This window comes from Ranitomeya variabilis, chromosome 2 (genome assembly GCF_051348905.1).
Source record: "Ranitomeya variabilis isolate aRanVar5 chromosome 2, aRanVar5.hap1, whole genome shotgun sequence".
Classification (NCBI taxonomy): Eukaryota; Metazoa; Chordata; class Amphibia; order Anura; family Dendrobatidae; genus Ranitomeya; species Ranitomeya variabilis.
Genome location: NC_135233.1, coordinates 533099865 through 533171953, shown reverse-complemented (window position 1 = coordinate 533171953; position 72089 = coordinate 533099865).

Sequence of the window (72089 nt, the reverse complement as noted above, 5' to 3'; positions counted from 1 at the left end):
CGGCCCCGTGTGCAAAAGTAAGTGCGCCCCCGGCCCCGTGTGCAAAAGTAAGTGCGCCCCCGGCCCCGTGTGCAAAAGTAAGTGCGCCCCCGTGTGCAAAAGTAAGTGCGCCCCCGGCCCCGTGTGCAAAAGTAAGTGCGCCCCCGGCCCCGTGTGCAAAAGTAAGTGCGCCCCCGGCCCCGTGTGTAAAAGTAAGTGCGTCCCCGGCCCCGTGTGTAAAAGTAAGTGCGTCCCCGGCCCCGTGTGCAAAAGTAAGTGCGCCCCCGGCCCCGTGTGCAAAAGTAAGTGCGCCCCCGGCCCCGTGTGCAAAAGTAAGTGCGCCCCCGGCCCCGTGTGCAAAAGTAAGTGCGCCCCCGGCCCCGTGTGCAAAAGTAAGTGCGCCCCCGGCCCCGTGTGCAAAAGTAAGTGCGCCCCCGGCCCCGTGTGCAAAAGTAAGTGCGGCCCCGTGTGCAAAAGTAAGTGCGCCCCCGGCCCCGTGTGCAAAAGTAAGTGCGCCCCCGGCCCCGTGTGCAAAAGTAAGTGCGCCCCGGTCCCGGGTGTGCAAAATTAAGTGTGCCCCGGTCCCGGGTGTGGAAAAGTAAGTGCTCCCCTGGTCCCGGGTGTGGAAAAGTAAGTGGCCCCCCTGTCCCGTGTGTGAAAAGTGCTGTTGTAAAGCTGGCAGCGCTGTTCAAGCACCATGTATTTCCTTCAGGAAATGCCCATCTAGTTATAGTGCTTTGGAACAAAGCACTATACTGTTATTCCACCGTGGTAAACTTCTTCTTATTCTTATTATTCAGTCCGCACGTAATGCGGCCCGAACCGCTAAACTCACAGACTCCAGTGAGGTGTCATTTCGAAGCCAGCGTCCCCAAGAGGTGTGCTAAGTATTTTTCGTGCCGATCGGATTTGTAGTTTTTGCGCAATTTGTGTTTGAAAAAAGTCTTTCAATGCGTTTCAATGGAGAAATTTTCCTATACGTTTATAATGGGCCTGATTTCTGAGGCAATTTCTAAAAATAACTGCCACCTGGCTGATTAGCTCATTGATATGCGCAGTCAGACACAGTTACTATGCCAACGCCTATGAAATCTACATCAGCTCACCAGGTCACAAGTTTTGTCAGATAATATCAGCTCTTAAAGTGACAGTACAGCACAATTCCAAACCACTATCTGTAGTCTTATAATTATTAGATGGTGGCCCGATTCTAACTCATCGGGTATTCTAGAATATGCATGTCCACGTAGTATATTGCACAGCCACGCAGTACACAGCGCAGAGCCGCGCAGTACACAGCGCAGAGCCGCGCAGTACACAGCGCAGAGCCGCGCAGTACACAGCGCAGAGCCGCGCAGTACACAGCGCAGAGCCATGCAGTACACAGCGCAGAGCCGCACAGTATAAAGAGCAGAGCCCCGCAGTACACAGCGCAGAGCCGCGCAGTACACAGCGCAGAGCCGCGCAGTACACAGCGCAGAGCCATGCAGTACACAGCGCAAAGCCGCGCAGTATAAAGCGCAGAGCCGCGCAGTACACAGCGCAGAGCCGCGCAGTACACAGCGCAGAGCCGCGCAGTATAAAGCGGAGAGCCGCGCAGTACACAGCGCAGAGCCGAGCAGTACACAGCGCAGAGCCGCGCAGTAGACAGCGCAGAGCCGTGCAGTACAGAGCGCAGAGCCGCACAGTATAAAGCGCAGAGCCGCGCAGTATACCGCGCAGAGCCGCGCAGTACACAGCGCAGAGCCGTGCAGTACACAGCGCAGAGCCGCGCAGTATAAAGCGCAGAGCCGTGCAGTACACAGCGCAGAGCCGCGCAGTACACAGCGCAGAGCCGCGCAGTACACAGCGCAAAGCCGCGCAGTATAAAGCGCAGAGCCGCGCAGTACACAGCGCAGAGCCGCGCAGTACACAGCGCAGAGCCGCGCAGTACACAGCGCAGAGCCGCGCAGTACACAGCGGAGAGCCGCGCAGTACACAGCGCAGAGCCGAGCAGTACACAGCGCAGAGCCGCGCAGTACACAGCGCAGAGCCGCGCAGTACACAGCGCAGAGCCGCGCAGTACACAGCGCAGAGCCGCGCAGTATACAGCGCAGAGCCGCGCAGTACACAGCGCAGAGCCGCGCAGTACACAGCGCAGAGCCGCACAGTATAAAGCGCAGAGCCGCGCAGTACACAGCGCAGAGCCGCGCAGTACACAGCGCAGAGCCGCGCAGTACACAGTGCAGAGCCGCACAGTACACAGCACAGAGCCGCGCAGTACACAGCGCAGAGCCACCCAGTATATAGCGCAGAGCCGCGCAGTACGCAGCGTAGAGCCAAGCAGTATGCAGCGCAGAGCCGTGCAGTATACAGCGCTGAGCCGCGTAGTATACAGCGCAGAGCCCCGCAGTATACAGTGCAGAGCCCCGCAGTATACAGCGCAGAGCCGTGCAGTACACAGTGCAGAGCCGCGCAGTACACAGCGCAGAGCCGCGCAGTATACAGCGCAGACACGCGCAGTACACAGCACGGACACGCGCAGTACACAGCGCAGAGCCGCGCAGTACACAGCGCAGAGCCGCGTAGTATACAGCGAAGAGCCACGCAGTATATAGCGCAGAGCCGCGCAGTACAAAGCGCAGAGCTGCGCAGTATACAGCGCAGAGCCGCGCAGTATACAGCGCAGAGCCGCGCAGTATACAGCGCAGAACGCGCAGTACACAGTGCAGAGCCGCGCAGTACACAGCGCAGAGCCATGCAGTACACAGCGCAGAGCCGCGCAGTACACAGCGCAGAGCCGCGCAGTACACAGCGCAGAGCCACGCAGTATACAGCACAGAGCCACGCAGTATACAGCGCAGAGCCACGTAGTTATACTGCCCAGTCACGTAGTATATTGTCCAGTCACATAGTATACTGCATATCCCTGTTAAAAAAAAAAAAGAATTAAAATAAAAAAGTTACATACTCACCTCCTGGAGCGGCCGGTATCTGATGGTTGTTGCACCTCCTAGAGCGGCCGGTACACGATGCTTGTTGCACCTGGAGTGGCCGGTACCCGATGCTTGTTGCGCGCTCCGGTCCCAAGAGTGCATTGCGGTCTCACGAGATGATGACGTAGCGGTGTTGTGAGACAGAAAGACGGAAGTACCCTTAGACAATTAGATAGTAGATTACCCCGCTCACCAATTCGGAACCCGAGAGGCCCGGCCCACCAAATCGGACCCCGAGGGGCCCGGCCCACCAAATCGGACCCAGAGTGACCCCGCCCCCTAAATCAGACCCAGAGTGACCCCGCCCACCAAATCGGACCCAGAGTGGCTCCGCCCACCAAATCGGACCCAGAGTGACCCCTTCCACCAAATCAGACCCAGAGTGACCCCTTCCACCAAATCGGACCCAGAGTGACCCCTTCCACCAAATCGGGCCCAGAGTGACCCCGCCCACCAAATCGGACCCAGAGTGACCCCACCCACCAAATCGGACCCTGAGGTGCCCAGCTCACCAAATCAGACCCTGAGGTGCCCAGCCCACCAAATCGGACCGAGTGACCCCACCCACCAAATTGGTCCCTAAGGTGCCCCGCCCACCAAATCGGACCCAGAGTGGCTCCGCCCACCGAATCGGACCCAGAGTGGCCGCGCCCACAGAATCGGACCAAAAGTGACCCCGCCCACCGAATCGGACCTAGATTTACCCCGCCCACAAAATCAGACCCAGATTGACCCAACCCACCAAATCGGACCGCCTGAGGGGCACCCAAGTGTCAAAGTCTTGCAGGGGCAGCCCGGGCACCATTCCAAAGCACTATCTGTAGTTCCTTCAGGAAATACCCATCTAGTTATTATTGTAATCCGAACGTGGTAAACGTATTATTATTCAGTTTTTTTCCGCAATTAATACGGCCCGAACTGCTACACGCACAGACTCCAGTGAGGCGTTATTTCGAAGCCAGCATCCACTTGAGGTGTGCTAAGTATTTTTCGTGTCGATCCGATTTGTAGTTTTTTTAAAAATTGCATTTTGAAAAAAAAAAATCCCATAGGAAATAATGGCGAAATTTCAATTACCCCCAACTTGACCTTCCAAAGATGGCAGCTATGCAAATGTACGGTGTCCATTTTAGGACATGATCATTTATCAAAGTCAAACATCAGAATAAAGTGACTATGACACCCTCTCGTCCCGTGGGTGAAAAGTAAGTGCACCGAGTGGCCCCGCCCCCCAAATCTGACCCCGAGTGGCCCCGCCCCCAAATCGGACCCAGAGTGACCCCGCCCACCAATTCGGACCCCGAGGGGCCCCGCCCACCAAATCGGACCCAGAGTGGCTCCGCCCACCAAATCGGCACCTGAGGTGCCCCACCCACCAAATCGGTCCTGAGTGGCATGCAAGTGTAAAACTTTTGCATGGGCAGCCTGGGTACCATTCCAAAGCACTATCTGTAGTTCCTTCAGGAAATACCCATCTAGTTATTATTATAGTGCTTTGGAACAAAGCACTATACTGTTATTCCATCGTGGTAAACTTATTATAGTGCTTTGGAACAAAGCACTATACTGTTATTCCACCGTGGTAAACTTCTTATTATAGTGCTTTGGAACAAAGCACTATACTGTTATTCCACCGTGGTAAACTTCTTATTCTTATTATTATTATTCAGTCCGCACGTAATGCGGCCCGAACCGCTAAACTCACAGACTCCAGTGAGGTGTCATTTCGAAGCCAGCGTTCCTGAGAGGTGTGCTAAGTATTTTTCGTGTCGATCGGATTTGTAGTTTTGGCGCAATTTGCGTTTGAAAAAAGTGTCTCAATGCATTTCAATAGGGAAATTTTCCAATACGTTTATAATGGGCCTGATTTCTGAGGCAATTTCTAAAAATAACTGCCACATGGATGATTAGCTCATTGATATGCGCAGTGAGACCCAGTTACTATGCCAACGCCTATAAACTCTACCAGCCCACCAGGTCACAAGTTTTGTCAGATAATATCAGCTCTTAAAGTGACAGTACAGCACAATTACAAAGCACTATCTGTAGTCTTATCATTATTGCCCCGCTCACCAAATCGGACCCAGCCCACCAAATCGGACCAGAGTGCCCCCGCTTGCCAAATCGGACCCAGAGTGCCCCCGCCCGCCAAATCGGACCCAGAGTGGCGCCGCCCGCCAAATCGGACCCAGAGTGGCGCCGCCCGCCAAATCGGACCCAGAGTGGCGCCGCCCGCCAAATCGGACCCAGAGTGGCGCCGCCCGCCAAATCGGACCCAGAGTTGCGCCGCCCGCCAAATCGGACCCAGAGTGACCCGGCCCGCCAAATCGGACCCAGAGTGACCCGGCCCGCCAAATCGGACCCAGAGTGGCGCCGCCCGCCAAATCGGACCCAGAGTGGCGCCGCCCGCCAAATCGGACCCAGAGTGGCGCCGCCCGCCAAATCGGACCCAGAGTGACCCGGGCCGCCAAATCGGACCCAGAGTGGCGCCGCCCGCCAAATCGGACCCAGAGTGACCCGGCCCGCCAAATCGGACCCAGAGTGACCCGGCCCGCCAAGTCGGACCCAGAGTGGCGCCGCCCGCCAAGTCGGACCCAGAGTGGCGCCGCCCGCCAAGTCGGACCCAGAGTGGCGCCGCCCGCCAAGTCGGACCCAGAGTGGCGCCGCCCGCCAAGTCGGACCCAGAGTGGCGCCGCCCGCCAAGTCGGACCCAGAGTGGCGCCGCCCGCCAAGTCGGACCCAGAGTGGCGCCGCCCGCCAAGTCGGACCCAGAGTGGCGCCGCCCGCCAAGTCAGACCCAGAGTGACCCGGGCCACCAAATCGGACCCAGAGTGACCCGGGCCACCAAATCGGACCCAGAGTGACCCGGGCCACCAAATCGGACCCAGAGTGACCCGGGCCACCAAATCGGACCCAGAGTGACCCGGGCCACCAAATCGGACCCAGAGTGACCCGGGCCACCAAATCGGGCCCAGAGTGACCCGGGCCACCAAATCGGACCCAGAGTGACCCGGCCCACCAAATCGGACCCAGAGTGACCCGGGCCACCAAATCGGACCCAGAGTGCCCCCGCCCGCCAAATCGGACCCAGAGTGGCGCCGCCCGTCAAGTCGGACCCAGAGTGGCGCCGCCCGCCAAATCGGACCCAGAGTGGCGCCGCCCGCCAAATCGGACCCAGAGTGGCGCCGCCCGCCAAATCGGACCCAGAGTGGCGCCGCCCGCCAAATCGGACCCAGAGTGGCGCCGCCCGCCAAATCGGACCCAGAGTGGCGCCGCCCGCCAAATCGGACCCAGAGTGGCGCCGCCCGCCAAATCGGACCCAGAGTGGCGCCGCCTGCCAAATCGGACCCAGAGTGGCGCCGCCCGCCAAATCGGACCCAGAGTGGCGCCGCCCGCCAAATCGGACCCAGAGTGGCGCCGCCCGCCAAATCGGACCCAGAGTGGCGCCGCCCGCCAAATCGGACCCAGAGTTGCGCCGCCCGCCAAATCGGACCCAGAGAGGCGCCGCCCGCCAAATCGGACCCAGAGTGGCGCCGCCCGCAAAATCGGACCCAGAGTGGCGCCGCCCGCCAAATCGGACCCAGAGTGACCCGGGCCGCCAAATCGGACCCAGAGTGACCCGGGCCGCCAAATCGGACCCAGAGTGACCCGGGCCGCCAAATCGGACCCAGAGTGGCGCCGCCCGCCAAATCGGACCCACAGTGGCGCCGCCCGCCAAATCGGACCCAGAGTGGCGCCGCCCGCCAAATTGGACCCAGAGTGGCGCCGCCCGCCAAATCGGACCCAGAGTGGCGCCGCCCGCCAAATCGGACCCAGAGTGGCGCCGCCCGCCAAATCGGACCCAGAGTGGCGCCGCCCGCCAAATCGGACCCAGAGTGGCGCCGCCCGCCAAATCGGACCCAGAGTGACCCGGGCCGCCAAATCGGACCCAGAGTGGCGCCGCCCGCCAAATCGGACCCAGAGTGGCGCCGCCCGCCAAATCGGACCCAGAGTGGCGCCGCCCGCCAAATCGGACCCAGAGTGGCGCCGCCCGCCAAATCGGACCCAGAGTGACCCGGCCCGCCAAATCGGACCCAGAGTGACCCGGCCCGCCAAATCGGACCCAGAGTGACCCGGCCCGCCAAATCGGACCCAGAGTGACCCGGCCCGCCAAATCGGACCCAGAGTGACCCGGCCCGCCAAATCGGACCCAGAGTGACCCGGCCCGCCAAATCGGACCCAGAGTGACCCGGCCCGCCAAATCGGACCCAGAGTGGCGCCGCCCGCCAAGTCGGACCCAGAGTGGCGCCGCCCGCCAAGTCGGACCCAGAGTGGCGCCGCCCGCCAAGTTGGACCCAGAGTGGCGCCACCCGCCAAATCGGACCCAGAGTGGCGCCGCCCGTCAAATCGGACCCAGAGTGACCCGGGCCACCAAATCGGACCCAGAGTGACCCGGGCCACCAAATCGGACCCAGAGTGACCCGGGCCACCAAATCGGACCCAGAGTGACCCGGGCCACCAAATCGGACACAGAGTGACCCGGGCCACCAAATCGGACCCAGAGTGACCCGGGCCACCAAATCGGACCCAGAGTGACCCGGGCCACCAAATCGGACCCAGAGTGACCCGGGCCACCAAATCGGGCCCAGAGTGATCCGGGTTGACCAAATCGGGCCCAGAGTGACCCGGGCCACCAAATCGGGCCCAGAGTGACCCGGGCCACCAAATGGGACCCAGAGTGACCCGGGCCACCAAACGGGACCCAGAGTGACCCGGGCCACCAAATGGGACCCAGAGTGACCCGGCCCACCAAATGGGACCCAGAGTGACCCGGCCCACCAAATGGGACCCAGAGTGACCCGGCCCACCAAATGGGACCCAGAGTGACCCGGCCCACCAAATGGGACCCAGAGTGACCCGGCCCACCAAATGGGACCCAGAGTGACCCGGCCCACCAAATGGGACCCAGAGTGACCCGGCCCACCAAATCGGACCCAGAGTGACCCGGCCCACCAAATCGGACCCAGAGTGACCCCGCCCACCAAGCCTCAACCCTGAGGGGCTACAACTACCAAACCAGCACCTGAGGGGCACCCAAGTGTGAAAGTCTTGCAGGGGCAGCCCGGGCACCATTCCAAAGCATTATCTGTAGTTCCTTCAGGAAATACCCATCTAGTTCTTCTTATTATTATTCAGTCTGCACGTAATGCGGCCCGAACCGCTTCACTCACAGACTCCAGTGAGGTGTCATTTCGAAGCCAGCGTCCCCAAGAGGTGTGCTAAGTATTTTTCGTGTCGATCGGATTTGTAGTTTTGGCGCAATTTGCGTTTGAAAATGTTTTTTCCCCTCATTGTAATGCATTTCAATAGGGAAATTTTCCCATAGGTTATAATGGCTGGGTTTCTGAGGCAATTTGAAATGTACCTGCCACCTGCCACCTGGCTGATTAGCTCATTGATATGCGCAGTCAGGCCCAGTTACTATGCCAACGCCTGCGAACTGTACATGACCACACCAGCACAGTTTTGTCAGATAATATCAGCTCTTAAAGTGATAGCACAGCACAATTTCAAAGCACTATCTGTAGTCTTATTATAATTATTGCCCCGCTCACCAAATTGGACCCAGAGTGGCGCCGCCCGCCAAATTGGACCCGGAGTGGCTGATTAGCTCATTGATATGCGCAGTCAGACACAGTTACTATGCCAACGCCTATGAACTCTACCAGCCCACCAGGTCACAAGTTTTGTCAGATAATATCAGCTCTTAAAGTGACAGTACAGCACAATTCCAAAGCACTATCTGTAGTCTTATTATTATTATTACCAGATGGTGGCCCGATTCTAACGCATCGAGTATTCTATAATATGTATGTCCACGAAGTATAGTGCACAGCCGCGCAGTCTCCAGCGCAGAGCCGCGCAGTCTCCAGCGCAGAGCCGCGCGGTCTACAGCGCAGAGCCGCGCGGTCTACAGCGCAGAGCCGCGCGGTCTACAGCGCAGAGCCGCGCAGTATACAGCGCAGAGCCGCGCAGTCTCCAGCGCAGAGCCCCGCAGTATACAGTGCAGAGCCCCGCAGTATACAGCGCAGAGCCCCGCAGTATACAGCGCAGAGCCACGCAGTCTCCAGCGCAGAGCCGCGCAGTATACAGCGCAGAGCCGCGCAGTATACAGCGCAGAGCCCCGCAGTATACAGCGCAGAGCCGCGCAGTCTCCAGCGAAGAGCCGCGCAGTATACAGCGCAGAGCCGCGCAGTATACAGCGCAGAGCCGCGCAGTATACAGCGCAGAGCCGCGCAGTATACAGCGCAGAGTGACCCGGGCCACCAAATCGGACCCAGAGTGACCCGGGCCACCAAATCGGACCCAGAGTGACCCGGGCCACCAAATCGGACCCAGAGTGACCCGGGCCACCAAATCGGACCCAGAGTGACCCGGGCCACCAAATCGGACCCAGAGTGACCCGGGCCACCAAATCGGACCCAGAGTGACCCGGGCCACCAAATCGGACCCAGAGTGACCCGGGCCACCAAATCGGACCCAGAGTGACCCGGGCCACCAAATCGGACCCAGAGTGGCGCCGCCCGCCAAATCGGACCCAGAGTGGCGCCGCCCGCCAAATCGGACCCAGAGTGACCCCGCCCGCCAAATCGGACCCAGAGTGACCCCGCCCGCCAAATCGGACCCAGAGTGACCCCGCCCGCCAAATCGGACCCAGAGTGACCCCGCCCGCCAAATCGGACCCAGAGTGGCGCCGCCCGCCAAATCGGACCGAGAGTGACCCGGGCCACCAACTCGGACCCAGAGTGACCCGGGCCACCAAATCGGACCCACAGTGACCCGGCCCACCAAATCGGACCCAGAGTGAGCCGGCCCACCAAATCGGACCCAGAGTGAGCCGGCCCACCAAATCGGACCCAGAGTGACCCGGGCCACCAAATCGGACCCAGAGTGACCCGGGCCACCAAATCGGACCCAGAGTGACCCGGGCCACCAAATCGGACCCAGAGTGACCCGGCCCACCAAATCGGACCCAGAGTGACCCGGGCCACCAAATCGGACCCAGAGTGAGCCGGCCCACCAAATCGGACCCAGAGTGACCCGGCCCACCAAATCGGACCCAGAGTGACCCGGGCCACCAAATCGGACCCAGAGTGACCCGGGCCACCAAATCGGACCCAGAGTGACCCGGGCCACCAAATCGGACCCAGAGTGACCCGGGCCACCAAATCGGACCCAGAGTGACCCGGGCCACCAAATCGGACCCAGAGTGACCCGGGCCACCAAATCGGACCCAGAGTGACCCGGGCCACAGAATCGGACCCAGAGTGACCCGGGCCACCAAATCGGACCCAGAGTGACCCGGGCCACCAAATCGGACCCAGAGTGACCCGGGCCACCAAATCAGACCCAGAGTGACCCGGCCCACCAAATCGGACCCAGAGTGACCCGGCCCACCAAATCGGACCCAGAGTGACCCCGCCCACCAAATCGGACCCGGAGTGGCCTCAACCCTGAGGGGCTACAACTACCAAACCAGCGCCTGAGGGGCACCCAAGTGTGAAAGTCTTGCAGGGGCAGCCCGGGCACCATTCCAAAGCACTATCTGTAGTTCCTTCAGGAAATACCCATCTAGTTCTTATTATAGTGCTTTGGAACAAAGCACTATACTGTTATTCCATCGTGGATAACTTCTTCTTATTCTTCTTATTATTATTCAGTCCGCACGTAATGCGGCCCGAACCGCTTCACTCACAGACTCCAGTGAGGTGTCATTTCGAAGCCAGCGTCCCCAAGAGGTGTGCTAAGTATTTTTCGTGTCGATCGGATTTGTAGTTTTGGCGCAATTTGCGTTTGAAAATGTTTTTTCCCCTCATTGTAATGCATTTCAATAGGGAAATTTTCCCATAGGTTATAATGGCCGGGTTTCTGAGGCAATTTGAAATGTACCTGCCACCTGCCACCTGGCTGATTAGCTCATTGATATGCGCAGTCAGGCCCAGTTACTATGCCAACGCCTGCGAACTGTACATGACCACACCAGCACAGTTTTGTCAGATAATATCAGCTCTTAAAGTGATAGCACAGCACAATTTCAAAGCACTATCTGTAGTCTTATTATAATTATTGCCCCGCTCACCAAATTGGACCCACAGTGGCGCCGCCCACCAAATTGGACCCGGAGTGGCGCCGCCCGCCAAATTGGACCCGGAGTGGCGCCGCCCGCCAAATTGGACCCGGAGTGGCGCCGCCCGCCAAATTGGACCCGGAGTGGCGCCGCCCGCCAAATTGGACCCGGAGTGGCGCCGCCCGCCAAATTGGATCCGGAGTGGCGCCGCCCGCCAAATTGGACCCGGAGTGGCGCCGCACGCCAAATTGGACCCGGAGTGGCGCCGCCCGCCAAATTGGACCCGGAGTGGCGCCGCCCGCCAAATTGGACCCGGAGTGGCGCCGCCCGCCAAATTGGACCCGGAGTGGCGCCGCCCGCCAAATTGGACCCGGAGTGGCGCCGCCCGCCAAATCGGACCCGGAGTGACCTCAACCCTGAGGGGCTACAACTACCAAACCAGCGCCTGAGGGGCACCCAAGTGTGAAAGTCTTGCAGGGGCAGCCCGGGCACCATTCCAAAGCACTATCTGTAGTTCCTTCAGGAAATACCCATCTAGTTCTTATTATTATTCAGTCCGCACGTAATGCGGCCCGAACCGCTTCACTCACAGACTCCAGTGAGGTGTCATTTCGAAGCCAGCGTCCCCAAGAGGTGTGCTAAGTATTTTTCGTGTCGATCGGATTTGTAGTTTTGGCGCAATTTGCGTTTGAAAATGTTTTTTCCCCTCATTGTAATGCATTTCAATAGGGAAATATTCCCATAGGTTATAATGGCCGGGTTTCTGAGGCAATTTGAAATGTACCTGCCACCTGCCACCTGGCTGATTAGCTCATTGATATGCGCAGTCAGGCCCAGTTACTATGCCAACGCCTGCGAACTGTACATGACCACACCAGCACAGTTTTGTCAGATAATATCAGCTCTTAAAGTGATAGCACAGCACAATTTCAAAGCACTATCTGTAGTCTTATTATAATTATTGCCCCGCTCACCAAATTGGACCCAGAGTGGCGCCGCCCGCCAAATTGGACCCGGAGTGGCACCGCCCGCCAAATTGGACCCGGAGTGGCGCCGCCCGCCAAATTGGACCCGGAGTGGCGCCGCCCGCCAAATTGGACCCGGAGTGGCGCCGCCCGCCAAATTGGACCCGGAGTGGCGCCGCCCGCCAAATTGGATCCGGAGTGGCGCCGCCCGCCAAATTGGACCCGGAGTGGCGCCGCCCGCCAAATTGGACCCGGAGTGGCGCCGCCCGCCAAATTGGATCCGGAGTGGCGCCGCCCGCCAAATTGGACCCGGAGTGGCGCCGCCCGCCAAATTGGACCCGGAGTGGCGCCGCCCGCCAAATTGGACCCGGAGTGGCGCCGCCCGCCAAATTGGATCCGGAGTGGCGCCGCCCGCCAAATTGGACCCGGAGTGGCGCCGCCTGGCAAATTGGACCCGGAGTGGCGCCGCCCGCCAAATTGGACCCGGAGTGGCGCCGCCCGCCAAATTGGACCCGGAGTGGCGCCGCCCGCCAAATCGGACCCGGAGTGACCTCAACCCTGAGGGGCTACAACTACCAAACCAGCGCCTGAGGGGCACCCAAGTGTGAAAGTCTTGCAGGGGCAGCCCTGGCACCATTCCAAAGCACTATCTGTAGTTCCTTCAGGAAATACCCATCTAGTTCTCATTATTATTCAGTCCGCACGTAATGCGGCCCGAACCGCTTCACTCACAGACTCCAGTGAGGTGTCATTTCGAAGCCAGCGTCCCCAAGAGGTGTGCTAAGTATTTTTCGTGTCGATCGGATTTGTAGTTTTGGCGCAATTTGCGTTTGAAAATGTTTTTTCCCCTCATTGTAATGCATTTCAATAGGGAAATATTCCCATAGGTTATAATGGTCGGGTTTCTGAGGCAATTTGAAATGTACCTGCCACCTGCCACCTGGCTGATTAGCTCATTGATATGCGCAGTCAGGCCCAGTTACTATGCCAACGCCTGCGAACTGTACATGACCACACCAGCACAGTTTTGCCAGATAATATCAGCTCTTAAAGTGATAGCACAGCACAATTTCAAAGCACTATCTGTAGTGTTATTATAATTATTGCCCCGCTCACCAAATCGGACCCAGAGTGGCGCCGCCCGCCAAATCGGACCCAGAGTGGCGCCGTCGCCAAATCGGACCCAGAGTGGCGCCGCCCGCCAAATCGGACCCAGAGTGACCCGGCCCACCAAATGGGACCCAGAGTGACCCGGCCCACCAAATGGGACCCAGAGTGACCCGGCCCACCAAATGGGACCCAGAGTGACCCGGCCCACCAAATCGGACCCAGAGTGACCCGGCCCACCAAATCAGACCCAGAGTGACCCGGCCCACCAAATCGGACCCAGAGTGACCCGGCCCACCAAATCGGACCCAGAGTGACCCGGCCCACCAAGCCTCAACCCTGAGGGGCTACAACTACCAAACCAGCGCCTGAGGGGCACCCAAGTGTGAAAGTCTTGCAGGGGCAGCCCGGGCACCATTCCAAAGCACCATCTGTAGTTTCTTCAGGAAATACCCATCTAGTTATAGTGCTTTGGAACAAAGCACTATACTGTTATTCCACCGTGGTAAACTTCTTCTTATTCTTATTATTCAGTCCGCACGTAATGCGGCCCGAACCGCTTCACTCACAGACTCCAGTGAGGTGTCATTTCGAAGCCAGCGTCCCCAAGAGGTGTGCTAAGTATTTTTCGTGTCGATCGGATTTGTAGTTTTGGCGCAATTTGCGTTTGAAAAAAGTGTTTCAATGCATTTCAATACGGAAATTTTACCATACGTTTATAATGGGCCTGATTTCTGAGGCAATTTCTAAAAATAACTGCCAACTGCCACCTGGCTGATTGGCTCATTGATATGCGCAGTCAGACTCCGTTACTATGCCAACGCCTACGAACTCTACCATGACAGTTTTGCCAGATAATATCAACTCTTAAAGTGACCCACCCACCAATCGGATCCCGAGGTGCGCAGCCCACCAAATTGGACCCCGAGTAGCCTCGCCCAACAAATCGGACCCAGAGTGGCCTCGCCCACCAAATCGGACCCGGAGTGGCGCCGCCCGCCAAATCGGACCCGGAGTGACTCCGCCCGCCAAATCAGACCCGGTATGACTCCGCCCGCCAAATCGGACCCGGAGTGGCGCCGCCCGCCAAATCGGACCCGGAGTGGCGCCGCCCGCCAAATCGGACCCGGAGTGGCGCCGCCCGCCAAATCGGACCCGGAGTGGCGCCGCCCGCCAAATCGGACCTGGAGTGGCGCCGCCCGCCAAATCGGACCCGGAGTGGCGCCGCCCGCCAAATCGGACCCTGAGTGGCGCCGCCCGCCAAATCGGACCCGGAGTGGCCCGCCCACCAAATCGGACCCGGAGTGGCGCCGCCCGCCAAATCGGACCCGGAGTAACTCCGCCCGCCAAATCGGACCCGGAGTGGCGCCGCCCGCCAAATCGGACCCGGAGTGACGCCGCCCGCCAAATCGGACCCGGGGTGGCGCCGCCCGCCAAATCGGACCCGGGGTGGCGCCGCCCGCCAAATCGGACCCGGGGTGGCGCCGCCCGCCAAATCGGACCCGGGGTGGCGCCGCCCGCCAAATCGGACCCGGGGTGGCGCCGCCCGCCAAATCGGACCCGGAGTGGCGCCGCCCGCCAAACGGACCCGGAGTGGCGCCGCCCGCCAAGTCGGACCCGGAGTGGCGCCGCCCGCCAAATCGGACCCGGAGTGGCGCCGCCCGCCAAATCGGACCCGGAGTGGCGCCGCCCGCCAAATCGGACCCGGAGTGGCGCCACCCGCCAAATCGGACCCGGAGTGGCGCCGCCTGCCAAATCGGACCCGGAGTGGCGCCGCCCGCCAAATCGGACCCGGAGTGGCGCCGCCCGCCAAATCGGACCCAGAGTGGCCCGCCCACCAAATCGGACCCGGAGTGGCGCCGCCCGCCAAATCGGACCCAGAGTAACTCCGCCCGCCAAATCGGACCCGGAGTGGCGCCGCCCGCCAAATCGGACCCGGAATGACGCCGCCCACCAAATCGGACCCGGGGTGGCGCCGCCCGCCAAATCGGACCCGGGGTGGCGCCGCCCACCAAATTGGACCCGGGGTGGCGCCGCCCGCCAAATCGGACCCGGAGTGGCGCCGCCCACCAAATCGGACCCGGAGTGGCACCGCCCGCCAAATCGGACCCGGAGTGGTGCCGCCCGCCAAATCGGACCCGGAGTGGCGCCGCCCGCCAAATCGCACTTGGAGTGGCGCCGCCCGCCAAATCGGACCCTGAGTGGCGCCGCCCGCCAAATCGGACCCGGAGTGGCCCGCCCACCAAATCGGACCCGGAGTGGCGCCGCCCGCCAAATCGGACCCGGAGTAACTCCGCCCGCCAAATCGGACCCGGAGTGGCGCCGCCCGCCAAATCGGACCCGGAGTGACGCCGCCCGCCAAATCGGACCCGGGGTGGCGCCGCCCGCCAAATCGGACCCGGGGTGGCGCCGCCCGCCAAATCGGACCCGGGGTGGCGCCGCCCGCCAAATCGGACCCGGGGTGGCGCCGCCCGCCAAATCGGACCCGGGGTGGCACCGCCCGCCAAATCGGACCCGGAGTGGCGCCGCCCGCCAAACGGACCCGGAGTGGCGCCGCCCGCCAAATCGGACCCGGAGTGGCGCCGCCCGCCAAATCGGACCCGGAGTGGCGCCGCCCGCCAAATCGGACCCGGAGTGGCGCCGCCCGCCAAATCGGACCCGGAGTGGCGCCGCCCGCCAAATCGGACCCGGAGTGGCGCCGCCTGCCAAATCGGACCCGGAGTGGCGCCGCCCGCCAAATCGGACCCGGAGTGGCGCCGCCCGCCAAATCGGACCCGGAATGACGCCGCCCACCAAATCGGACCCGGGGTGGCGCCGCCCGCCAAATCGGACCCAGGGTGGCGCCGCCCGCCAAATCGGACCCGGAGTGGCGCCGCCCACCAAATCGGACCCGGAGTGGCACCGCCCGCCAAATCGGACCCGGAGTGGTGCCGCCCGCCAAATCGGACCCGGAGTGGCGCCGCCCGCCAAATCGCACTTGGAGTGGCGCCGCCCGCCAAATCGGACCCGGAGTGGCGCCGCCCGCTAAATCGGACCCGGAGTGGCGCCGCCCGCCAAATCGGACCCGGAGTGGCGCCGCCCGCCAAATCGGACCCGGAGTGGCGCCGCCCGCCAAATCGGACCCGGAGTGGAACCGCCCGCCAAATCGGACCCGGAGTGGCGCCGCCCGCCAAATCGGACCCGGAGTGGCGCCGCCCGCCAAATCGGACCCAGAGTGGCCCCACCCACCAAATCGGTTCCAGAGTGGCCCCACCCACCAAATCGGACCCAGAGTGGCCCCACCCACCAAATCGGTTCCAGAGTGGCCCCACCCACCAAATCGGTTCCAGAGTGGCCCCACCCACCAAATCAGCACCTGAGTAATGCAAACACCTCAGAATATCTCAAAACCTGAGGTAAAATACTGAGTGATGCGAACACTTCAGAATATCTCACGCCCTGAGTTGTCTACTTGTCCATAGGATTTTTGAGAATCGTGAAGTAAACCTCTGGGAGAGGTGAGCACCTCATAACTGGTTATGTTATGTTATGTACAGTAGATCTTTGGATGAGGCAAATGCCTCAGAGTGGGCCATATTGTGAGGTAACGCTCTGGGAGAGGAAAACGCCTCAGAGCTGCTAGTACCGTGAGGTAATTGTCTAGTTATTATAGTGCTTTGAAAAGCACTATCTTGTAATCTGAACGCTGCTAATTTATTATAGTGCTTTGAAAAAAACACTATTTTGATAATTCCTTGCTCTCAGTTCTACTGTATCTAATTGAGGGGGAAAAGCCTATTGTGTATGTTTTGGCTTTCTAATAGTTATGGATTCGAGCTGAAGGCACATCTTCAAACAGAAAACTTAAATTACACAAAAAATTGATAATATGCTTATTTTTTTGTCAATCAGCTGTGTGGTCAGCTGAAGTTGATTGCTGTGATGCAACCTAGGATTTTTACTTTCACTTTACCTCAGCCTGTGTGAGAGAGCACTTCAACATCTATTCAATTGTCATATTACACTGAACAGGTTAGAAAAATTATATGTAATTAATATATTAGGGATCATACATTTACTTATTGGCTCTTGTTATTGTCTGGTGCATTTTTTTTAACATTTGTTGGTAACTTATGGGACAGACACATTTTGGAGTCGCCAGTTGTTTTATGACAGGATTTTTCCATTACTCTGTTATTTGGTAGGATTGTTCTGAGAGGATTTTTCTATTTTGCTATATTCCCACTACTGTTATAGGTTTCCTATCACAGAAAAAGCTGAACGGGAGCATTTTTACCTTCAACTTTGCTACAGCCTGTGTAACCGAACACATCATCATCAATTCAATTAGCATATTACAGTGAACAGGTTAGAGACATTTTATGTAATTAATATATTGGAGATGATACATTTACTTATTGGCTTTTGTTATTGTCTGGTGCATTTTTTTGTTTTTTTTCTGTTAACCTATGGTGACAGACCCATTTCTGACCCACCATCTGTTTTATAGAATTTTTAGATTAGGTCTTATTCACACAGGAAATTAGTGCTAGCAAAATTGCTTTGAACAGAGGTGATTTTTTTTCTATGGGCTCCTATGGTAGAATAATTGCTAGCAATTTAAAATTTAAAAATTTAGGGCAGTGCTTTCCTGTCATAGGACACCATAGTAAAAATATAGTCTCTGTTCAAAGTGATTGTTCACTAGAAAAATCGCTAGCAATAATTGCTAGGGAAAATCGCCTGAGTGAATAAGGTCTTAGGCTTCATGCACATGGCCACTTTTGCCCAGTGCTGCTGGTAATTATCATTTTGATTTTCTCCACCATTACCATTATAGGTCAGTGACCTACTGTATAATCAGCAATTACCACTGGTCTTTTTGCTGGCCCCATTGAAATAATTAGGGCGCAGTCCTACTATGAATTTTCGGTGGTGATAATCGCAGCCAGAAAAAGCACTTGTGTGAATAGGCTCTTAAGGCCCCATCACACAGTACGAGATTTGTCATAACGATTTGACAATCTGTGATGTAGCAGGCTTGTAACTCTGACTTCATACTGTGTGAAATACTGTACATGGTTGGGCCCCTGCTCTTCTTTGTATAAGGTGAAAGTTCAGCCCTTTCTTTGCTCCTAGGAATCCTGCTGTGACCGCGCTATCGCTACATGTGACAGCGGGATATGACATTGTATACATATGTCGCAGAATCACAATTGCAGAGGTTATCTGCCAGTGTGACAGGGCCCTTACTCTGTTATTTTAGAGGATTTTTCTATTAAGCTACATTTTCAGTATTGTTACAGGTTTTTGGTCACCTGCTCTGTCATAGAAACAACTGAACGAAAGGCAAGAGGAGAAAAATGTATTAATTTTTGTTCTTTTTGATAGTGGGAATGGAATGGATTCATTTGGCCTCTGTGGTATGCTTTCCGTTTTTAAAAATACAAAAGCAAAGGTTGCAACCCTTTTGTTTCTGTTTAAAAAAACTGAAAAGAATACAAATGAATATAAAATGAATCATATAATTTCCCATTGCCTTCAATGAGAACAAAAACGAATCAATTTTTCTCCATTTTCTTCAATTCATGGATGGAGTAACTTGTAGAGAAAGGGAGTCAGAACAGTAGAAGTCAGCATTTAGGGCTAAAACACACGGCCAAAAAAAGCATCTGAATTCAGATGCTTTTTTTGGGCGTGTGTGAAGCTCTGGCCGCGAGTAAGCAGTGCAGAACTCTGAGGCTCAGGTGAGCCTCCGAGTACAGGCCAGACCGACCATGGCACTCAGAGACTGAACTCTGAGCACTGAGCAATTGTCGGGTGCTCAGAGTTCAGTCCCTGAGTGCCGTGTTCAGGCCGGGCTGTGCTCTGGGGCTCACCTGAGCTGCAGAGTTCAGTTCTGCAGACCAGGCATCCAGGGTGGATATCCCTGTCCAAATTTAGATGGGAATATTCACCCGTGTGTCTTTGCCCTTACTTTGACAGGATTTTTCAGACAGAATTTATCTATTAGGTTGTGTTCACACATTCATTTTTTTCAGTTATGCTGATCAGTTTTTTTTTCATTTGGCTGCACCAAAAAAAAAAAACATCTGTTTGCTTCAGATCCATTTTTATTTCAGTTTTTGAGTAACACAACAGCACAGGCTGCAGCAGAGATGTTTAAGTGTATAAAGCTAAAACAAAATGGATCTAAAGCAAACTGAAGCCATTCCGTTTTTTCAAGCTTCATTGAAATCAATAGCAGAAAAATGATTTTGTTACATGCTAAAACATATGTACGAGCACAATTATTGCGTGACTATATAGTGTGGCATCACACAACCCTGTTGCACAAAAATGCTATTTATATTTGCTATTCTGAGGTGATTCTTACTGTTGAAAACAATGCGTTCAGACTTTTGCCATGATTCTCTGGTGCAAGATTTCTGGCAAACACTTGCCCGTGTTTTTTAGCCGCTATACATCTGTCTTTTAGTTTAGTTGCTCCAAAAAACAGATCAGTATGAGAACCCCTTTACACTCTTCAATCATTGTTCATCAATTGTTCGGCAGATCTGTGGTTGCAGTGAAATTGTGGACAATCAAGGCCAGATTTGTGGCCATGTGCAAATGGAATATGTCCCCAATTTAACAGCAAGCACTGATGTGATGAACCATCAATAAACAATCATTGAAGTGTATAAATGGGTCCTCAGGGTTCATTGACATCTACATTTTGACAGATCCACCCTACTCTGCTTTTCAGCAGCAAGATGAATTGGTAACACACATAGAAACTATTACTAAAGGGGGTCTAATACTGTGATGTTGCTATAAGCGATTGTTGACAAGCATCGCTCATGGCTATATGCTGGTATGTTGGTCGCTTTGGTTAGACCCAGTGATACTCACTAGTAATCATAGCAACTTATTGAACAATTAGCCATGGTTGCAATTCTTCTAAAATATGGCAATATAAATACATTGCTGTGGTTTTAGCAGTATTGCTAGAATTGCATTTAAATGCAGTATTTGCCTGTCGCTAGTGACAGGTGAATGACTTGCCATCTCCCAGGCATAAGCAGTTAAGTATGATTTATTGCTCAGTACCCAGTTTGTGGCTGCATTCAAAGCTAGTAATATTGCTTGTTAGATGGCTGATGCCAGCCAATATCATTGATACTGATGTTCATTGTGTAAACCTCCCCTAACACTGACAAGAGGAGACCATGTACTAAAATTGCGTTAATTTGCTTGTGCTTTTTATAAGTGGAAAGACAACTCATGTATGCAGTATTTTTATCCTTGTTTATAAAAAGTGCTAGCAGATTAACATTATTTTAGTCTATGGTTCCTCTTTTTAGTGTTATGGGGGGTCACATGCACAGATATCTCTAGAAATATTGTTTGTTAGAGGCTGGCACCAGCGATCTAACGAACAATATCACTATATTAGAAGTGGGCTGCAATTCTGGCATCCAGTTATGAATTAATTGCTTGATGTGTAGCAGATTGTGGTCCATTCTGATGTTCACTATAGCTAATTGATAGTGCCATTTGAAAGCAGCTCTAGTAATATCACTAGACCTGAGCAATGTATTTTTATTGCCGTGGGTGTAGTGGAATCACAAACTATGATTTCTCTCTCTGATTAGCAGCCTTGACTGTTTGTGGCTGCCAGGGATCATTCACAGTGATATTCTCATGTGTAAACCTCCACTTAGTGCACGATGTTACAATGCGTTTTACTGAACTATGCAATAATGTAGATGTAAATGTAGCCATAGGACTAAAACACACGGGCAAGACTTTCGCATAACTGTTGTGTGATAAAATCTTCCTAGCAGTTGCAGCTCATAGTTTTTAATGGGCTTAAACAGATGGATGTTTTTCTTGCCACAATGGCGGCAAGTAAAAAAAGTGCTAATGTGTTATTCTGCTGTGGGTATCGCAGCACAGTAGAACAATGTAATATAATAGTCAAGCGACAAGGTCGTGTGATGTTACAACAGTGCCGCATGACTATCACACAAGCCCATGGGGGTTCACTCTTAGGGGAGCTTTACACACTATAATATATTTGGTAGTGATTGCTAGTAATTGTCGCTAGTGTGATTGCATGACCCAACGTTTGTTGCATTCAATCTTAGAGATGATCACTAGCGTTAAAAACAGCTTGTCTGGTTGGTCGTTTCAACTGCTGCAATGCAAAATCAATTCTATTACATTCCAATACAATTCACTCCATTTGAGATAATGAAAGTTACTGCGATCTAAAATCTGCTGAGCATCTGCAATCAATTAGTGATGGATTGCTGTGTCAGGTTTGTGGCTGCATTCAAATGGAAAAATATCGGCCACATACAGCTGGCACTAGCGATCACCTGCACAATATCATGAGCAATACATTGTGTAAAGCTCTCCTTTGGGTGTGTTTACACGATACAATCATTGTATGTCTGGTTGTTGACGGAAGCAAATTTGTGCAGATACAATATAATATCTTTCCTTTTGTACACAGCCACATATCTGGCAGTGCGCAATTAATTGCTCAAAAGTCATAGGTCATTTGCAGTCTGCTTTTCAGTGATATTTGCACAACTGTTGCAATGAATTTGTAGTGTAGCCAATGAGGCAAATTTTCACTGACGCAAATGTTTTAGTGAACGACTATTAGAAGTAGGATACACTGTCCTATTTGAGATTGGACATCCAATGTCAGATCCTATTGAGCTCTATGGGTCCATTGCTTACTAAGGCCAGTTTCACACGTCAGTGGCTCTGGTACGTGAGGTGACAGTTTCCTCACGTACCGGAGACACTGACACACGTAGACTCATAAAAATCAATTCATCTGTTCAGATGTCATTGATTTTTTGCGGACCGTGTCTCCGTGTGCCAAACACGGAGACATGTCAGTGTTCGTGGGAGCGCACGTATTACACGGACCCATTAAAGTCAATGGGTCCGTGTAAAACACGGACCTCATACGGACATTCTCCGTCTGGGGTCCGTGTGCGTGCAGGAGACAGTGCTACAGTAAGCGCTGTCCCCCCACATGGTGCTGAAGCCGCAATTCATATGTTCCCTGCAGCAGCGTTTGCTGCAGAGAAAATATGAATAATAGTGTTCAAAATAAAGATCTATGTGTCCGCCGCCCTCCCACCCCCTGTGCGCCCCCCCGCTGTTCAGAAAATACTCACCCGCTCCCACGTTGGCTGTCACTCCTTCCTCTCTGCCCCGCGCCTTCTACTGTATGCGGTCACGTGGGGCCACTCATTTACAATCATGAATAGTCGGCTCCGCCCCTATGGGAGGTGGAGCCACATATTCATGACTGTAAATGATCAGCCCCACGTGACCGCATACAGGAGAAGATGGGGCCAGACCAGGAAGGAGCGACAGCCAACGAGGGAGTGGGTGAGTATTTTCTGAACAGCGGGGGGGGGCGCACAGGGGGTGGGGGGGCGGCAGACACATAGATCTTTATTTTAAACACTATTATTCATATTTTCTCTGCAGCAAACGCTGCTGCAGGGAACATATGAATCGCGGCTTCAGCACGATGCAGGGTACCACACGCGTGGGTACCACACGTTCCGTGTGGTACCCACTCGCCATACGGGCAGCACACGTGTGCCGCACGTATGGCCTACGTGAGTTCCCAGGCACACGGACACGGATAACTCCGGTAACGATTTATTCCGGTACCGGAATTATCTGGACGTGTGGGACAGCCCTAAATTAGCATCCAATTCAACTATCTGACAGTCTGATCTGATTTTTAAAGATCAGACCTGTCGGACTTTAATGTGAGATTGAATGTTGATCCATAGGAATCAATGGCTCCAACATCAAAATTGGATAGGGTACAATTAGATGCCATCAGTAGCATCTGACATTGGATCTGACTTTGGATGTTGGATCTCATGTCAGACAGTGTGTGCTAGGTCTTATTTGGCTGCTAGTGATTGTCGCAGCGCTAAAACTGAACTATTGGTTGTGTAGTCACAACAGCCACTATAGCTAGTGATGGATTTGTCTAAGGTCATGTTCACACTTGTCGGATTACAGACTGATTCTTCTGTCAGAATTTTCAGTAGGATTTTTCAGTTCCGTAGGCTTAATCTGAATTAACCCATAGGCAGCAATGTAAAACAGTCAAATCCCTGTGCACACTTGCTAGGGGAATTTTCTGACCGGATTCGTCCGGATTTTTCACTCCGCTGCATGTTGTTGTTCTCGTCGGATCCATGTCGGAGCTCCGATGGGGGCAATGCATTGTAAAAAAACCCGCTCCTAAATTCCGCCGGTAAATCCGATGCCAAAAGCAGTGGATCGGATTTATCGGCAGAATTTCAGCGCCCAATCCGACGGAAGAATCAGTCTGTAATCCGACAAGTGTGAACATAGCCTAATATCATAGTGTCTAAACCCATCTGTAGGCTGGGCTTACATGCCTAAATAATTGTGCTATCATTATAATGATTAAATAATTATTAATTCAGAGCTATGATTGCAGTGAAATCTTGTACATATTGTTCAATTTGTACATGGCCACAAACCTGGCACTGAACAATTTTTCACTGAAAATCGTGTGTTGTCCTGCAGTCTATGCATGACTAACAACTTTTGGAGATAAATCGTTCAATGCCAGGTTTGTGGCCATGTACAAATGGAACAATATGTCCCCGATCTAATGAACAATGATTGCACAATCATTGAAGAGTGTAAACCTTATGTCTGTTATTTGACAGCATTTTGTTTCTGAAAACATGTTGCTAAAGGGATGCATTATCATTATTACTGTACAGAATGCCACGCAAAGGGAAACGATCTGAAGCTCAAAAAAAACGCTTGCAAAGAATCAATATTTCTGCTTGTGAAAAGTCTGGTAAGCTGCCACTTGGTCATAGCATAGAAGAGAAGAAGCAGTTAGAAATTGTGTGTGATGCTGCTGAATTACAAAAAGAACAGGTCAAAAGCGTTACTTCTGTACAAGCGTCTCATAGTCAGGGCGATTACAGGTATACAGAATTTTCCAGAAACAAACAGTGCACATGTAATTCCCTAATTTTTCTCATTGCCCTTAATGAGAACTCAAAGTTATCAAGTAATGATCTTGATTATATTTTGAAAGAGGGTGACTTGTTGTATACAAGCACAAAGCAAAAGCTAATTACTGAAGGCAAGTTTGTGCATGACTTTTTAGCTCATGATGAGCTTCCAGACACTGTTGTGTACAATATGCATACATACAGTGTTATTAAATTTCCCTCACAGTATGGATATTTAAGGAAGCGGGGACCTGATGGTGCGCCAGACTTTTTGGAACTTTCTGAAAGATTACAGTGTCTGTCTTCAGATATAAAATATGCACTACTCACAATGAGCAGTCTGACTATTGCTGTGTTCTGCAATAGTTTAGGCCACTTTGGTTTTTTCGATCCTCACTGTAGGTCTCCTGAAGGATTGTTCTCTGACACAGGTACTGCTGTAATGGTGACTTTTGAATATCTGAATGACATGATTGAAAGACTGCTTTTATTTCATGCATTGCTACCAACACCTGATGACTGCATTTATGAGTTTATGCCAGTTATGTTTATCTGTACAATGGACAGTCAGCAGGCAAACAGTTCTTCTAATATACAATCTGCAGTGAGCGAAAAGAATGCACCAGTCGACGAATGTGGTACTTCAAATTTAAACACATTAAACATGCTAAAGCGTAACAAAAATAGAAGACGCAGAATAGTAATAGCAAATAAACAAAAGAAAATGTACCATAAAGAGGTCATCAAATTGAGAAATCATATTTATTATGAAAAAAATAAGACAAACATGTTAAAGAACCAAAAAGACAAGTATTTAAATTATTCTCATTTTAGAATGAAACAAAAAGCATTTATTACAGATCGATATTCCCGTGATGCGCACTACAGGATGAAGCAACAATTATATGTCAAGTTGCATTATTCTAGGGATGCAGATTACAGACTGAGGAAAAAATCATGTGCAAATGTACGTTATGCTCATGATCCAGAGTACAGACTGAGGCAAAAATCATATGTAAGTGTACGTTATGCCCATGATCCAGATTACAGACTGAGGAAAAAATCATATGTAAATGTACGTTATGCCTGTGATGCAGACTACAGATTTAAACGGATAGCATACATGAAGAAACGTTATCTCAATTACCCTGAATTTCAAAGAAAACGGAAAAACTACATGCGACAGTATGCATCAGACCTTCAAAACAAACAGAATAGGAAGCAACGTTTTGTAGAAAAATACAAAAATGAAACTTATTTCAGAATGTTTCATAAAATGTTATGTGCTTTCAGGATACAACAAAAATATAAGCAGTCTAAACTTCAACTAATTCGACAAAAAATGAAAGCAGTTAAATCAAATTCTGATGACAGGGTTAGTGCTATAATACAACAAGCCATTGACGCCTTTCATATGGAAATACAGAGTGGACCAACTCACATCTGCACAAGCTGTCACAGAGCCCTGTTCCCCAAACAGGTGAAAGTGTGTAAACGTGAGAAATATAAAAAAAACACAGCCATGGTATCACATTGTCTTACAGGGAAATATGTTCATGTTTGTAGTGATGGCTGTAAACATGTAGAACTATGTGCAGTACCTGAAAGGATGACAGAGTGGATTTGCCACAGCTGCCACGAAAACCTAATGACAGGAAATGTTCCTCCAATTGCAGTTTTTAATAAGTTAGAACTGGCGCCAATTCCAGCTGAACTTGCTGACTTAAACATACTCGAAAGACACATAATAGCACTATATATACCATTTGCAAAAATAATCACTCTCCCTAAAGGGCAACAGAGAGCGATCCATGGTTCTGTTGTGTGTGTTCCATCAGAAGTGGAGACAACAGTCAATGCTTTACCGAGACCCATTAGTCAGTCTCAGTTGTTAAAAGTAAAACTAAAAAGACGACTTAATTACAAAGGACACTACCAATTCCAAACGTTAAATATGTGCAAAATACTAACTGCACTGCTTAAACTGAAAGAAGTACATTCAGAATACAAAAATATAGATATCATTCATGATAGCTGTCACTTTGATCAGCTATGTCATGACTTAACAAATGAAGATGATATAATAGAAAACATATCTGAAATTAGAGATGATATTCAACAAGCAATTGATTTAATGGAAACAGACAATTGGGATAACATTACAGTAAACGAAGAAGCAAGACCCAATAGCCAACTCCCAGAACCCTCAGAAGAAAACATTGATCAGGAGGACTTGCATGCTTCGGATCAAGAAACTAATGAACAGAATGGCGCTTGCTACTTTGATAGTTGTTTACAGCCATCTGATATTGCCCAAGAGCTTATAGCATTTGGTGAGGGTATCTTTTGTGTTGCACCATCAGAAGGAAAAAAGCCAGTGAGTTTTTTTAGAGTACCAAAACTAGAGGCTATGGCTTTTCCAGTTCAGTTCCCGACTGGTATTAACACCTTAGATCAAATGAACAGAATTAGGAATTTGACTCCGAGCAGGTACTTTAATGTACGTCTCCTTTCTGTCGACAATCGTTTTGCTATTGATTCAAATTATATTTTCTTTGCACAGTTTGTCACTGAAATGCATTTAGCAACATCCAGTATGTCCATTCAGCTCCGGAAAGGAAAACCTGTGACCAGAGATGGACGTAAAATCACAGTTCAAATGCTGAAAGATAAGAATGAAGTTGAAAGACTAGTAAGGAATAAAGATGCAACTAGATTTATGCAGCCATTGAGAGGCACTCCAGCTTATTGGGAGAAAACCTTGAGAGATCTTTTTGCTATGCTTCGTCAGTTGGGAACTCCAACTTTCTTCTGCACATTTAGTGCTGCAGAAATGAGATGGCCAGAAGTCATTCAAATAATAAAGGCGCAGCAAAATGAGCAAGTTAATTTTTCTGAGATGGACTGGGCCTCAAAATGTGAAGTTTTACATAGTAACCCTGTAACAACTATGCGTATTTTTGAAAAAAGAGTAGAAGCACTACTAAGACATCTACTCTTGTCACCCGCACAGCCTATTGGAGAGGTCATTGACTACTTTTATCGAGTGGAATACCAAGCTAGAGGATCTCCACATATACATCTTTTGGCTTGGTGTAAAGATGCACCTGAATTTGAGAAAGATCCCGATAAAAAAGTGTGTGAGTTCGTGGATAGATATATAACATGTCAGCTACCGGATCCTAATGCAGACCCAGATCTTTACAAAATTGTAACTGAAGTACAAACTCACAGCAAAACACATTCAAAGTCATGTAAGAAAGGAAAAAAACATTGTAGATTCGGATTTCCAAAGCCACCAGTAGAACATACTTATATAACGAGACCTGTTCCAGCACAGACCAGTGAAGAACAAGCAGCTGATTCAGACAGTGATCCATCTGTCATGTCCCTTGAAAAAGCAAAAAGGAGACTTAAACCCCTTTGGGATTTACTGCATAAACCTGAGGCTTCATCTGCAAGCATATCCCAACTACTTGCACAATGCAAATTAAGTCATGAGGAATACAAGTGTTGTATAAGTTTCCTAAACAGTTCTAGTGCGCTAATGATGAAACGACAGCCAAAGGATGCCTGGGTAAATAATTATAACAAGCATTTGTTAAGAGCATGGAATGCAAATATCGATATTCAGTATATATTAAATCCACACTCTTGTATAATGTATATTTTATCATACATTTCAAAAGGTGAACATGAGATGAGTCATTACCTTAAAAGAATTGTTGCCGACACAAGACAAGCTAACATATCTGATCGTGATGAAATGAAACAGATTATGCAGGCCTATTCTAAAAATCGAGAGGTCAGTATTCAAGAAGCCGTTGCCCGTGTATGCAGTCTGAAACTTAAATCCTGTTCTCGTCTTGTTGTATTCATACCCACTGATGACAATGCCTTAAAAATGAGTTTGCCTTTGAGGTCCTTAAATGATAAAAGTCCAGAATCAGAAAATGTTTGGATGTCAGGAATAACAGAAAAATATCAAAACAGGCCAGACACACCAGAGTTTGAAAACATGTGCATGGCAGAATTCGCTTCCACTTATAGAGTAGTCTATGGTAGGCAGAGAAAAAGCAGAAATGTCCTGTCCCTTCTAAATGGTATTGGATCCATTCAAAAACGAACACAAGGAAAACCTGCTGTCATTAGATATGCTCGATTTTCCCAGAAAAATTCTCCTGAGAAATTCTATGCCACAGTACTAAAACTATACCTACCCTACCGCTCACCTACACAGCTCAAACCAAAAGATTTCCCATCATACGAATCTTTCTTAGCTTGTGGAACTGTACAGCTTCCTGGAAGTAACTGTGTTCAGACCGTGTTTTCAATTGTCAAAAAAAATAGGGCACCGTACGAAAAATACAGTAAAACAGTCGAAAAGGCCATTGAAGAGCTTGAAAAAAATGGACCGATGGAGGATGCATGGGCGACACTTGCTCCAGAGTCTGAGCTTATTAGACTGGAGTGTATTTCAGAGCGTGAGGAGATAAACCCTGAGGAACTGAACGAATTAGATGTTCCTGAATACAGTAAAAGTCCCAAAAAGAAATGTACCACAGCAGCAACATTTGAAGGACCTGTTGCAAACCCTGCTGTGATGAAACAGATGTATCAGAATCTGAATCAAAGTCAGGCATCCATTTTCTATACAATACGTAAATGGTGCGTAAGACGTGTGTGCGGAGAAAATCCAGAACAGTTTTTTCTATTTGTGACTGGTGGAGCTGGTACTGGTAAATCACACCTCATTAAATGTATCTATTTAGAGGCATCAAAGATACTTCAGAGGCTTCCCAGGATTTCTGAGGAAACTGATATTTCCATGCCTACTGTCCTACTCTCAGCCTTCACTGGCACAGCAGCCTTTAACATTTCAGGCAAAACTTTACATTCCATTTTGAAATTACCAAGAAGTCTTAAACCACCATACCAGGGGTTGGGAAATTGTCTTGATGAACTGAGAGTAGCGCTGTCAAATGCTGAAATTATTATTATTGATGAGGTGTCCATGGTCTCCAAACCACTGTTTGCTTACATCAATTGGAGGCTACAAGACATTAAAGGTATCAAAAAACCTTTTGGAGGCATGTCTGTTCTAGCAGTGGGAGACTTCTACCAGTTGCCACCTCCAGGTAAAGCGAAACCTCTCTGTGTTTTTGAAGACCACATGCTTGATTTCTGGCAGGACCTCTTTCAGGTAGTTACCCTCACGGAAATAATGCGCCAAAAAGAGGATGTAGCGTTTGCCGAACTATTAAACAGAATTAGATTAAAAGGCAAGGAAGAGGCAATATCTGAAGTAGATAGAGCCTTACTTTCTCAGCAGTTTGTGACTCAAATTGAAGATTGTCCAAAGGACGTCCTTCATGTGTTTGCCAGAAATAAAGATGTAGATGAGCATAACGCAGCCATTATATCTGCTTTGCATTCTGTAGTGATAAACATCGATGCACATGACTATAAAAAAGATCTTAAAACAGGGCGGATGGAAAAGCAGAAAATACCTTTTGCAAGTCAAAAAGGGGATCTGCCAGACAGGCTACAAGTTGCTGAGGGTGCACGTGTGATGCTGATTAGAAACATAGATGTGGAGGATGGACTAGTAAATGGTTCATTTGGAAAAATTGCTGCTATTGTTTCCCAATTAGAAGATGATAAAATAGTTGTAATGAAGCTTGGTGTTGAATTAGATAATCCAAATGCCGGACAGAAGAATCACAACAGGACATGCACACCAACAGGTAACTTGGTGTATATAGAGAGAATAGAAGAGCCCCTGAGCAAAAAAGGAGTTGTTCGTCACCAGTTTCCTATTAAACTTGCTTTTGCCTGCACAGTACATAAGGTGCAAGGCATGACTACAACTTCTGCAGTAGTTTCATTAAAGCATATTTTTGAACCAGGCATGGCATATGTTGCTCTCAGTAGAACAACTTCCCTTTCTGGACTACACATTTTTGACTTCAATGAAAATCAAATCTATGCTGATCCACAAATCACAAGATCTTTGGAAAACATGAAAATAGCAACAGTCAATAATGCTATGCCTTTACTCAATAGTCTTCAATGGCCAAGTTCTCCTTTTCTAACATTTATTCACCACAACGTGGAAGGACTGTCAGTCCACATTGATGATGTGAGAAGTCATCATGAAATGTGTCGTGCAGACATTTTATGTTTCACCGAAACTCATCTTTCAGGCCAATTTGTCAGTAATGACATAGAATTACAAAACTATCAAATGTTTAAAAGAAACAGGCAGGTTTCATATTCAACCTATTCTAATCTGTCTAATAAGAATGGCGGTGGAGTAGCCATCTATGTGAAAAATGACATTCAAGCAAGTCCAATGCAATATATGCAGAGCGTGACTGACCTTGAGTTCCTGGTTTTGAGAGTTGAGGCACCAATTCCATCTCTAATTTCAGTAATTTACAGGCCTCCAGATTACAGCACTAATCTGTTTTTGCCACAACTCTCTAACTTGTTGAATTCTTTAGAAATTATTCAACATGGTCCACTAATTATTTGTGGTGACTTCAATGAGGATCTATTGTCAGATAGAAAGAAGCCCATATTTGAAATGCTGCAGTCCAGAGGCTACAAACAGCTAATTACAGCAGCTACTACAGAGAAGAATACACTTCTAGATCATTTGTATATTTTCAGCCAGGAGTATTGTGCCGAATCTGGTGTACTCCAGACATATTACAGTTATCATAATCCTGTTTATTGTATTTTAACCTAATTTGCACTCCTGTAATCAATTGATCTCCTGCAGTACTGCTAGACATGTGGTTCTCCTCCCATTCCTTTCCCTGTGGAGGGTTAAATGGCAGGAGCTAAACTCAGGACAGGATGCAGGCAAGCACCTGATGTGTTGTGGATCTTTTCTCTTTTATGAGGGAAGCGCAGAGACTGGGAGTAAAAGTATGATTACAGTTTACTAACTAGTTGGCTGGGTTTTGACTTAATCTCCTCTCTATTCCACATGCACTCTAGCAATGTTATCTTTACTGAACTCAGGGCCAGGATGCAGACAAACACCTGTGCTGTGGATCTTTTCTCTTTTATGAGGGAATAGCAGAGACTGGGAGTGCAAGTATGATTACAGTTTACTAACTAGTTGGCTGGGTTTTGCCTTAAGGTACCGTCACACTAGGCGATATCGCCAGCGATCTGTGACGTTGCAGCGTCCTGTATAGCGATATCGCTATGTTTGGCACGCAGCAGCGATCTGGATCCTGCTGGGATATCGCTGGTTGCAGGGAGAGTGGACGAACTTTCTTTCGTCGCAACTCTCCCGCTGACACCGCTGGATCGCCGTGTGTGACGCCGATCCAGCGATGTCTTCACTGGTATCCATGGTAAACATCGGGTTACTAAGCGCAGGGCCGCGCTTAGAAACCCGATATTTACCATGGATACCATGGTAAAAGTAAAAAAAAAAACCACTACATACTCACCGTCTGTTGTCCGTCACGTCCCCTGGAGCTTGCCGTACTGACTGTCTCAGCGCCGTCCGGCCGTAAAGCAGAGCCCAGCGGTGAACCTGCAGTAACAGCGGTTCACCGCTGGGCACCGCTGTTACGGCCGGCCGGCGCTGAGACAGTCAGTGCGGCAAGCGCCGAGGGACATGAAGGACGACAGAAGGTGCGTATGTAGTGTTTTTTTTTTTTTACATGGGGACTTCGGCATCGCTGAAGACAGTTTCAGCGATGCCGAAGTCGCTTGGTCGCTGGAGAGAGCTGTCTGTGTGACAGCTCCCCAGCGACCACACAGCAACTTACCAGCGATCACGTCGCTGGTCGCGATCGCTGGTAAGTTGCTCAGTGTAACGGCACCTTTAATCTCCTCTCTATTCCACATGCCCTCTAGCAATCTTATCTGTACTGAACTCAGGGCCAGGATGCAGACAAACACCTGTGCTGTGGATCTTTTCTTTTATGAGGGAAGAGCAGAGACTGGGAGTACAAGTATGATTACAGCTTACTAACTAGTTGACTGGGTTTTGGCTTAATCTCCTCTCTATTCCACATGCCCTCTAGCAATCTTATCTTTACTGAACTCAGGGCCAGGATGCAGACAAACACCTGTTCTGTGGATCTTTTCTCTTTTATGAGGGAAGAGCAGAGACTGGGAGTACAAGTATGATTACAGTTTACTAACTAGTTGGCTGGATTTTGGCTTAATCTCCTCTCTATTCCACATGCCCTCTAGCAATCTTATCTGTACTGAACTCAGGGCCAGGATGCAGACAAACACCTGTGTTGTGGATCTTTTCTCTTTTATGAGGGAAGCACAGAGACTGGGAGTAAAGCCCCCATTACACATAATGAGATCGTTAGCAAGATCGCTGCTAAGTCACCAGTTTTGTGATGCTACAGCGACCTCGGCAGCGATCTTGCTGTGTTTGACACCTAGTAGCGACCAGACCCCCGCTGTGAGATCGCTGATCGTGACGTAACGGCCTGGACCATTTTCTGATCATTCCTCTCCCGCAGGGCGGCATGCATCAGCGTGTTTGACGCCTAAGCAACGACCTCCACAGCGATTTCCTGGTGCGTGGCTCGTCTAACAGGTCGGCGTATGGGTCGTTACAACGACCCATATCGTTGCTGTGTCGCTGTGGACGTAGTTGTTTTTGACATCTCACCAGTGATCCCAATGATCATTTCGCGACGTTCCAGCGATCCTGGCCAGGTCAGATCGTTGTTGGGATCGCTGGAGAGTCGCTTAGTGTGATGGGACCTTTTAAAGTATGATTACAGCTTACTAACTAGTTGGCTGGGTTTTGGCTTAATCTCCTCTCTATTCCACATGCCCTCTAGCAATCTTATCTTTGCTGAACTCAGGGCCAGGATGTAGACAAACACCTGATGTGTTGTGATCCATGTCATGTCAAATCCATCACGGATCACCTTCTGATGGAGAGGGGCGCAAGTGGAAACGAAGCCTAACCCTGTACTGCTGAGTGGGGTATCTTGCCTCAGCAGTCCTTTTACGTTTACTTATACTGTTGTAGTTTATTTTGTCTTTACTAGTTCTGTATTTACCTGAGACTATATCAGGTATACAGCAGTCCTTTTAAGTTTATTTATACTGCTGTAGTTTATTTTGTCTTTAATAGTTCTCTATTTACCTGAGACTATATCAGGTATACAGAAGTCCTTTTAAGTTTACTTATACTGCTGTAGTTTATTTTGTCTTTACTAGTTCTCTATTTACCTGAGACTATATCAGGTATACAGCAGTCCTTTTAAGTTTACTTATACTGCTGTAGTTTATTTTGTCTTTACTAGTTCTCTATTTACCTGAGACTATATCAGGTATACAGCAGTCCTTTTTTCGTGTATTTGACTCAGGACCCAGTGGAATATGGGTTTTATTATTATTTTTTTTAGTTTTACAAGTAAGGTATGGATTCTTTTCTGTGAGTAACAATATTATGTTATAAATAACTACATTTTACAGAATAGTTGTTGATCCAGGGATTTAATCTGACTGCCATATTTGGAGTCGGGAAGGAATTTTTTCCCTATGTGGAAAATTGGCTGCTACCTCATGGGTTTTTTTGCCTTCCTTTGGATCAACACTGCAGGATAGGTACACTAAAATAGGCTGAACTGGATGGACACAGGGCGTTCTTCAGCATAAGGGGTCAAAATAAGAGTGTGTGCAAATTTGTAGGTAAAAATCGAATGCGGGGAGGCAATCTGTGGGGACCTAGCCAAGATTGGGAGAAGATTTATCCCCGGTATGTGACATCTAGGGAGACGCGGTATCCCTGGTATGGAACATATAATATACATATGTATGAAGCTGAGTTATGGCTCCTACACACGTGTTTTATTAGTGCGAATTTGCACTAAAAAAATGCACCCCATTGATTTCAATGGGTTTACACACACTAGAGATGGGGGGGGGCTAGAGAGGAAACAGAGCAGACATATTTTGGTCAGTCAAGTGGGGAACATGTTAACAATCTTTCACCCATCTCTATTACACGTCTATCACCCAAATTTATTATACATGTCATTGCCCACCTGTCACACATATCTCTCAAGTCTTCTCGTGTCAATTGTTTGCATGCCTGAAGAAATGCTTCACACTTCTATCAGACACATATCGCAAGCACGCATCGCAGGCGTGCATCACAAGCATGCACACGATATATGCAGCGCAAGCATGCTCAGGATATATGCAGAGCAAACATGTACTGAAGGCATGGGGTGCAAGTGTTTGGACAGAAGGCAGGAAAGTCCGAGCACCCTCACATTAAGTGTATACCGCGACATGCACAGAATCTCCCCTGTATAGCCATTATTATTCCCTTCCTTGCACTTGGTTTTATTGTTATCAATAAAGTATATATTTTTGTATCATACTTTGTTAGACCATGTATCATCCTTTGTTCGGCGTTAGTGACATGCACAGAAGGCAGGAAAGTGCAAGTTGCGTGCACCCCATACACCTTATGTGTGAAGCACAAACATGCACTTGCATGCAAGCACAAGCATGTATCTAATGCATGTAATCGCGGCACCTATATCGTGCATATATCACACTGTACTTCTATGATGTAGTGGCATTTACTGAAGGCATGCATGCCACTTGCATGAGATAGTTTTATTGCAAGCGGACGGCTTGCATCTCCACTAGTTGGGTTCTCTGGCTAGCATGGGGAACTGACTCTTCTTTCAAAGAACCTGCACCTATCATCACCACACTTGGGGAAGGGGTTATAACTGATTTGCTTTGCAGGATCACGTGTGGCATATGTGGGCATGCATCACCACTAGTCGTGTTCTCTGGCTAGCATGGGCTACTACTGACGCTTCTTTCATAAAGTTTTCGATTCTGTCGGCTCCATTTCGGGGTCCGTCTCTTTGCAGTTTTCTGTATAGAAGACGGACACCCAAGAGGACAACCGAGATGGCGCCTACACATGGCGGAAGACAAAACGTGTAAGAACCTGAACTGATCATCACTTTAGATTGTAAGCTTTTAGGAGCGGGGTTAGCGCTAGGTAGGAGGATAGATATGATGCAGGGTGATGAAGGCTCCATTATGCTTCGTTTTTCTGTTAGCTTCGTCTCAATATTCGCCTCTTTGTAGTTTCCTGTAGCTGGACACCCACAGGGCAGAAAAACGAAACATGACAGACCCTGAACCGACCGCCATATTTGGGGTCAGGAAGGAATTTTCTTTCCCCCCTGAGACTCGGATCTCCGGGGGTTTTCTTCGCCTTTCTCTGTATCATCGAGTTGTGTCTCTTCTGTCTTACAATAGGAGGACGATTTGTCTCCCGGAGCTCAGGCTCCACAGGGGTCCTGATACTAGAGACGCAGCTCCTGTCCTATAATACACGCCATTATTAATGGCTCCTCTGCTAAATGCAAATAAAAGGAGTAAAATGTAAAAAAAAAAAAAAAAAAGAATTTTTTGCAATCAAACTTTTTTTTTTTATTCGCAAAGCCAAATGTACATTGGCTACTCTAAATTTTGACCACCCTAGCTTAGATAGTCTCCCCTTTTATTTTTTTTAGTTAGTTAGGACTCGCAAGAAGATGAGGAGCCTTGACGTGGCTTGCGAGCTTACGTATTGCTGCACAAATTTTCAGCTACTTTTTTTTTGTTTAAGAGTTGCATTTTGCATAAATTACGTTTTTAAAAACTGAAATTTGGGCAGAATACTAACCAAGACCTCATATACAATCATTGTGGTACAAAAAAGTAGACAAACAAATGAATGTGAGAATTTTGCATGGTGGGCTTTACACAATACAATATTGGTTGCAATATCATCTGCTAGCAGATAGAGATGAGCAAATGATTGCTTGGTGCCTGGTTCTCGACCAAGTTTAAGCTTAGAGAAATCTGATTGCTAGATCTTTGGTAGCCGCTTTTGGCAGACGATATTGCTAGTGATCTTGACTAGGGATGAGCCGAAACCGTCTTTTTGCCGTTAGTTGGAACCATTTCCAAATACTAACTTTTTTTTGTACGAATCTGAATACTAATACACACGAATACGAACATACGCAATAGGGGAAAAAGTGCGTATATACTGTACGTATGCATATTCGCTAATATGCGTACATATATTCGCTAATATGCGTACACATATTCTCTCATATACGTACGCATATTGTCTTATGTGTACGCATATGCATATGCATAGCGGCATAGGCGGTGGAGTCAATGGGTTACGAGCAGGGACTCCAGAGCTCCGGAAGAGTCCCTGCTCTTAACCCATTGACTCCACTGATGCCGGGACCTGCTCTTTCGCTGTCACCTCACATGCTGCTGATGCCGGGACCTGCTACTCCGATGCTGTGGGACCTGCCGATGATGATGATGCTGTGACCTGCCGATGGTGATGATGCTGTGACCTGCCGATGGTGCTGATGCCGGGACCTGCCGATGGTGCTGATGCCGAGACCTTCCCGATGGTGCTGATGTTGGGACATGCCGATGATGCTGGGACCTGCCGATGGTGATGAGGCCAGGACCTGCCGATGGTGATGATGCCGGGAGCTGCTGATGGTGCTGATGCCGGGACCTGTGAATGGTGCTGATCCTGGAAACCTGCTCTGCTGACCCCACGCCGCCGACAGGTAAGATGACAGAAAAAAAAAAAATTGGGGGGAACGAACTTTCAGCGTGTGTTCGTATGCACCAAAAGTGAATACAAACACACAAGATTCGCTACTAATAACGAACCTCAGGGAACGGTTCAGCTCAACCCTAATCTTGACACATTTAAACTTCACCTTATATGTTCTGGGGATCTTCCACATGTTGGCCGATGTCAGATCTGCAATTTCCATTTTTAATTTGCTCTTACATTTTCTGAAGATCAAAAAATGGGCCCTAGGAGGCGCAAGTGGCCTCAGCAGGTCCCCAGGGGTTAAGCTCAACCCTGAGGGGCTACAACTACCAAACCAGCTCCTGAGGGGCACCCAAGTGTGAAAGTCTTGCAGGGGCAGCCCGGGCACCATTCCAAAGCACTATCTGTAGTTCCTTCAGGAAATACCCATCTAGTTATTATTATTATTAGGCTTTTTTCCGCAATTAATGCGGCCCGAACCGCTAAACGCACAGACTCCATTGAGGTGTCATTTCGAAGCCAGCGTCCACGAGAGGTGTGCTAAGTATTTTTCGTGTCGATCGGATTTGTAGTTTTGGCGCAATTTGCGTTTGAAAATTGTTTTCCCTCCATTGGAAAGCGTTGCTCAATGCATTTCAATAGGGAAATTTCCTCATATGGTATAATGGCCTGATTTCTGAGGCAATTTCAAAACTGCCACCTGGCTGATTAGCTCATTGATATGCGCAGTCAGACGCAGTTACTATGCCAACGCCTACGAGCCCACTAGGAAACAGGTTTTGTCAGTCAGATAATATCAGCTCCTCTCTGTTATCAGCCATTCCCCTGTCCTGCTGTCAGTCTATTTATTCTTATAAGGCTTTTTTCCCGCAATTATTCTCTCTGTTATCAGCCATTCCCCGTACTGCTGTCAGTCTATTTCTCTCTTTTATCAGCCATTCCCCTGTCCTGCTGTCAGTCTATTCTCTCTGTTATTAGCCATTCCCCATCCTGCTGTCAGTCTATTCTCTCTGTTATCAGCCATTCCCCCATCCTGCTGTCAGTCTATTTCTCTGTTATCAGCCATTCCCCTGTCCTGCTGTCAGTCTATTTCTCTCTGTTATCAGCCAATCCCCGTCCTGCTGTCAGTCTATTTCTCTCTGTTATCAGCCATTCCCTTGTCCTGCTGTCAGTCAGAGTGACCCGGGCCACCAAATCGGACCCAGAGTGACCCGGGCCACCAAATCGGACCCAGAGTGACCCGGGCCACCAAATCGGACCCAGAGTGACCCGGGCCACCAAATCGGACCCAGAGTGAAGCGGGCCACCAAATCGGACCCAGAGTGACCCGGGCCACCAAATCGGACCCAGAGTGACCCGGGCCACCAAATCGGACCCAGAGTGACCCTGCCCACCAAATCGGACCCAGAGTGACCCGGGCCACCAAATCGGACCCAGAGTGACCCGGCCCACCAAATCGGACCCAGAGTGACCCGGCCCACCAAATCGGACCCAGAGTGACCCGGCCCACCAAATCGGACCCAGAGTGACCCGGCCCACCAAATCGGACCCAGAGTGACCCGGGCCACCAAATCGGACCCAGAGTGACCCGGGCCACCAAATCGGACCCAGAGTGACCCGGGCCACCAAATCGGACCCAGAGTGACCCGGCCCACCAAATCGGACCCAGAGTGACCCGGCCCACCAAATCGGACCCAGAGTGACCCGGGCCACCAAATCGGACCCAGAGTGACCCGGGCCACCAAATCGGACCCAGAGTGACCCGGGCCACCAAATCGGACCCAGAGTGACCCGGGCCACCAAATCGGACCCAGAGTGACCCGGCCCACCAAATCGGACCCAGAGTGACCCGGCCCACCAAATCGGACCCAGAGTGAGCCGGCCCACCAAATCGGACCCAGAGTGAACCGGCACACCAAATCGGACCCAGAGTGACCCGGGCCACCAAATCGGACCCAGAGTGACCCAGCCCACCAAATCGGACCCAGAGTGACCCCGCCCACCAAATCGGACCCGGAGTGGCCTCAACCCTGAGGGGCTACAACTACCAAACCAGCGCCTGAGGGGCACCCAAGTGTGAAAGTCTTGCATGGGCAGCCCGGGCACCATTCCAAAGCACTATCTGTAGTTCCTTCAGGAAATACCCATCTAGTTATTATTATTAGGCTTTTTTTCGCAGTTAATGCGGCCCTAACCGCAGAACGCACAGACTCCAGTGAGGTGTCATTTCGAAGCCAGCATCCACGAGAGGTGTGCTAAGTTATTTTCATGTCGATCGGATTTGTAGTTTTGGTGCAATTTGCATTTGAAAATTGTTTCCCCCTCATTGGAAAGCATTGTTTCAATGCATTTCAATAGGGAAATTTTGCTATACGTTTAAAATGGGCTGGTTTCTGAGGCAATTTCTAAAAATAACTTAACTGCCAAATGCCACCTGACTGATTAGCTCATTGATATGCGCAGTCAGACACAGTTACTATGCCAACGCCTGCCAACTCCACCAGGTCACAGTTTTGTCAGATAATATCAGCTCTTAAAGTGACAGCACAGCACAATTTCAAAGCACTATTTGTAGTCACATTATTATTACAGCATACAGCGCGGAGCCGCGCAGCATACAGCGCAAAGCCCCGCAGCATACAGCGCAGAGCCCCGCAGTATACAGCGCAGAGCCACGCAGTAAACAGCGCAGAGCCCCGCAGTATACAGCGCAGAGCCACGCAGCATACAGCGCAGAGCCACGCAGCATACAGCGCAAGGCCACGCAGCATACAGCGCAGAGCCCTGCAGCATACAGCGCAGAGCCCCGCAGCATACAGCGCAGAGCCGCGCAGTATACAGCGCAGAGCCGCGCATTATACAGCGCGGAGCCGCGCAGCATACAGCGCAGAGCCCCGCAGCATACAGCGCAGAGCCCCGCAGCATACAGCGCAGAGCCCCGCAGCATACAGCGCAGAGCCGCGCAGCATACAGCGCAGAGCCGCGCAGCATACAGCGCAGAGCCCCGCAGCATACAGCGCAGAGCCCCGCAGCATACAGCGCAGAGCCCCGCAGTATACAGCGCAGTGCCCCGCAATATACAGCGCAGAGCCCCGCAGTATACAGCGCAGAGCCACGCAGTATACAGCGCAGAGCCGCGCAGTATACAGCGCAGTCAGACCCAGTTACTATGCCAACGCCTATGAACTCTACATGAGTCCAGCACACAAGTTTTGTCAGATAATATCAGCTCTTAAAGTGACAGCACAGCACAATTCCAAAGCACTATCTGTAGTCATATTATAATTATTGCCCCGCTCACCAATTCGGACCCCGAGTGGCGCCGCCCGCCAAATCGGACCCAGAGTGGCGCCGACCGCCAAATGGGACCCAGAGTGGCGCCGCCCGCCAAATCGGACCGAGAGTGACCCGGGCCACCAACTCGGACCCAGAGTGACCCGTGCCACCAAATCGGACCCACAGTGACCCGGCCCACCAAATCGGACCCAGAGTGAGCCGGCCCACCAAATCGGACCCAGAGTGAGCCGGCCCACCAAATCGGACCCAGAGTGACCCGGGCCACCAAATCGGACCCAGAGTGACCCGGGCCACCAAATCGGACCCAGAGTGACCCGGGCCACCAAATCGGACCCAGAGTGACCCGGCCCACCAAATCGGACCCAGAGTGACCCGGGCCACCAAATCGGACCCAGAGTGAGCCGGCCCACCAAATCGGACCCAGAGTGACCCGGCCCACCAAATCGGACCCAGAGTGACCCGGGCCACCAAATCGGACCCAGAGTGACCCGGGCCACCAAATCGGACCCAGAGTGACCCGGGCCACCAAATCGGACCCAGAGTGACCCGGGCCACCAAATCGGACCCAGAGTGACCCGGGCCACCAAATCGGACCCAGAGTGACCCGGGCCACCAAATCGGACCCAGAGTGACCCGGGCCACCAAATCGGACCCAGAGTGACCCGGGCCACCAAATCGGACCCAGAGTGACCCGGGCCACCAAATCGGACCCAGAGTGACCCGGGCCACCAAATCGGACCCAGAGTGACCCGGGCCACCAAATCAGACCCAGAGTGACCCGGCCCACCAAATCGGACCCAGAGTGACCCGGCTCACCAAATCGGACCCAGAGTGGCCTCAACCCTGAGGGGCTACAACTACCAAACCAGCGCCTGAGGGGCACCCAAGTGTGAAAGTCTTGCAGGGGCAGCCCGGGCACCATTCCAAAGCACTATCTGTAGTTCCTTCAGGAAATACCCATCTAGTTATTATTATGATTATTAGGCTTTTTTCCGCAATTAATGCGGCCCGAACCGCTAAACGCACAGACTCCATTGAGGTGTCATTTCGAAGCCAGCGTCCACGAGAGGTGTGCTAAGTATTTTTCGTGTCGATCGGATTTGTAGTTTTGGCGCAATTTGCGTTTGAAAATTGTTTTCCCTCCATTGGAAAGCGTTGCTCAATGCATTTCAATAGGGAAATTTCCTCATATGGTATAATGGCCTGATTTCTGAGGCAATTTCAAAACTGCCACCTGGCTGATTAGCTCATTGATATGCGCAGTCAGACGCAGTTACTATGCCAACGCCTACGAGCCCACTAGGAAACAGGTTTTGTCAGTCAGATAATATCAGCTCCTCTCTGTTATCAGCCATTCCCCTGTCCTGCTGTCAGTCTATTTATTCTTATAAGGCTTTTTTCCCGCAATTATTCTCTCTGTTATCAGCCATTCCCCATACTGCTGTCAGTCTATTTCTCTCTTTTATCAGCCATTCCCCTGTCCTGCTGTCAGTCTATTCTCTCTGTTATTAGCCATTCCCCGTCCTGCTGTCAGTCTATTCTCTCTGTTATCAGCCATTCCCCCATCCTGCTGTCAGTCTATTTCTCTGTTATCAGCCATTCCCCTGTCCTGCTGTCAGTCTATTTCTCTCTGTTATCAGCCAATCCCCGTCCTGCTGTCAGTCTATTTCTCTCTGTTATCAGCCATTCCCTTGTCCTGCTGTCAGTCAGAGTGACCCGGGCCACCAAATCGGACCCAGAGTGACCCGGGCCACCAAATCGGACCCAGAGTGACCCGGGCCACCAAATCGGACCCAGAGTGACCCGGGCCACCAAATCGGACCCAGAGTGAAGCGGGCCACCAAATCGGACCCAGAGTGACCCGGGCCACCAAATCGGACCCAGAGTGACCCGGGCCACCAAATCGGACCCAGAGTGACCCGGGCCACCAAATCGGACCCAGAGTGACCCGGCCCACCAAATCGGACCCAGAGTGACCCGGCCCACCAAATCGGACCCAGAGTGACCCGGGCCACCAAATCGGACCCAGAGTGACCCGGGCCACCAAATCGGACCCGGAGTGACCCGGGCCACCAAATCGGACCCGGAGTGACCCGGGCCACCAAATCGGACCCGGAGTGACCCGGGCCACCAAAACGGACCCGGAGTGACCCGGGCCACCAAATCGGACCCGGAGTGACCCGGGCCACCAAATCGGACCCGGAGTGACCCGGCCCACCAAATCGGACCCGGAGTGACCCGGCCCACCAAATCGGACCCGGAGTGACCCGGCCCACCAAATCGGACCCGGAGTGACCCGGCCCACCAAATCGGACCCGGAGTGACCCGGCCCACCAAATCGGACCCGGAGTGACCCGGCCCACCAAATCGGACCCGGAGTGACCCGGCCCACCAAATCGGACCCGGAGTGACCCGGCCCACCAAATCGGACCCGGAGTGACCCGGGCCACCAAATCGGACCCGGAGTGACCCGGCCCACCAAATCGGACCCAGAGTGACCCGGGCCACCAAATCGGACCCAGAGTGACCCGGGCCACCAAATCGGACCCAGAGTGACCCGGCCCACCAAATCGGACCCGGAGTGACCCGGCCCACCAAATCGGACCCGGAGTGACCCGGCCCACCAAATCGGACCCGGAGTGACCCGGCCCACCAAATCGGACCCGGAGTGACCCGGCCCACCAAATCGGACCCGGAGTGACCCGGCCCACCAAATCGGACCCGGAGTGACCCGGCCCACCAAATCGGACCCGGAGTGACCCGGCCCACCAAATCGGACCCAGAGTGACCCGGGCCACCAAATCGGACCCAGAGTGACCCGGGCCACCAAATCGGACCCAGAGTGGCCTCAACCCTGAGGGGCTACAACTACCAAACCAGCGCCTGAGGGGCACCCAAGTGTGAAAGTCTTGCAGGGGCAGCCCGGGCACCATTCCAAAGCACTATCTGTAGTTCCTTCAGGAAATACCCATCTAGTTATTATTATGATTATTAGGCTTTTTTCCGCAATTAATGCGGCCCGAACCGCTAAACGCACAGACTCCATTGAGGTGTCATTTCGAAGCCAGCGTCCACGAGAGGTGTGCTAAGTATTTTTCGTGTCGATCGGATTTGTAGTTTTGGCGCAATTTGCGTTTGAAAATTGTTTTCCCTCCATTGGAAAGCATTGCTCAATGCATTTCAATAGGGAAATTTCCTCATATGGTATAATGGCCTGATTTCTGAGGCAATTTCAAAACTGCCACCTGGCTGATTAGCTCATTGATATGCGCAGTCAGACGCAGTTACTATGCCAACGCCTACGAGCCCACTAGGAAACAGGTTTTGTCAGTCAGATAATATCAGCTCCTCTCTGTTATCAGCCATTCCCCTGTCCTGCTGTCAGTCTATTTATTCTTATAAGGCTTTTTTCCCGCAATTATTCTCTCTGTTATCAGCCATTCCCCTGTCCTGCTGTCAGTCTATTCTCTCTGTTATTAGCCATTCCCCGTCCTGCTGTCAGTCTATTCTCTCTGTTATCAGCCATTCCCCCATCCTGCTGTCAGTCTATTTCTCTGTTATCAGCCATTCCCCTGTCCTGCTGTCAGTCTATTTCTCTCTGTTATCAGCCAATCCCCGTCCTGCTGTCAGTCTATTTCTCTCTGTTATCAGCCATTCCCTTGTCCTGCTGTCAGTCAGAGTGACCCGGGCCACCAAATCGGACCCAGAGTGACCCGGGCCACCAAATCGGACCCAGAGTGACCCGGGCCACCAAATCGGACCCAGAGTGACCCGGGCCACCAAATCGGACCCAGAGTGAACCGGGCCACCAAATCGGACCCAGAGTGACCCGGGCCACCAAATCGGACCCAGAGTGACCCGGGCCACCAAATCGGACCCAGAGTGACCCTGCCCACCAAATCGGACCCAGAGTGACCCGGGCCACCAAATCAAACCCAGAGTGACCCGGCCCACCAAATCGGACCCAGAGTGACCCGGCCCACCAAATCGGACCCAGAGTGACCCGGCCCACCAAATCGGACCCAGAGTGACCCGGGCCACCAAATCGGACCCAGAGTGACCCGGGCCACCAAATCGGACCCAGAGTGACCCGGCCCACCAAATCGGACCCAGAGTGACCCGGCCCACCAAATCGGACCCAGAGTGACCCGGGCCACCAAATCGGACCCAGAATGACCCGGGCCACCAAATCGGACCCAGAGTGACTCGGGCCACCAAATCGGACCCAGAGTGACCCGGGCCACCAAAACGGACCCGGAGTGACCCGGGCCACCAAATCGGACCCGGAGTGACCCGGGCCACCAAATCGGACCCGGAGTGACCCGGGCCACCAAATCGGACCCGCAGTGACCGGCCAACCAAATCGGACCCGGAGTGACCCGGCCCACCAAATCGGACCCGGAGTGACCCGGCCCACCAAATCGGACCCGGAGTGACCCGGCCCACCAAATCGGACCCGGAGTGACCCGGCCCACCAAATCGGACCCGGAGTGACCCGGCCCACCAAATCGGACCCGGAGTGACCCGGCCCACCAAATCGGACCCGGAGTGACCCGGCCCACCAAATCGGACCCGGAGTGACCCGGGCCACCAAATCGGACCCGGAGTGACCCGGGCTACCAAATCGGACCCGGAGTGACCCGGGCCACCAAATCGGACCCGGAGTGACCCGGCCCACCAAATCGGACCCGGAGTGACCCGGGCCACCAAATCGGACCCAGAGTGACCCGGGCCACCAAATCGGACCCAGAGTGACCCGGCCCACCAAATCGGACCCAGAGTGACCCGGCCCACCAAATCGAACCCAGAGTGACCCGGCCCACCAAATCGGACCCAGAGTGACCCGGCCCACCAAATCGGACCCAGAGTGACCCGGGCCACCAAATCGGACCCAGAGTGACCCGGGCCACCAAATCGGACCCAGAGTGACCCGGGCCACCAAATCGGACCCAGAGTGACCCGGGCCACCAAATCGGACCCAGAGTGACCCGGGCCACCAAATCGGACCCAGAGTGACCCGGGCCACCAAATCGGACCCAGAGTGACCCGGGCCACCAAATCAGACCCAGAGTGACCCGGCCCACCAAATCGGACCCAGAGTGACCCGGGCCACCAAATCGGACCCAGAGTGACCCGGCCCACCAAATCGGACCCAGAGTGACCCGGGCCACCAAATCGGACCCAGAGTGACCCGGGCCACCAAATCGGACCCAGAGTGACCCGGGCCACCAAATCGGACCCAGAGTGACCCGGGCCACCAAATCGGACCCAGAGTGACCCGGGCCACCAAAACGGACCCAGAGTGACCCGGGCGACCAAAACGGACCCAGAGTGACCCGGCCCACCAAATCGGACCCAGAGTGACCCGGCCCACCAAATCGGACCCGGAGTGGCCTCAACCCTGAGGGGCTACAACTACCAAACCAGCGCCTGAGGGGCACCCAAGTGTGAAAGTCTTGCATGGGCAGCCCGGGCACCATTCCAAAGCACTATCTGTAGTTCCTTCAGGAAATACCCATCTAGTTATTATTATTAGGCTTTTTTTCGCAGTTAATGCGGCCCTAACCGCAGAACGCACAGACTCCAGTGAGGTGTCATTTCGAAGCCAGCATCCACGAGAGGTGTGCTAAGTTATTTTCATGTCGATCGGATTTGTAGTTTTGGTGCAATTTGCATTTGAAAATTGTTTCCCCCTCATTGGAAAGCATTGTTTCAATGCATTTCAATAGGGAAATTTTGCTATACGTTTAAAATGGGCTGGTTTCTGAGGCAATTTCTAAAAATAACTTAACTGCCAAATGCCACCTGGCTGATTAGCTCATTGATATGCGCAGTCAGACACAGTTACTATGCCAACGCCTGCCAACTCCACCAGGTCACAGTTTTGTCAGATAATATCAGCTCTTAAAGTGACAGCACAGCACAATTTCAAAGCACTATTTGTAGTCACATTATTATTACAGCATACAGCGCGGAGCCGCGCAGCATACAGCGCAAAGCCCCGCAGCATACAGCGCAGAGCCCCGCAGTATACAGCGCAGAGCCACGCAGTAAACAGCGCAGAGCCCCGCAGTATACAGCGCAGAGCCACGCAGCATACAGCGCAGAGCCACGCAGCATACAGCGCAAGGCCACGCAGCATACAGCGCAGAGCCCTGCAGCATACAGCGCAGAGCCCCGCAGCATACAGCGCAGAGCCGCGCAGTATACAGCGCAGAGCCGCGCATTATACAGCGCGGAGCCGCGCAGCATACAGCGCAGAGCCGCGCAGCATACAGCGCAGAGCCCCGCAGCATACAGCGCAGAGCCCCGCAGCATACAGCGCAGAGCCCCGCAGTATACAGCGCAGTGCCCCGCAGTATACAGCGCAGAGCCCCGCAGTATACAGCGCAGAGCCACGCAGTATACAGCGCAGAGCCGCGCAGTATACAGCGCAGTCAGACCCAGTTACTATGCCAACGCCTATGAACTCTACATGAGTCCAGCACACAAGTTTTGTCAGATAATATCAGCTCTTAAAGTGACAGCACAGCACAATTCCAAAGCACTATCTGTAGTCATATTATAATTATTGCCCCGCTCACCAATTCGGACCCCGAGTGGCGCCGCCCGCCAAATCGGACCCAGAGTGGCGCCGACCGCCAAATGGGACCCAGAGTGGCGCCGCCCGCCAAATCGGACCGAGAGTGACCCGGGCCACCAACTCGGACCCAGAGTGACCCGGGCCACCAAATCGGACCCACAGTGACCCGGCCCACCAAATCGGACCCAGAGTGAGCCGGCCCACCAAATCGGACCCAGAGTGAGCCGGCCCACCAAATCGGACCCAGAGTGACCCGGGCCACCAAATCGGACCCAGAGTGACCCGGGCCACCAAATCGGACCCAGAGTGACCCGGGCCACCAAATCGGACCCAGAGTGACCCGGCCCACCAAATCGGACCCAGAGTGACCCGGGCCACCAAATCGGACCCAGAGTGAGCCGGCCCACCAAATCGGACCCAGGGTGACCCGGCCCACCAAATCGGACCCAGAGTGACCCGGGCCACCAAATCGGACCCAGAGTGACCCGGGCCACCAAATCGGACCCAGAGTGACCCGGGCCACCAAATCGGACCCAGAGTGACCCGGGCCACCAAATCGGACCCAGAGTGACCCGGGCCACCAAATCGGACCCAGAGTGACCCGGGCCACCAAATCGGACCCAGAGTGACCCAGGCCACCAAATCGGACCCAGAGTGACCCGGGCCACCAAATCGGACCCAGAGTGACCCGGGCCACCAAATCGGACCCAGAGTGACCCGGGCCACCAAATCGGACCCAGAGTGACCCGGGCCACCAAATCAGACCCAGAGTGACCCGGCCCACCAAATCGGACCCAGAGTGACCCGGCCCACCAAATCGGACCCAGAGTGACCCGGCTCACCAAATCGGACCCAGAGTGGCCTCAACCCTGAGGGGCTACAACTACCAAACCAGCGCCTGAGGGGCACCCAAGTGTGAAAGTCTTGCAGGGGCAGCCCGGGCACCATTCCAAAGCACTATCTGTAGTTCCTTCAGGAAATACCCATCTAGTTATTATTATGATTATTAGGCTTTTTTCCGCAATTAATGCGGCCCGAACCGCTAAACGCACAGACTCCATTGAGGTGTCATTTCGAAGCCAGCGTCCACGAGAGGTGTGCTAAGTATTTTTCGTGTCGATCGGATTTGTAGTTTTGGCGCAATTTGCGTTTGAAAATTGTTTTCCCTCCATTGGAAAGCATTGCTCAATGCATTTCAATAGGGAAATTTCCTCATATGGTATAATGGCCTGATTTCTGAGGCAATTTCAAAACTGCCACCTGGCTGATTAGCTCATTGATATGCGCAGTCAGACGCAGTTACTATGCCAACGCCTACGAGCCCACTAGGAAACAGGTTTTGTCAGTCAGATAATATCAGCTCCTCTCTGTTATCAGCCATTCCCCTGTCCTGCTGTCAGTCTATTTATTCTTATAAGGCTTTTTTCCCGCAATTATTCTCTCTGTTATCAGCCATTCCCCTGTCCTGCTGTCAGTCTATTCTCTCTGTTATTAGCCATTCCCCGTCCTGCTGTCAGTCTATTCTCTCTGTTATCAGCCATTCCCCCATCCTGCTGTCAGTCTATTTCTCTGTTATCAGCCATTCCCCTGTCCTGCTGTCAGTCTATTTCTCTCTGTTATCAGCCAATCCCCGTCCTGCTGTCAGTCTATTTCTCTCTGTTATCAGCCATTCCCTTGTCCTGCTGTCAGTCAGAGTGACCCGGGCCACCAAATCGGACCCAGAGTGACCCGGGCCACCAAATCGGACCCAGAGTGACCCGGGCCACCAAATCGGACCCAGAGTGACCCGGGCCACCAAATCGGACCCAGAGTGAACCGGGCCACCAAATCGGACCCAGAGTGACCCGGGCCACCAAATCGGACCCAGAGTGACCCGGGCCACCAAATCGGACCCAGAGTGACCCTGCCCACCAAATCGGACCCAGAGTGACCCGGGCCACCAAATCGGACCCAGAGTGACCCGGCCCACCAAATCGGACCCAGAGTGACCCGGCCCACCAAATCGGACCCAGAGTGACCTGGCCCACCAAATCGGACCCAGAGTGACCCGGGCCACCAAATCGGACCCAGAGTGACCCGGGCCACCAAATCGGACCCAGAGTGACCCGGCCCACCAAATCGGACCCAGAGTGACCCGGCCCACCAAATCGGACCCAGAGTGACCCGGCCCACCAAATCGGACCCAGAATGACCCGGGCCACCAAATCGGACCCAGAGTGACTCGGGCCACCAAATCGGACCCAGAGTGACCCGGGCCACCAAAACGGACCCGGAGTGACCCGGGCCACCAAATCGGACCCGGAGTGACCCGGGCCACCAAATCGGACCCGGAGTGACCCGGGCCACCAAATCGGACCCGGAGTGACCCGGCCAACCAAATCGGACCCGGAGTGACCCGGCCCACCAAATCGGACCCGGAGTGACCCGGCCCACCAAATCGGACCCGGAGTGACCCGGCCCACCAAATCGGACCCGGAGTGACCCGGCCCACCAAATCGGACCCGGAGTGACCCGGCCCACCAAATCGGACCCGGAGTGACCCGGCCCACCAAATCGGACCCGGAGTGACCCGGCCCACCAAATCGGACCCGGAGTGACCCGGCCCACCAAATCGGACCCGGAGTGACCCGGGCCACCAAATCGGACCCGGAGTGACCCGGCCCACCAAATCGGACCCAGAGTGACCCGGGCCACCAAATCGGACCCAGAGTGACCCGGGCCACCAAATCGGACCCAGAGTGACCCGGCCCACCAAATCGGACCCAGAGTGACCCGGCCCACCAAATCGGACCCAGAGTGACCCGGCCCACCAAATCGGACCCAGAGTGACCCGGGCCACCAAATCGGACCCAGAGTGACCCGGGCCACCAAATCGGACCCAGAGTGACCCGGGCCACCAAATCGGACCCAGAGTGACCCGGGCCACCAAATCGGACCCAGAGTGACCCGGGCCACCAAATCGGACCCAGAGTGACCCGGGCCACCAAATCGGACCCAGAGTGACCCGGGCCACCAAATCGGACCCAGAGTGACCCGGCCCACCAAATCGGACCCAGAGTGACCCGAGCCACCAAATCGGACCCAGAGTGACCCGGCCCACCAAATCGGACCCAGAGTGACCCTGCCCACCAAATCGGACCCAGAGTGACCCGGGCCACCAAATCGGACCCAGAGTGACCCGGCCCACCAAATCGGACCCAGAGTGACCCGGGCCACCAAAACGGACCCAGAGTGACCCGGGCGACCAAAACGGACCCAGAGTGACCCGGCCCACCAAATCGGACCCAGAGTGACCCGGCCCACCAAATCGGACCCAGAGTGAGCCGGCCCACCAAATCGGACCCAGAGTGACCCGGGCCACCAAATCGGACCCAGAGTGACCCGGGCCACCAAATCGGACCCAGAGTGACCCGGGCCACCAAATCGGACCCAGAGTGACCCGGGCCACCAAATCGGACCCAGAGTGACCCGGGCCACCAAATCGGACCCAGAGTGACCCGGCCCACCAAATCGGACCCAGAGTGACCCGGCCCACCAAATCGGACCCAGTTTGAGACGGCCCACCAAATCGGACCCAGAGTGATCTGGCCCACCAAATCGGACCCAGAGTGAGCCGGCCCACCAAATCGGACCCAGAGTGAGCCGGCCCACCAAATCGGACCCAGAGTGAACCGGCCCACCAAATCGGACCCAGAGTGACCCGGGCCACCAAATCGGACCCAGAGTGACCCAGCCCACCAAATCGGACCCAGAGTGACCCCGCCCACCAAATCGGACCCGGAGTGGCCTCAACCCTGAGGGGCTACAACTACCAAACCAGCGCCTGAGGGGCACCCAAGTGTGAAAGTCTTGCATGGGCAGCCCGGGCACCATTCCAAAGCACTATCTGTAGTTCCTTCAGGAAATACCCATCTAGTTATTATTATTAGGCTTTTTTTCGCAGTTAATGCGGCCCTAACCGCAGAACGCACAGACTCCAGTGAGGTGTCATTTCGAAGCCAGCATCCACGAGAGGTGTGCTAAGTTATTTTCATGTCGATCGGATTTGTAGTTTTGGTGCAATTTGCATTTGAAAATTGTTTCCCCCTCATTGGAAAGCATTGTTTCAATGCATTTCAATAGGGAAATTTTGCTATACGTTTAAAATGGGCTGGTTTCTGAGGCAATTTCTAAAAATAACTTAACTGCCAAATGCCACCTGGCTGATTAGCTCATTGATATGCGCAGTCAGACACAGTTACTATGCCAACGCCTGCCAACTCCACCAGGTCACAGTTTTGTCAGATAATATCAGCTCTTAAAGTGACAGCACAGCACAATTTCAAAGCACTATTTGTAGTCACATTATTATTACAGCATACAGCGCGGAGCCGCGCAGCATACAGCGCAAAGCCCCGCAGCATACAGCGCAGAGCCCCGCAGTATACAGCGCAGAGCCACGCAGTAAACAGCGCAGAGCCCCGCAGTATACAGCGCAGAGCCACGCAGCATACAGCGCAGAGCCACGCAGCATACAGCGCAAGGCCACGCAGCATACAGCGCAGAGCCCTGCAGCATACAGCGCAGAGCCCCACAGCATACAGCGCAGAGCCGCGCAGTATACAGCGCAGAGCCGCGCATTATACAGCGCGGAGCCGCGCAGCATACAGCGCAGAGCCGCGCAGCATACAGCGCAGAGCCCCGCAGCATACAGCGCAGAGCCCCGCAGCATACAGCGCAGAGCCCCGCAGTATACAGCGCAGTGCCCCGCAGTATACAGCGCAGAGCCCCGCAGTATACAGCGCAGGGCCACGCAGTATACAGCGCAGAGCCGCGCAGTATACAGCGCAGTCAGACCCAGTTACTATGCCAACGCCTATGAACTCTACATGAGTCCAGCACACAAGTTTTGTCAGATAATATCAGCTCTTAAAGTGACAGCACAGCACAATTCCAAAGCACTATCTGTAGTCATATTATAATTATTGCCCCGCTCACCAATTCGGACCCCGAGTGACGCCGCCCGCCAAATCGGACCCAGAGTGGCGCCGACCGCCAAATCGGACCCAGAGTGGCGCCGCCCGCCAAATCGGACCGAGAGTGACCCGGGCCACCAACTCGGACCCAGAGTGACCCGGGCCACCAAATCGGACCCACAGTGACCCGGCCCACCAAATCGGACCCAGAGTGAGCCGGCCCACCAAATCGGACCCAGAGTGAGCCGGCCCACCAAATCGGACCCAGAGTGACCCGGGCCACCAAATCGGACCCAGAGTGACCCGGGCCACCAAATCGGACCCAGAGTGACCCGGGCCACCAAATCGGACCCAGAGTGACCCGGGCCACCAAATCGGACCCAGAGTGACCCGGGCCACCAAATCGGACCCAGAGTGACCCGGGCCACCAAATCGGACCCAGAGTGACCCGGGCCACCAAATCGGACCCAGAGTGACCCGGGCCACCAAATCGGACCCAGAGTGACCCGGCCCACCAAATCGGACCCAGAGTGACCCGGCCCACCAAATCGGACCCAGAGTGACCCGGCTCACCAAATCGGACCCAGAGTGGCCTCAACCCTGAGGGGCTACAACTACCAAACCAGCGCCTGAGGGGCACCCAAGTGTGAAAGTCTTGCAGGGGCAGCCCGGGCACCATTCCAAAGCACTATCTGTAGTTCCTTCAGGAAATACCCATCTAGTTATTATTATGATTATTAGGCTTTTTTCCGCAATTAATGCGGCCCGAACCGCTAAACGCACAGACTCCATTGAGGTGTCATTTCGAAGCCAGCGTCCACGAGAGGTGTGCTAAGTATTTTTCGTGTCGATCGGATTTGTAGTTTTGGCGCAATTTGCGTTTGAAAATTGTTTTCCCTCCATTGGAAAGCATTGCTCAATGCATTTCAATAGGGAAATTTCCTCATATGGTATAATGGCCTGATTTCTGAGGCAATTTCAAAACTGCCACCTGGCTGATTAGCTCATTGATATGCGCAGTCAGACGCAGTTACTATGCCAACGCCTACGAGCCCACTAGGAAACAGGTTTTGTCAGTCAGATAATATCAGCTCCTCTCTGTTATCAGCCATTCCCCTGTCCTGCTGTCAGTCTATTTATTCTTATAAGGCTTTTTTCCCGCAATTATTCTCTCTGTTATCAGCCATTCCCCTGTCCTGCTGTCAGTCTATTCTCTCTGTTATTAGCCATTCCCCGTCCTGCTGTCAGTCTATTCTCTCTGTTATCAGCCATTCCCCCATCCTGCTGTCAGTCTATTTCTCTGTTATCAGCCATTCCCCTGTCCTGCTGTCAGTCTATTTCTCTCTGTTATCAGCCAATCCCCGTCCTGCTGTCAGTCTATTTCTCTCTGTTATCAGCCATTCCCTTGTCCTGCTGTCAGTCAGAGTGACCCGGGCCACCAAATCGGACCCAGAGTGACCCGGGCCACCAAATCGGACCCAGAGTGACCCGGGCCACCAAATCGGACCCAGAGTGACCCGGGCCACCAATTCGGACCCAGAGTGAACCGGGCCACCAAATCGGACCCAGAGTGACCCGGGCCACCAAATCGGACCCAGAGTGACCCGGGCCACCAAATCGGACCCAGAGTGACCCTGCCCACCAAATCGGACCCAGAGTGACCCGGGCCACCAAATCGGACCCAGAGTGACCCGGCCCACCAAATCGGACCCAGAGTGACCCGGCCCACCAAATCGGACCCAGAGTGACCCGGGCCACCAAATCGGACCCAGAGTGACCCGGCCCACCAAATCGGACCCAGAGTGACCCGGCCCACCAAATCGGACCCAGAGTGACCCGGGCCACCAAATCGGACCCAGAATGACCCGGGCCACCAAATCAGACCCAGAGTGACTCGGGCCACCAAATCGGACCCAGAGTGACCCGGGCCACCAAAACGGACCCGGAGTGACCCGGGCCACCAAATCGGACCCGGAGTGACCCGGGCCACCAAATCGGACCCGGAGTGACCCGGGCCACCAAATCGGACCCGGAGTGACCCGGCCAACCAAATCGGACCCGGAGTGACCCGGCCCACCAAATCGGACCCGGAGTGACCCGGCCCACCAAATCGGACCCGGAGTGACCCGGCCCACCAAATCGGACCCGGAGTGACCCGGCCCACCAAATCGGACCCGGAGTGACCCGGCCCACCAAATCGGACCCGGAGTGACCCGGCCCACCAAATCGGACCCGGAGTGACCCGGCCCACCAAATCGGACCCGGAGTGACCCGGCCCACCAAATCGGACCCGGAGTGACCCGGCCCACCAAATCGGACCCGGAGTGACCCGGCCCACCAAATCGGACCCAGAGTGACCCGGGCCACCAAATCGGACCCAGAGTGACCCGGGCCACCAAATCGGACCCAGAGTGACCCGGGCCACCAAATCGGACCCAGAGTGACCCGGCCCACCAAATCGGACCCAGAGTGACCCGGCCCACCAAATCGGACCCAGAGTGACCCGGCCCACCAAATCGGACCCAGAGTGACCCAGGCCACCAAATCGGACCCAGAGTGACCCGGGCCACCAAATCGGACCCAGAGTGACCCGGGCCACCAAATCGGACCCAGAGTGACCCGGGCCACCAAATCGGACCCAGAGTGACCCGGGCCACCAAATCGGACCCAGAGTGACCCGGGCCACCAAATCGGACCCAAAGTGAACCGGGCCACCAAATCGGACCCAGAGTGACCCGGACCACCAAATCGGACCCAGAGGGACCCGGCCCACCAAATCGGACCCAGAATGGCCTCAACCCTGAGGGGCTACAACTACCAAACCAGCGCCTGAGGGGCACCCAAGTGTGAAAGTCTTGCAGGGGCAGCCCGGGCACCATTCCAAAGCACTATCTGTAGTTCCTTCAGGAAATACCCATCTAGTTATTATTATTATTAGGCTTTTTTCCGCAATTAATGCGGCCCGAACCGCTAAACGCACAGACTCCATTGAGGTGTCATTTCGATGCCAGCGTCCACGAGAGGTGTGCTAAGTATTTTTCGTGTCGATCGGATTTGTAGTTTTGGCGCAATTTGCGTTTGAAAATTGTTTTCCCTCCATTGGAAAGCGTTGCTCAATGCATTTCAATAGGGAAATTTCCTCATATGGTATAATGGCCTGATTTCTGAGGCAATTTCAAAACTGCCACCTGGCTGATTAGCTCATTGATATGCGCAGTCAGACGCAGTTACTATGCCAACGCCTACGAGCCCACTAGGAAACAGGTTTTGTCAGTCAGATAATATCAGCTCCTCTCTGTTATCAGCCATTCCCCTGTCCTGCTGTCAGTCTATTTATTCTTATAAGGCTTTTTTCCCGCAATTATTCTCTCTGTTATCAGCCATTCCCCGTACTGCTGTCAGTCTATTTCTCTCTTTTATCAGCCATTCCCCTGTCCTGCTGTCAGTCTATTCTCTCTGTTATTAGCCATTCCCCGTCCTGCTGTCAGTCTATTCTCTCTGTTATCAGCCATTCCCCCATCCTGCTGTCAGTCTATTTCTCTGTTATCAGCCATTCCCCTGTCCTGCTGTCAGTCTATTTCTCTCTGTTATCAGCCAATCCCCGTCCTGCTGTCAGTCTATTTCTCTCTGTTATCAGCCATTCCCTTGTCCTGCTTTCAGTCAGAGTGACCCGGGCCACCAAATCGGACCCAGAGTGACCCGGGCCACCAAATCGGACCCAGAGTGACCCGGGCCACCAAATCGGACCCAGAGTGACCCGGGCCACCAAATCGGACCCAGAGTGACCCGGGCCACCAAAGCGGACCCAGAGTGACCCGGGCCACCAAATCGGACCCAGAGTGACCCGGCCCACCAAATCGGACCCAGAGTGACCCGGCCCACCAAATCGGACCCAGAGTGACCCGGGCCACCAAATCGGACCCAGAATGACCCGGGCCACCAAATCGGACCCAGAGTGACTCGGGCCACCAAATCGGACCCAGAGTGACCCGGGCCACCAAAACGGACCCGGAGTGACCCGGGCCACCAAATCGGACCCGGAGTGACCCGGGCCACCAAATCGGACCCGGAGTGACCCGGGCCACCAAATCGGACCCGGAGTGACCCGGCCAACCAAATCGGACCCGGAGTGACCCGGCCCACCAAATCGGACCCGGAGTGACCCGGCCCACCAAATCGGACCCAGAGTGACCCGGCCCACCAAATCGGACCCGGAGTGACCCGGCCCACCAAATCGGACCCGGAGTGACCCGGCCCACCAAATCGGACCCGGAGTGACCCGGCCCACCAAATCGGACCCGGAGTGACCCGGCCCACCAAATCGGACCCGGAGTGACCCGGCCCACCAAATCGGACCCAGAGTGACCCGGGCCACCAAATCGGACCCAGAGTGACCCGGGCCACCAAATCGGACCCAGAGTGACCCGGGCCACCAAATCGGACCCAGAGTGACCCGGCCCACCAAATCGGACCCAGAGTGATCCGGCCCACCAAATCGGACCCAGAGTGACCCGGCCCACCAAATCGGACCCAGAGTGACCCGGGCCATCAAATCGGACCCAGAGTGACCCGGGCCACCAAATCGGACCCAGAGTGACCCGGGCCACCAAATCGGACCCAGAGTGACCCGGGCCACCAAATCGGACCCAGAGTGACCCGGGCCACCAAATCGGACCCAGAGTGACCCGGGCCACCAAATCGGACCCAGAGTGAACCGGGCCACCAAATCGGACCCAGAGTGACCCGGACCACCAAATCGGACCCAGAGGGACCCGGCCCACCAAATCGGACCCAGAATGGCCTCAACCCTGAGGGGCTACAACTACCAAACCAGCGCCTGAGGGGCACCCAAGTGTGAAAGTCTTGCAGGGGCAGCCCGGGCACCATTCCAAAGCACTATCTGTAGTTCCTTCAGGAAATACCCATCTAGTTATTATTATTATTAGGCTTTTTTCCGCAATTAATGCGGCCCGAACCGCTAAACGCACAGACTCCATTGAGGTGTCATTTCGAAGCCAGCGTCCACGAGAGGTGTGCTAAGTATTTTTCGTGTCGATCGGATTTGTAGTTTTGGCGCAATTTGCGTTTGAAAATTGTTTTCCCTCCATTGGAAAGCGTTGCTCAATGCATTTCAATAGGGAAATTTCCTCATATGGTATAATGGCCTGATTTCTGAGGCAATTTCAAAACTGCCACCTGGCTGATTAGCTCATTGATATGCGCAGTCAGACGCAGTTACTATGCCAACGCCTACGAGCCCACTAGGAAACAGGTTTTGTCAGTCAGATAATATCAGCTCCTCTCTGTTATCAGCCATTCCCCTGTCCTGCTGTCAGTCTATTTATTCTTATAAGGCTTTTTTCCCGCAATTATTCTCTCTGTTATCAGCCATTCCCCGTACTGCTGTCAGTCTATTTCTCTCTTTTATCAGCCATTCCCCTGTCCTGCTGTCAGTCTATTCTCTCTGTTATTAGCCATTCCCCGTCCTGCTGTCAGTCTATTCTCTCTGTTATCAGCCATTCCCCCATCCTGCTGTCAGTCTATTTCTCTGTTATCAGCCATTCCCCTGTCCTGCTGTCAGTCTATTTCTCTCTGTTATCAGCCAATCCCCGTCCTGCTGTCAGTCTATTTCTCTCTGTTATCAGCCATTCCCTTGTCCTGCTGTCAGTCAGAGTGACCCGGGCCACCAAATCGGACCCAGAGTGACCCGGGCCACCAAATCGGACCCAGAGTGACCCGGGCCACCAAATCGGACCCAGAGTGACCCGGGCCACCAAAATCGGACCCAGAGTGAAGCGGGCCACCAAATCGGACCCAGAGTGACCCGGGCCACCAAATCGGACCCAGAGTGACCCGGGCCACCAAATCGGACCCAGAGTGACCCTGCCCACCAAATCGGACCCAGAGTGACCCGGCCCACCAAATCGGACCCAGAGTGACCCGGCCCACCAAATCGGACCCAGAGTGACCCAGGCCACCAAATCGGACCCAGCGTGACCCGGCCCACCAAATCGGACCCAGAGTGACCCGGGCCACCAAAACGGACCCAGAGTGACCTGGGCCACCAAAACGGACCCAGAGTGACCCGGCCCACCAAATCGGACCCAGAGTGAGCCGGCCCACCAAATCGGACCGATAGTGAGCCGGCCCACCAAATCAGACCCAGAGTGACCCGGGCCACCAAATCGGACCCAGAGTGACCCGGGCCACCAAATCGGACCCAGAGTGACCCGGGCCACCAAATCGGACCCAGAGTGAACCGGGCCACCAAATCGGACCCAGAGTGACCCGGGCCACCAAATCGGACCCAGAGTGACCCGGGCCACCAAATCGGACCCAGAGTGACCCGGCCCACCAAATCGGACCCAAAGTGAGCCGGCCCACCAAATCGGACCCAGAGTGAGCCGGCCCACCAAATCGGACCCAGAGTGAGCCGGCCCACCAAATCGGACCCAGAGTGAGCCGGCCCACCAAATCGGACCCGAAGTGGCCTCAACCCTGAGGGGCTACAACTACCAAACCAGCGCCTGAGGGGCACCCAAGTGTGAAAGTCTTGCAGGGGCAGCCCGGGCACCATTCCAAAGCACTATCTGTAGTTCCTTCAGGAAATACCCATCTAGTTCTTATTATTATTCAGTCCGCACGTAATGCGGCCCGAACCGCTTCACTCACAGACTCCAGTGAGGTGTCATTTCGATGCCAGCGTCCCCAAGAGGTGTGCTAAGTATTTTTCGTGTCGATCGGATTTGTAGTTTTGGCGCAATTTGCATTTGAAAATGTTTTTTCCCCTCATTGTAATGCATTTCAATAAGGAAATTTTCCCATAGGTTATAATGGCCGGGTTTCTGAGGCAATTTGAAATGTACCTGCCACCTGGCTGATTAGCTCATTGATGTGCGCAGTCAGGCCCAGTTACTATGCCAACGCCTGCGAACTGTACATGACCACACCAGCACAGTTTTGCCAGATAATATCAGCTCTTAAAGTGATAGCACAGCACAATTTCAAAGCACTATCTGTAGTCTTATTATAATTATTGCCCCGCTCACCAAATCGGACCCAGCCCACCAAATCGGACCCAGAGTGGCGCCGCCCGCCAAATCGGACCCAGAGTGGCGCCGCCCGCCAAATCGGACCCAGAGTGGCGCCGCCCGCCAAATCGGACCCACAGTTGCGCCGCCCGCCAAATCGGACCCAGAGTGGCGCCTCCCGCAAAATCGGACCCAGAGTGGCGCCGCCCGCCAAATCGGACCCAGAGTGGCGCCGCCCGCCAAATCGGACCCAGAGTGGCGCCGCCCGCCAAATCGGACCCAGAGTGGCGCCGCCCGCCAAATCGGACCCAGAGTGGCGCCGCCCACCAAATCGGACCCAGAGTGGCGCCGCCCGCCAAATCGGACCTAGAGTGGCGCCGCCCGCCAAATGGGACCCAGAGCGGCGCCGCCCGCCAAATCGGACCCAGTGGGGCGCCGCCCACCAAATCGGACCCAGAGTGGCGCCGCCCGCCAAATCGGACCCGGAGTGGCGCCGCCCGCCAAATCGGACCCGGAGTGGCGCCGCCCGCCAAATCGGACCCGGAGTGGCGCCGCCCGCCAAATCGGACCCGGAGTGGCGCCGCCCGCCAGAGTGGCGCCGCCCGCCAAATCGGACCCGGAGTGGCGCCGCCTGCCAAATCGGACCCGGAGTGGCGCCGCCTGTCAAATCGGACCCAGAGTGGCGCCGCCCGCCAAATTGGACCCAGAGTGGCTACAACTACCAAAACAGTGCCTGAGGGGCACCCAAGTGTGAAAGTCTTGCTGGGGCAACCCGGGCACCATTCCAAAGCACTATCTGTAGTTCCTTCAGGAAATACCCATCTAGTTATTTTTGTTATTCACAGCGTCTTCTCTTTATTGCATGGTGTCCTCTCCTGTAAAATGTAAAATGACTGCTGAGGGAGCAGCATCTGACCAGAAGACCAGTCCATCAGCCGCATCCATCACAAAAGAAACTTTCCCATGCTCCATCAGCCATCATTTCAGTTTGTATCTAACAGGAGTGGATGATATGTAATAAAGAACAGGGAGGTATAAATAACAAAAATAATGAGAATCTGATATGTAAGGGACTGTTCTGTACATAACAAGAGGGAACTATATGATACGGGACGGTGTTATATATAAAGAGAGAGCACTGTGTAATAAGGGTTGCAATATATATGAGAGGAGACTGTAAAAAAAAATGTATATCTGTAGCTTGGTCGCGATGAAAGGAGGGGGGCCCAGATACATTTCTTGCACAGGGGCCCTAAGCGGTCTGTGTCCGCCCCTGGGAATGATGATGTTTTGGCGGCAATTTTCAGAAAGGGTCTTTCTGAATCCGTTAAAGATGTTATGGTGGGGTTTCCCACGCCTTTTGGTCTGAGTGATTCTATGTCTCTGGCCATTCAGATTGATCGGCGCTTGCGGGAGCGCAGAACTGTGCACGCTGTGGCATTGTCCTCAGAGCAGATGCCTGAGCCAATGCAGTGTGATAGGATTCTGTCTAGAACGGAACAACAAGGTTTCATACGTCAGAATAGGTTGTGTTTTTATTGTGGTGATGCTTCTCATGTCATTTCAGTCTGCCCTAAGCGTACAAAGAGGATTGCTAGTTCAATTACCATCAGTACTGTACAACCTAAATTTCTGTTATCTGTGACCTTGATTTGCTCATTGTCATCATTTTCTGTCATGGCGTTTGTGGATTCAGGTGCCGCTTTGAACTTAATGGACTTTCAGTTTGCCAGGCGTTGTGGTTTCCCCTTGCAGTCTTTGCAGAACCCTATTCCTTTAAGGGGCATTGATGCTACACCTTTGGCTAAAAATAAGCCCCAGTTTTGGACACAGGTGACCATGTGCATGGCGCCAGCCCATCAGGAAGATTGTCGTTTTCTGGTGTTGCATAATTTACATGATGCTATCGTGCTGGGTTTTCCGTGGTTGCAGGTATATAATCCTATGTTGGATTGGAAGTCTATGTCTGTGACTAGCTGGGGTTGTCAGGGGGTACATAATGACGTTCCTTTGATGTCAATCTCCTCTTCTTCCTCTTCTGAAATTCCAGAGTTTTTGTCTGATTTTCAGGATGTATTCGATGAGCCCAAGTCCAGTTCCCTTCCACCGCATAAGGACTGTGATTGTGCGATTGACTTGATTCCAGGCTGTAAGTTTCCTAAGGGCTGAGTTTTCAACCTGTCTGTGCCTGAACATACCGCCATGCGGAGTTATGTTAAGGAGTCTTTGGAGAAAGGGCATATTCGGCCATCTTCTTCACCGTTGGGAGCGGGATTTTTTTTTGTTGCTAAGAAGGATGGTTCCTTGAAACTCTGTATTGATTATCGCCTCTTGAATAAGATCACGGTCAAGTTTCAATACCCTTTGCCTCTGCTTTCCGATTTGTTTGCTAGGATTAAGGGGGCTAGTTGGTTTACGAAGATTGACCTTCGGGGGGCATATAATCTTGTTCGTATTAAGCAGGGTGATGAATGGAAAACTGCGTTTAATACGCCCGAAGGCCATTTTGAATACCTTGTGATGCCATTCGGGCTCTCTAATGCTCCATCTGTTTTTCAGTCCTTCATGCACAATATCTTCCGGACTTATCTTGATAAATTCATGATTGTATATTTGGATGACATTTTAATTTTTTCCGATGATTGGGAGTCTCATGTGGAACAGGTCAGGATGGTATTTCAGATCCTTCGTGATAATGCCTTGTTTGTGAAGGGGTCTAAGTGTCTCTTTGGAGTGCAGAAGGTTTCTTTTTTGGGCTTCATTATTTCTCCCTCATCTATGGAGATGGATCCGGTTAAGGTTCAGGCCATTCATGATTGGATACAGCCCACGTCCGTGAAGAGCCTTCAGAAATTTTTGGGCTTTGCTAATTTTTATCGCCGTTTCATTGCTAACTTCTCCAGTGTGGTTAAACCCTTGACCGATTTGACGAAGAAAGGTGCTGATGTGACGAATTGGTCCTCTGCGGCTGTCTCTGCCTTTCAGGAGCTTAAACGCCGATTTACTTCGGCCCCGGTGTTGCGTCAACCGGATGTTTCTCTTCCGTTTCAGGTTGAGGTTGACGCTTCTGAGATTGGGGCAGGGGCTGTTTTGTCTCAGAGGGATCCTGTTGGTTCCTTGATGAAACCGTGTGCCTTCTTTTCTCGTAAGTTTTTGCCTGCTGAACGCAATTATGATGTCGGCAATCGGGAGTTGTTGGCTATGAAGTGGGCGTTTGAAGAGTGGTGACTAGGGTTGAGCGAAACGGATCCTTCATTTTCATAAGTCGCCGACTTTTGGCAAAGTCGGCATCTCATGAAACCGAGCCGATCCCTGTGTGGGGTCTGCCATGCGGTACGCGACTTTCGCGCCAAAGTCGCGTTTCAATGACGCTAAAAGCGCCATTTCTCAGCCAATGAAGGTGGACGCAGAGTGTGGGCAGCGTGATGACATAGGTCCTGGTCCCCACCATCTTAGAGAAGGGCATTGCAGTGATTGGCTTGCTTTCTGCGGCGTCACAGGGGCTATAAAGGGGCGTTCCCGCCGACCGCCATCTTACTGCTGCTGATCTGAGCGTAGGGAGAGGTTGCTGCAGCTTCTTCAGAAGCAGGGATAGTGATAGGCAGGGTACATAAAGCTACAAACCGCTTGTGCTGTAGCGATTTCCACTGTCCAACACCACCTTTTGATTGCAGGGACAGTGGAAGCTACATTTTTTTTCCTCAGCACTGTAGCTCATTGGGCTGCACTAGAAGGCTCCCTGACCCTGATAGCTGCGTTGCTGTGCCTGTGTGTACGCCGCTGTGCAAACCCAACTGCTTTTTTCAAAGCACAAATCCTGTTGTTCCTTCCTTTCTGCACAGCTATCTTGTGTGTTTGTCCACACTTTTGTGTGCAGCAGTCCTTTTTATAGCTGCCTGCCATACTTTTCTGAGATAACTGCAGGGAGATAAATATTGGCAAGTCTGCCTCCGTGCCATTGCTGTGTGTGGCATCTGTCTCTCATTGTGTGCCACCGAAAACACTGTGTAATACTTGGCCATTTTTTTTTGGGGGGGGGTACATTCTCCCTTTTCAAAAGAAAAAAGTTAGTGGGAGATAAATATTGGCAAGTCTGCCTCCGTGCCATTGCTGTGTGTGGCATCTGTCTCTCATTGTGTGGCACCGAAAACACTGTGTAATACTTGGCCATTTTTTTGGGGGGGGGTACATTCTCCCTTTTCAAAAAAAAAAAGTTAGTGGGAGATAAATATTGGCAAGTCTGCCTCCGTGCCATTGCTGTGTGTGGCATCTGTCTCTCATTGTGTGCCACCGAAAACACTGTGTAATACTTGGCCATTTTTTGGGGGGGGTACATTCTCCCTTTTCAAAAAAACAAAGTTAGTGGGAGATAAATATTGGCAAGTCTGCCTCCAAGCCATTGCTGTGTGTGGCATCTGTCTCTCATTGTGTGCCACCGAAAACACTGTGTAATACTTGGCCATTTTTTTTTTTTTTGGGTACATTCTCCCTTTTCAAAAAAAAAAAGTTAGTGGGAGATAAATATTGGCAAGTCTGCCTCCGTGCCATTGCTGTGTGTGGCATCTGTCTCTCATTGTGTGCCACCGAAAACACTGTGTAATACTTGGCCATTTTTTTTGGGGGGGTACATTCTCCCTTTTCAAAAAAACAAAGTTAGTGGGAGATAAATATTGGCAAGTCTGCCTCCGTGCCATTGCTGTGTGTGGCATCTGTCTCTCATTGTGTGCCACCGAAAACACTGTGTAATACTTGGCCATTTTTTTTTTTTTTTGGGTACATTCTCCCTTTTCAAAAAAAAAAAGTTAGTGGGAGATAAATATTGGCAAGTCTGCCTCCGTGCCATTGCTGTGTGTGGCATCTGTCTCTCATTGTGTGCCACCGAAAACACTGTGTAATACTTGGCCATTTTTTTTTTTGGGGTACATTCTCCCTTTTCAAAAAAAAAAGTTAGTGGGAGATAAATATTGGCAAGTCTGCCTCCGTGCCATTGCTGTGTGTGGCATCTGTCTCTCATTGTGTGCCACCGAAAACACTGTGTAATACTTGGCCATTTTTTTGGGGGGGGTACATTCTCCCTTTTCAAAAGAAAAGTTAGTGGGAGATAAAATTGGCAAGTCTGCCTCCGTGCCATTGCTGTGTGTGGCATCTGTCTCTCATTGTGTGCCACCGAAAACACTGTGTAATACTTGCCCATTTTTTTTTTTTTTTGGGGTACATTCTCCCTTTTCAAAAAAAAAAAGTTAGTGGGAGATAAATATTGGCAAGTCTGCCTCCGTGCCATTGCTGTGTGTGGCATCTGTCTCTCATTGTGTGCCACCGAAAACACTGTGTAATACTTGGCCATTTTTTGGGGGGGGTACATTCTCCCTTTTCAAAAAAACAAAGTTAGTGGGAGATAAATATTGGCAAGTCTGCCTCCAAGCCATTGCTGTGTGTGGCATCTGTCTCTCATTGTGTGCCACCGAAAACACTGTGTAATACTTGGCCATTTTTTTTTTTTTTGGGTACATTCTCCCTTTTCAAAAAAAAAAAGTTAGTGGGAGATAAATATTGGCAAGTCTGCCTCCGTGCCATTGCTGTGTGTGGCATCTGTCTCTCATTGTGTGCCACCGAAAACACTGTGTAATACTTGGCCATTTTTTTTGGGGGGGTACATTCTCCCTTTTCAAAAAAACAAAGTTAGTGGGAGATAAATATTGGCAAGTCTGCCTCCGTGCCATTGCTGTGTGTGGCATCTGTCTCTCATTGTGTGCCACCGAAAACACTGTGTAATACTTGGCCATTTTTTTTTTTTTTGGGTACATTCTCCCTTTTCAAAAAAAAAAAGTTAGTGGGAGATAAATATTGGCAAGTCTGCCTCCGTGCCATTGCTGTGTGTGGCATCTGTCTCTCATTGTGTGCCACCGAAAACACTGTGTAATACTTGGCCATTTTTTTTTTTGGGGTACATTCTCCCTTTTCAAAAAAAAAAGTTAGTGGGAGATAAATATTGGCAAGTCTGCCTCCGTGCCATTGCTGTGTGTGGCATCTGTCTCTCATTGTGTGCCACCGAAAACACTGTGTAATACTTGGCCATTTTTTTGGGGGGGGTACATTCTCCCTTTTCAAAAGAAAAGTTAGTGGGAGATAAAATTGGCAAGTCTGCCTCCGTGCCATTGCTGTGTGTGGCATCTGTCTCTCATTGTGTGCCACCGAAAACACTGTGTAATACTTGCCCATTTTTTTTTTTTTTTGGGGTACATTCTCCCTTTTCAAAAAAAAAAAGTTAGTGGGAGATAAATATTGGCAAGTCTGCCTCCGTGCCATTGCTGTGTGTGGCATCTGTCTCTCATTGTGTGCCACCGAAAACACTGTGTAATACTTGGCCATTTTTTTTTTTTTTTGGGTACATTCTCCCTTTTCAAAAAAAAAAGTTAGTGGGAGATAAATATTGGCAAGTCTGCCTCCATGCCATTGCTGTGTGTGGCATCTGTCTCTCATTGTGTGCCACCGAAAACATTGTGTAATACTTGGCCATTTTTTTGGGGGGGTACATTCTCCCTTTTCAAAAAAAAAAAAGTTAGTGGGAGATAAATATTGGCAAGTCTGCCTCCGTGCCATTGCTGTCTGTGGCATCTGTCTCTCATTGTGTGCCACCGAAAACACTGTGTAATACTTGGCCATTTTTTTTGGGGGGGGGTACATTCTCCCTTTTCAATAAAAAAAAGGTAGTGGGAGATAAATATTAGCAAGTCTGCCTCCGTGCCATTGCTGTGTGTGGCATCTGTCTCTCATTGTGTGGCACCGAAAACACTGTGTAATACTTGGCCATTTTTTTTTGGGGGGGGGTACATTCTCCCTTTTTTAAAAAAAAATAATAGTGGGAGATTAAGATTGGCATTTCTGCTTGAGTGCTGGTCCTGTGTGTGCCATCTGTCTCAAATTATTGGGCCACAGAAAACCTAGTGTGTAACATTGGGCCTGATTTTCATTTCAGTGTCAGGCACCTATAAAGGTATATATAAATCCTACAGAAGTTTGAGTTCACCTTATAAGTTGTTTTACAGTAACAAATAGCGTTACTTTGGTTACGTTTTGCAAACAATGAGGAAGTCTAGTGGAAGAGGTCGTGGCCGTGGGCGGTCATTGTCAGCTGGTAATGATGGTAGTGGTGGTGGAGCATCAGGTGGTCGTGGTAAAAGCAGTACAGCACCTAAGTCTCGAGTTGTTGAGCCAGGTTCGTTGTCTGGCTACACAAGGCCTCGAACGCTCTCTTTTCTGGGAGTAGGAAAACCACTTTTGAAGCCGGAGCAGGAGGATCAAGTATTGGCTTTCATTGCTGACTCTGCCTCTAGCTCTTTCGCCTCCTCCTCGGAAAGTGCCAAATGTCAGAGCAGTGCATCGTCAGTGGATGCTCCCGGTCAGGAACAAGTCGCTTCCTTGTGTCCTTCACTAAAAACAACAGTTAAGGATGCATCAGTCGACACAACAGGTTACTCCATGGAGCTCTTTACACATACCGTTCCTGGGTTATACAGTGAAACAGTTAACAGGCCATGCCCATTAGAAGTTGAATCGGACATGGAGTGCACAGATGCACAGCCACAGCCAGATTACTATGCTGTTCCTTGGACTCAGACCAGAACATTGCCCTCGCAGTGTACTGAGGCAGAATCAAACCCAGCGGAGACTATGGTGCCCTGTCACGAACGCTATACCACCGGCTTACACGGTGACACAGACGAAATTGCACACAACATAGAAGAGGAGGTCATAGATGACCCAGTTGTGGACCCCGATTGGCAGCCATTGGGGGAACAGGGTGCAGGCGGCAGTAGTTCTGAAGCGGAGGAGGAGGAGCCGCAGCAGGCATCAACATCACAACAGGTTCCATCTACCGGGCCCGTATCTGGCCAAAAACGCGTGGCAAAATCAAAACCAGTTGGAGGACAGCGTGGCCATCCGGTTAAAGAAGCTCAGTCTGCAATGCCTGAAAAGGTATCCGATAGTAGAAAGAGTGCAGTCTGGCATTTTTTTAAACAACATCCAAATGATCAGCGCAAAGTCATCTGTCAAAAATGTTCAACAACCTTAAGCAGAGGTCAGAATCTTAAAAGTCTAAATACAAGTTGCATGCATAGACATTTATCCACCATGCATTTGCAAGCATGGACTAACTACCAAATGTCCCTAAAGGTTGCAGCACCCTCGGCCAATGAAGCTAGTCAGCAGCGCTACATCCCTTCCCTCCCTGTAAGCCGACCATTTCCCACACCACCTGCAGTATCTGTGCAGCTTTCGTCGCCAGGCCAAAGCAGTCAGGGAATCACCAGGTTAGTAGTAGGAAACACTGCATGTAGGGCACTGGCAAGAATACCATCTCCAACCCTCTCTCAGTCACCCATGTCCACAGGCACCACCGCTAGTTCCACGATCTCCAGCTCTCCAGTCCAGCTCACCCTACATGAGACTCTTGTTAGGAAAAGGAAGTACTCATACTCGCATCCGTGTGCACAGGGTTTGAACGCCCACATTGCTAGACTAATCTCATTAGAGATGATGCCCTACCGGTTAGTTGAAAGCGAAGCTTTCAAAGCGCTGATGGACTATGCTGTACCACGCTACGAGCTACCCAGTCGACACTTCTTTTCTAGAAAAGCCATCCCAGCCCTCCAACAGCATGTTAAAGACCGCATCGTCCATGCACTCAGGCAGTCTGTGACTACAAAGGTGCACCTGACAACAGATGCATGGACCAGTAGGCATGGCCAGGGACGTTACGTGTCCATCACGGCACACTAGGTGAATGTGGTGGATGCAGGGTCCACAGGGGACAGCAATATTGGGACAGTTCTGCCTAGCCCACGGTCAAGGAAATAGTTGGCTGTAGGCGTTCGCCCCCCCTCCTCCTCTTCCTCCTCCTCATGCAGAAGCGAGAGCTCGTCCACAGACCGCAGTCGCACATCCACTCCATCCGCAGCTGCCACTGTTGCACACCAGGTGTGCCATTATGGGACAGCTAGTGGCAAGCGTCAGCAGGCTGTATTGGCAATGAAGTGTTTGGGCGACAACAGACACACCGCGGAAGTTCTGTCCGAGTTCTTGCAGAATGAAACTCAGTCATGGCTGGGCACTGAACATCTTGAGGCAGGCAAGGTAGTGAGTGATAACGGAAGGAATTTCATGGCTGCCATAGCCCTTTCCCAACTGAAACACATTCCTTGCCTGGCTCACACCTTAAACCTGGTGGTGCAGTGCTTCATGAAAAGTTACCCAGGGCTACCCGACCTGCTCCTCAAAGTGCGCAGACTTTGCTCGCATATCCGCCGTTCGCCCGTACACTCCAGCCGTATGCAGAACTTTCAGCGGTCTTTGAACCTTCCCCAGCATCGCCTAATCATCGACGTTGCAACAAGGTGGAACTCCACACTGCACATGCTTCAGAGACTGTGCGAACAGAGGCGTGCTGTTATGTTTTTGTGGGAGGATACACATACACGGGCAGGCAGTTGGATGGCAGACATGGAGTTGTCAGGTGTGCAGTGGTCGAAGCTACAAGACCTGTGTCAAGTCCTTCAGTGTTTTGAGGAATGCACACGGCTGGTTAGTGCAGACAACGCCATAATAAGCATGAGCATCCCCCTAATGCGTCTGCTGATGCAAAGTTTGACGCACATAAAGGAGCAGGCGTCTGCAGCCGAGGAAGAGGAAAGCCTTGATGACAGTCAGCCATTGTCTGGTCAGGGCCGTGTAGAGGACGCTGTAGCGGGCGAAGAGGAGGAGGACGAGGAGGATGAAGGGGATGAGTACTTTTTGAATGAGGAAGCTTCTCCTGGGCCAACAGAAATTAGTGGCGTTGCAAGGCCGGGTTCTGTTTTTTTAATTGAGACAAGTGACGTAGATTTGCCTGTAACTGCCCCTCCAACAAGCACAACCGCAGATTTGACAGCTGGAACTTTGGCCCACATGGCGGATTATGCCTTACGTATCCTCAAAAGGGACACACGCATTATTAAAATGATGAGCGATGACGATTACTGGTTGGCCTGCATCCTTGACCCTCGCTATAAAGGCAAATTGCAAAATATTATGCCACATGAGAACCTCGAACAAATCTTAGCAACCAAACAAGCTACTCTTGTAGACCGTTTGATTCAGGCATTCCCATCACACAGCGCTGGTGATGGTTCTCACACAAGCTGCAGGGTGCTACATGGCAGAGGTGTTAGAGGTGCACAGATCAGAAGTGGCGTTGGACAGAGGGGTTTTCTGACCAGGTTGTGGAGTGATTTCGCAATGACCGCAGACAGGACAGGTACTGCAGCATCTATTCAAAGTGACAGGAGACAACATTTGTCCAGTATGGTTACTAACTATTTTTCAGCCCTTATTGATGTTCTCCCTCAACCGTCATTCCCATTTGATTACTGGGCATCCAAATTAGACACCTGGCCTGAATTGGCAGAATATGCGTTGCAGGAGCTTGCTTGCCCAGCAGCTAGTGTGCTATCAGAAAGAGTATTCAGTGCTGCTGGTTCAATATTAACCGAAAAAAGGATTCGTCTGGCTACCCAAAATGTGGATGATCTCACCTTCATTAAAATGAACCACTCCTGGATTTCAAATTATTTTGCCCCACCTTTCCCGGCTGACACCTAGCTTTCCTATAAAAAGGTCTTGCTTGTGGAGTGGTCTTACTGAGTGTTCAAATCTCTTAATTTGCAGCAGCTGTTTGAACAGCATACAACATGTTTACACATCCCCCAATGTGAAAACTCCCCCCACGGGGCCGTTGTCTCACTCTCGACATTTGGCGCAAGCACCCGTTAGTTACAGTGCTGTTTGTCAGAAGAGGTGGGTGTGCTCGCTTTTGGTCGACGGCACTGCCACTGGGTCCCTCATAGTACAATGTAGTGTCTCTGGCGGTGGTGGTGCGCACCCAACGTCAGACACACCGTTGTAACATGAGGGGCCCTGGGGCGGTACCGCCGGCCACAAGAGAGTTCCCCCCCCAGCTCAAACTGTGCTCTACCACGTGCAAAATTATCTCGCACAGCTCCACCAATGTTTAGTCTATGCGCTGACATCATTCAATGCCTGGCACTGACAAACAATACCAATTTGTTGACATCTATGATGCTAGTTAAAGTAGTCTGGGTCAGTGTCCTATATTGACACCAGTAAATACTAATTTACTGCCAAATTACTTTGTCATAAACTCTGCAAATGAGCCCACCCCTGTACCTAAGCATGCCACCCTTTTTTTATTTATAGTTGTTTTGCGAGACATTAACATCTATTTATTTTTTGGGAGTACTAACTGTGTCAGACACTTCTTGCAATACTCCTCCACTGTCCACAATGCTGCCTGCCTGTGTATCCATGTAACCGATTTAAAACTGCCATGAGCCTATTGTTTGTTATTTTAGGCCTTTGATAGCCTGTCTGCGGCCCCTACTTGCAATACTCCTCCACTGACCACAATGCTGCCTGGAGTGCCTGCCTGTGTATCCATGTAACCGATTTAAAACTGCCATGAGCCTATTGTTTGTTATTTTAGGCCTTTGATAGCCTGTCTGCGGCCCCTACTTGCAATACTCCTCCACTGACCACACTGCTGCCTGGAGTGCCTGCCTGTGTATCCATGTAACCGATTTAAAACTGCCATGAGCCTATTGTTTGTTATTTTAGGCCTTTGATAGCCTGTCTGCGGCCCCTACTTGCAATACTCCTCCACTGACCACAATGCTGCCTGGAGTGCCTGCCTGTGTATCCATGTAACCGATTTAAAACTGCCATGAGCCTATTGTTTGTTATTTTAGGCCTTTGATAGCCTGTCTGCGGCCCCTACTTGCAATACTCCTCCACTGACCACACTGCTGCCTGGAGTGCCTGCCTGTGTATCCATGTAACTGATTTAAAACTGCCATGAGCCTATTGTTTGTTATTTTAGGCCTTTGATAGCCTGTCTGCGGCCCCTACTTGCAATACTCCTCCACTGACCACAATGCTACCTGGAGTGCCTGCCTGTGTATCCATGTAACCGATTTAAAACTGCCATGAGCCTATTGTTTGTTATTTTAGGCCTTTGATAGCCTGTCTGCGGCCCCTACTTGCAATACTCCTCCACTGACCACAATGCTGCCTGGAGTGCCTGCCTGTGTATCCATGTAACCGATTTAAAACTGCCATGAGCCTATTGTTTGTTATTTTAGGCCTTTGATAGCCTGTCTGCGGCCCCTACTTGCAATACTCCTCCACTGACCACAATGCTGCCTGGAGTGCCTGCCTGTGTATCCATGTAACCGATTTAAAACTGCCATGAGCCTATTGTTTGTTATTTTAGGCCTTTGATAGCCTGTCTGCGGCCCCTACTTGCAATACTCCTCCACTGACCACACCAATGCTGCCCGTGTACCCCTGGAACCTATTTAAAAGTTCATAGAGCCTAGTTATATATTTTATTTACTATTAATAAGGCCATGATGGACTACGCTGTACCACGCTACAAGCTAACCAGTCGACACTTCTTTTGCGAGAAAAGCCATCCCAACCCTCCACCAGCATGTAAAAGACCGCATTGTCCATGCACTTTGGCAATCTGTGAGTACAAAAGTGCACCTGACAACAGACGCATGGACCTGTAGGCATGGCCACGGAAGATTACGTGTGCATTATGGCGCAATGGGTTAATGTGGTGGATGCATGGTCCACAGGGGACAGCCTACTAAGTCTGTCTGCAGTCCCTAATTCAAATTGTCCTCCACTGTCTAAATCGGAGCTTCAACCTTCTGGCTTTCGGCCTATAGTATCAGAAATTAACCTGCATTTGGCCTTCAACTTTGGTTACGGCCTACTAACGGTGTCTGCCGCTCCCTGGTGTTGTTCTCCACTGTATAAAGCTGAGCTTCAACCTTCTGGCTCTCATTTTTTTTTTTTTTTTTTTTAAGTGCTGGTTGGGGCATAATACCTCTGTTTGCTGCTCCCTGGTGTTGACCTCAACTGAATAAAGCTGAGCTTCAACCTTCTGGCTCTCATTATGTGCTGTTTTTTTAAAAAATTGGTGGTTACGGCCTACTAACGGTGTCTGCCCCTCCCTGGTGTTTGCCCTCAACTGAATAAAGCTGAGCTTCCACCTTCTGGCTTTCGGCCTATAGTATCAGATATTAAAATGCATTTGGCCTTCAACTTTGGTTACGGCCTACTAACGGTGTCTGCCCCTCCCTGGTGTTTGTCCTCAACTGAATAAAGCTGAGCTTCAACCTTCTGGCTCTCATTAAGTGCTGTTTTTTAAAAAACTTGGTGGTTACAGCCTACTAACGGTGTCTGCCCCTCCCTTGTGTTTGCCCTCAACTGAATAAAGCTGAGCTTCCACCTTCTGGCTTTCGGCCTATAGTATCAGATATTAAACTGCATTTGGCCTTCAACTTTGGTTACGGCCTACTAACGGTGTCTGCCCCTCCCTGGTGTTTGT